A 71,097-nucleotide genomic window follows, 5' to 3' on the forward strand; every position below is an offset into this window, starting at 1 on the left:
GGATTTAATCTTAAAAATCCATCAAAGACCGAATTTCTAAATTGGAGATGAATGCAGCCACAATTTTAAATTGCCTTGACTTTAGGTTTACTTTCAACTTTAACTGGCTGCTTGTTATTATTGATTGCATTTGCCAGAATCACTCCCTCATTAATAAATAAACTTGAAAAGCACCATTTGCCATTAGGACGCTGAGTACACGTGAGCTAACATAGATACCTGGTTCGCTCTCAATGTGCCAGAAAGTTATAAATGTACAAGATCATCCATTGCGGAGATTGTGAGGGTTATTTTACTCGTAAGAATTAGTGATATTTTGAAACGTTTAACAGTGTGCATGGACTGGGTAATGTAAGCACTTGGTTGATGTTTCCTATTGTTGGGGAGACTACAACTGAGACACAGTTTGAGAAAAAGGTTTCCTTTTTAAGGTGGCAATGAGGAGATTTTGTTTTCTCTCTTAGAGGATTGAGAGTCTCTGGAATTCACAAAGCAATAGAAGGTATATCACTGAATTTATTCAGAGGCAAAGTTAGATGGATTTCTGATAGATAAGGTGTTTTGGGGTGGGGACTGGAGAGCGAGTGATATCGAAACCATAACCAGATGAACCAATCATTGTAAAGAATGGTGCCACAGGTAGGAAGGGCTCAATGGCGTACTCCTGCTCCTAAATCCTACATTCACATCCAACTGGATAGATCATGCAACTCCGGGAGACTGGAGTAACATTCATTTAATGAAAACCATGGATCTACATGTGAAATACTGGATTACGTACACCTGATAGATCAGCTTACAATTGTCTGCACACAGAACATGCTGTCGTACAGCTGGCTGTGTCTAACTCACAATTACTTGGACTCATAACTAACACAATATAACTTGCTATGGTCATCACCATATGTCCAGATAATGTTACTCGGGCCCTAGAATTTAGCTGATCTATAATGCAAATTTCACATGTTAATACACTTCCAATGTCCTCATATATAAAACTGTACCTGGTCATTCATGATGTAGAACAATTTAGAATAAACATCTCTCCTGAACCAAATCATTCTACAACACTGCAGCCAACTATCAAACCCAAAAGGAAGACCTTTGTTGTTACAGATTCTGATATTTTGACACTATGGTGTGTATAATTATTAATTAAATCTGCATTAGAACTTGTCACTTCAACCAATCAGGGATGGCAAGTCCTTGGCACATCAATTGTTTGATTGTGCCAACATCTTTCCACAGGTCCCTCCATGCCACCATTGGAGGTCTATGCACTTATACCCCAACATGGAGACTTGGTCCAGCTCCAAGACATTCCTGCTGACTTCATGCCAGGGCATACTCGAAGGTACCCTTCTCTAGTCCATCCATCCCATCTGCCCATGTTGAGGATGGCATACTGCTGTAAGGGTCCAGGAGGATTCGGAAACATCGCACAATGAGAAGTCCCAGGAAAATAAATAACATTCCGACAAAAGCAAAGGCAGTTTTTTGCTCCAAGGTGAGTGGGTAGGAATGTGTGGTGTTTCCTGCACCAATACCCAGGGAACTGTTATAGTGATTATTGTTCATTGTCACAGGATTGTGTCCCTACTGTCTTCTAAAAATTAGCATCATCACCATTAAATCTAAAGACAAAATTTGGAAAAAAAAAGGTTAGAAGTAGCATGAGTATATTGGTAGAATCATAGAGTAATACAGCACAGAAACCTTCAGTCGAACTCATCCATGCCAAACAAGTTCCCCCAAACTAAACTAGTCCCATCAACGAGCTGGGCTGGTTTTCAATGTGGACTTCACAAACTTCAAAATCCCCATTTTCTCCCCAAAACCAACCCAGCTCGTCCCCACCTCCGTAAGCTGTTCCTCCTCTCACCTATCCCCTCCTCCCACCTCAAGCCGCACGTCCATTTCCTACCTACCACCTCATCCTGCCCCCTTGACCTGTCAGTCCACCCCAGACTGACCTATCCCCTCTCTAACTCCCACCCATACTCTCCTCTCTACCTATCTTCTCCTCTAACCATCTACTCACCCAGTCCTCACCCTCACGCCGACTCCCCCCCGCCCTCGACGCGCCCCCACTCCCTCGCCCCCCTCTCCCGCCCCCCGCCCCCCCTCTCCCCCCCGCCCCCCCCTCTCCCCCCCGCCCCCCCTCTCCCCCCCGCCCCCCTCTCCCCCCCGCCCCCCCCTCTCCCCCCCGCCCCCCCCTCCCCCCCCGCCCCCCTCTCCCCCCCGCCCCCCTCTCCCCCCCCGCCCCCTCTCCCCCCCCACCCCCGCCCCCGCCCCCGCCCCTCACCCCCCCCACCCCCTCTCCCCCCCGCCCCCTCTCCCCCCCCCCACCCCCTCTCCCCCGCCCCCTCTTCCCCCCCCGCCCCCTCTCCCCCCCGCCCCCTCTCCCCCCCGCCCCCTCTCCCCCCCCGCCCCCTCTCCCCCCCCGCCCTCGCCCCTCACCCCCGCCCCCTCTCCCCCCCGCCCCCGCCCCCTCTCCCCCCCCGCCCCCGCCCCCTCTCCCCCCCCGCCCCCGCCCCTCACCCCTCGCCCCCGCCCCCTCTTCCCCCCCCGCCCCCTCTTCCCCCCCCCGCCCCCTCTCCCCCCCCGCCCTCGCCCCTCACCCCCGCCCCCTCTCCCCCCCCGCCCTCGCCCCTCACCCCCGCCCCCTCTCCCCCCCCGCCCCCGCCCCCTCTCCCCCCCGCCCCTCCCCCCCCGCCCCCGCCCCTCACCCCTCGCCCCCCCCGCCCCCTCTTCCCCCCCCGCCCCCTCTTCCCCCCCCCGCCCCCTCTTCCCCCCCGCCCCCTCTTCCCCCCCCGCCCCCTCTCCCCCCCCGCCCCCTCTCCCCCCCGCCCCCTCTCCCCCCCGCCCTCGCCCCTCACCCCCCGCCCTCGCCCCTCACCCCCCGCCCTCGCCCCTCACCCCCCGCCCCCGCCCCTCACCCCCCGCCCCCTCTCTCCCCCCCCGCCCCCTCTCCCCCCCGCCCCCTCTCTCCCCCCCCGCCCTCGCCCCTCACCCCCCCCGCCCCCTCTCCCCCCCCCCCCCCCCGCCCCCTCTTCCCCCCCCCGCCCCCTCTCCCCCCCCCGCCCCCTCTCCCCCCCCCGCCCCCTCTCCCCCCCCGCCCCCTCTTCCCCCCCCCGCCCCCTCTCCCCCCCGCCCCCTCTTCCCCCCCCCGCCCCCTCTTCCCCCCCGCCCCCTCTTCCCCCCCGCCCCCTCTTCCCCCCCCCGCCCCCTCTTCCCCCCCCCCCCGCCCTCGCCCCTCACCCCTCTTCCCCCCCCCCCGCCCTCGCCCCTCACCCCCCACCCCCGCCCCCTCTCCCCCCACCCCCGCCCCCTCTCCCCCCCCCGCCCTCGCCCCTCACCCCGCCCTCGCCCCTCACCCCGCCCTCGCCCCTCACCCCCCCCCGCCCCCTACCCCCCCCGCCCCCTCTTCCCCCCCCGCGCCCCCTCTCCCCCCCCGCCCTCGCCCCTCACCCCCCACCCCTCTTCCCCCCCCCGCCCTCGCCCCCCTCCCCCCACCCCCGCCCCCTCTTCCTCTCCCCCCCCCGCCCCCTCTCCCCCCCCCCGCCCCCTCTCCCCCCCCCGCCCTCGCCCCCTCTCCCCCCCCGCCCTCGCCCCCTCTCCCCCCCCCCCGCCCTCGCCCCCTCTCCCCCCCCCCCGCCCTCGCCCCCTCTCCCCCCCCGCCCTCGCCCCCTCTCCCCCCCCGCCCTCGCCCCCTCTCCCCCCCCGCCCTCGCCCCCTCTCCCCCCCCGCCCTCGCCCCTCACCCCCCACCCCTCTTCCCCCCCCCCGCCCTCGCCCCTCACCCCCCACCCCCGCCCCCTCTTCCTCTCCCCCCCCGCCCTCGCCCCCTCCCCCCCCCCGCCCTCGCCCCCTCCCCCCCCCCGCCCTCGCCCCCTCTCCCCCCCCGCCCTCGCCCCTCTCCCCCACAGCTCTCTCTTTCCCCCCCATCCTCACTCACTCTCACAATCTTTTTCTGATTAGGGTACATTTACTGCTCGGCCTTTAACCTAATAACGTGTCTTCCTACAAGGAGGGCTGGGAAGTAGCCGATACAAGAATTTAGAAACTGGACTGGCTGAGACTGTTGGAGGTTGTTTGTCCTTACCAAACAAATCAGGGCTAATGAAACGCTCTCATCATTGTGACCACCTCTCCATCATATTTGCTTCAAGTTCCGGCATTGTTAATTACACAAGTGCCAGTCCCTCTCATCTCCGTCGAGAACAGAAACATCTTTCTCTGGGGTATTGTTAGTTAATCTCTCACGTCCATCCTGATTGGAGCTCAGTGTTTGAACTGAGCCTAATCCAAAACCCACCATCTTATCCTGCTCTTATTTACATGTGATTAAGGTGTCCTTCCGTTTGTTAACAATTGTGTGGCTGAACCCCTGCTGTACGCAGTCTACTTACTCCAAACAAAGCTCACCTTCAGTGTATTTTTCTGCCCGAAATCCCACCTGCCGGATTGCTTACTTTGTCGTTAGCTATCCGGTTGAAGTATTTACGCTCGCCTTCTCCGGTTCATCATTGTGTTGTTTAGGAGCCGTCTGCAAGTTTTGGGTTTCCGAAGCGAATAGTGTGAGCACGGAAAACCCATTCCAACACTGACCCCTGCAGGACCCCAACTGTCTACACCGCCCAAGCTGCAAAACAGTCATTAACACGGAAGAAACCTTTCGCACACACAGTTACAAACTGTTTTTACAAAGTGCCGTTCATGTGATTTTATTATAAAACAAACTACTATGTAGCATTTAAGCAAATGCCTTTTGGAAATCCATGCACAGTACCTCTATTACAATTCACTTATCGATAGACTGTGCTTCCTTATTACTACGACGTAATAGGCAAAACCGGTGCATCACTGTAGAAATCTGACTGTTCTATTGATTCATAATCACATTATATTTTTGTTTTTCATTCACGGGATGGGGTGTCGCCGAACAGGCAGCATTTATTGGCCGTCCCTAATGGCCCAGAGGGCAGTTAAGGGTCAACCATATTGCTGTAAGTCAGGAGTCACATGAACGTCAGACCAGGTTAAGGATGGCAGTTTCCCTCCCTCAAGGACATTAGTGAACCAGAGGGGTTTTTGTCAACAATCGATCAGAGGTCACTATTAGATTCCTAACACCAGATACTTTATTGAATTCAAATTCCACCATCTGCCATGGATGAGATTTGAATCCAGGTCCCCAGAACATTGTCTGGATCAACAGCCCAGCAATAATGCAACTGGGCCATCACCTCCTTGAGTATTTTCCACCGAGTAGCAAATTCTGGAGTAGTTATATCAATGCAACAGTCTTCCAAATTCCCAAGCACTTCTGTCTAGAAGGACAAAGGCAGCAGATACCTGGGAAGAGATAAGGGGAACTGCAGATGCTGGAGAATCCAAGATAATAAAGTGTGAAGCTGGATGAACACAGCAGGCCAAGCAGCATCTCAGGAGCACAAAAGCTGACGTTTCGGGCCTAGACCCTTCATGGGGACACCACCTTCAAGCTCCCCTCCAAGCCACTTACCATCCTGACTTGGAAATATATTGCTGCTCCTTCAGTCACTGGATCAAAATCCTGGAATTCCCTCCCTAACAGCACTTTGGGTGTACCTACCCCAAACGGACGGCAGCAGATTAGGACAGCAGCTCTCAGCTGCCTTCTCAAGAAGCAGGTAGGGATTGGCAATAAATGCTGGGCCCACCAGCAATGCCCACATCTCCTGAATTAATTTTCAAAAAATACAACAGCCACATTAGCTTTAACCTTTCTGCATTTGCCCATTCCAGCCTTGAGTACTGCAATGTTCATCTCTCTGGCAATCTCCACCAGTATCAGCTCCAAATTGTTCAGATTCCAATTGCTTCCATCTCGTCCTGTCATCCTCATGTACTTTCACTGGCACCGCACTCTCTACCCCCCACCTGCCTTCAAACCATTAAATTAACAATCCTGCTTCTCAAAACACTCCACCACCCTTCTACAACCTCCTTCATCCTTTAGCCTTCCAACTCTGACCCCCTCAGCCTCATCGCTGTTGATGGAACAACTTTGACTCTACTCACTCCAAGACCCTGTCACCTTTTGACTTTTCTCTATCAGTGTGTCATTTCTCCCATCCTTGTTTCCAAGGGCTGGACCATTGGGTTGGTTTATGCTTATAGACCAAGTCCAGCAGTTATTTGCATTGCCTCCTTTAGGACGGTTGACCAAGAAATTTGGCCCCACTCACAGCTTGGCATTAGGCTTATTGGGAGGAGCGACCTGTTTGACCAGGCAGTGTACCAATCTTCTCTGATTTGTGACTCATACACAGATCTTCTGATCTAAAGGTATGGGCACTACCCACTGCACCATAGGGCCTCTCATTTCATTTCTCTAAGCTTTTCAAAAAATGTGTCTGAAGCATCTTTTCTCCTGAGTTTCCAATCACTCCCACAGGATAACCTCATCCAGAATCCTCAATATCTGTTTCTCAATGAGGGGTACTTTGCAAACTCAAACTCTCTATCTCCTGAATGGAGAAGTGTAGGTAGCAGAAGATCAGAAACGCCATTACCTCCAGGTTTCCCACCAAGTAGCACATATCATTCTGGCTTGGATCTATACCATTCCACTTTCAGTTTCACTCGGTCAAAATCCTGGAAGTCCCACCTTAATAGTGCTGTGGATGTACTCACAGCACAAGGACTAAAGAGGAACATGTTCTTTAAAGCAACAGTCTTGCTAACAATAGTTACATCCTCAGGAGTCAAACGGAAAAAGACGGTTGAAGCTGTCATTTTCTATTGGCAGACCTTCCGTAGGGTCAGGGGAGATTGACCCACGTTGTGAGGTGAATATTACAATGATGGCCCCGCAGGCAGGCTGAGTTCCTAATCCATCAATAGCCAGAAAGGATGCTAATGCCTCTGCTGGCATCCAGAGAAATTCATCTAGTCCACCTCATTTATATGTCACTGCTGTCTGGGTTGCTGTCAGCTCTTAATGTATAAATGTAGCAAAAATGATTCATGCACACAGCATCACTGTTTGTTATCATTTCAACCCTGGGGTCAGTAATTCCTCTTCAGTACTTTCTGATAGTTTCAAAGAGTACAAGGTATTATCAATCAATGTAAATGCGTAGCTTGCCCACAGGCTGACTCCAAAAAGTGGATTACTGCTTTGGAAATTTGAGAAAAAAATCTATACCATCAAAAGACTCAGCAGTGATTTTAGACAGAAAGAGGAAGCTTAAGTTCCAGAAGAAAGGATATGCCTTGGAAGGACAATAGAGATGTGAGGGAGGATGATGGAGGAGAATATGCTGAGGAATGAGGTAAGAGAATGCTCATTATAAACACCATCAAAGACCCATTGTATCAAATGGTCTGTTTTTATTCTGCGAATACAATGGAGTTCTATGTATTCACCCTGGACCTACACTGACTTCTTGAAAAAGGTCTCAATTTTAAAATCTCCCCATCCTCTTCCAGGCTTTCAGGATCCTGCTCTCTGCCAATGCTGGCTTCCTGCACCTCCCCAGTTTTAGTCACTACCTCATTGGGTACAATGCTGCCAACTGCCTTGGACTCTCAGCTCCAGAATTCCCTACCTAAGCTTCTCCAGCCTATGTGTCCTGTTTTAAGTTGCTCCTTAAAACCTGAGGACTGTGTTCCTGCAGTTGTTGAATCAGAAAGTCTTTTATCTGTACAAATCCAATTTTGTTTGTAAATTTCTGTCACCATTTCACTGAAATCTACACTTTATATTCTATGTCTTCTAGCTCCAGCATGGCTCTTAACCAGAGCAGCTGGGTTTAATTGAGTTCAGAGATAATGGGAACTGCAGATGCTGGAGAATCCGAGATAACAAAGTGTGGGGCTGGATGAACACAGCAGGCCAAGCAGCATCTCAGGAGCACAAAAGCTGACGTTTCGAGCCTAGACCCTTCATCAGAGAGGGGGTGGGGCAGGGTTCTGAAGTAAATAGAGAGAGAGGGGAAGGCAGACCGAAGAAGGATAGAGGAGAAGATAGGTGGAGAGGAGAGTATAGGTGAGGAGGTAGGGAGGGGATAGGTCAGTCCGGGGAGGAAGGACAGGTCAAGGAGGTGGGATGAGGTTAGTAGGTAGAAAATGGAGGTGCGGCTTGAGGTGGGAGGAGGGGATAGGTGAGAGGAAGAACAGGTTGGGAGGCGGGGACGAGCTGGGCTGGTTTTGGGATGCATTGGGGGAAGGGGACGAGCTGGGCTGGTTTTGGAATGCAGTGTGGGAAGGGGAGGTTTTGAAGCTGGTGAAGTCCACATTGATACCATTGGGCTGCAGGGTTCCCAAGTGGAATATCAGCTGCTGTTCCTGCAACCTTCGGGTGGCATCATTATGGCACTGCAGGAGGCCCAAGATAGACATGTCGTCTAAGGAATGGGAGGGGGAGTTAAAATGGTTCGCGACTGGGAGATGCAGTTGTTCATTGCAAACCGAGCGGAGGTGTTCTGCAAAGCAGTCCCCAAACCTCCGCTTGGTTTCCCCAATGTAGAGGGAGCCACAACGGGTACAGTGGTGTTTGGTTAGTGACTAAGATTTATTCCATTCCTATGGTTCAACATAACTGGTGATAAGATTAATGAAACATGCAAAGAAAGTAAGTTTATTACTGATAAAACAATTAAGTAGTTAATTAGAATACATTAAGGATGGAAGGATGGGTGATGTTTCATGGCTGTAGTGTGTGAGAGCTCCTGGAAAGCAGTTTTGTCCTGAAAAAAAAAGGAATCTGTGATTAGTGTAAGAGATAATGAGCTAAAGCCTGAACTGCAGACACAGTGATGCATGAGGAAGGAGTGTAAATTACCTAGATGTTTTTGTACCTGGTGGCAATCATACCTCTTAGAGCAGGGCAATTTGGTTTGGTCAACATTCAGTGACAGGAGAGTGTGACTGCAAGTCAAAAAGGCACAACAACCCAGAGGACAAGAACATCCAACATTACACCTGTCGGACACAGTTGAGATTCTTTCACCTTGAATGGTTGAGATGAGTTGGCTGAGCAAAGTGACAATGGCACCTTGGTACAGAAAGCCAAGAGAGGGCAGCCAAAAGGCATGTAGTGATAGTAGGACATGCTGCAGTCTGGGGCATTGACACTGTCCTCAACAGCAAAATGTGTGACTGCAGACAGCTATGATGGGGTTTCAGGATGTCTGCTGTGGCCTGGAGAAAAAAACTGCAGTGGGAGAATCCATTCGTAGTGGTCTATAATGGGCACTAATGACGTAGGAAGAATGAGGAAAGAGGTTCTGCATAGACAGTATTTTAGGCCAAATTACAGGCCAATTAGCCTGACCTTAGTTGTTGATAAGATATTAGAGTCCATTGTGCAGGAGCAGATTTCTGACTACCTAGAAGTGCTTGGTAAAATAGGGCAATGTCAGCATGGCTTCATCAATACAAATCCATTAGTATTCTTTGAGGAGGGAACAAGCAGGTTAAACAAAGGAGAGCCGATGGATGTATTTTCTACCTGAATTTCCAGAAGGCCTTTGACAAGGTGCCACACAGGAGGTTGCTGAGTAAGATAAGGGCCCACGGTGTTAGAGGCAAGGCGCTAGCATGGATAGAAGATTGGCTGTCTGGCAGAAAGCAGAGAGTGGGGTTAAAAAGGTCTTTCTCAGGATGGCAGCCGGTGACTAGTCAAGTTCCGTCGACTTTTCAATAATGATCTAGATGAAGGAGTGATGTGTGAGGAGAGAGGAAGTGAGATAGAGAAAAATGTAGAGAGTGTAGGGAGAGATGGAGACAGTGAGACAGGGAAGGGGAGAGGGAGAGAAAAGGAAGGAGTGAGACAGAGGAAGGAGACGGGAGGGAGGGAGACAGTGGGAGGAGTGAGGGGGAGAGAAGGAGGGATGGAGACAGGAAGGGAGGCAGGCGAAGAGGGAAGGATTGAGACGTGGGAGGAAGTGAGATGGGGAGGGGGGGAAGAGGGAGGGAGACAAGGGAAGGGAGACATGGAGAGAGAAAGAAAAGCAGGAGAGGATGGAGTGAGACATGGGAGAAGGGAAGCAGAGAAAAGGAGGGAGTGAGAGAGAAGGAGGGAGAGAGATGGAGGCTGGGGCAGGAGGGAGGGATTGAGGCTGGGGGAGGGAGGGAGATGTGGAGATGGGGTGGTGGGAGGCAAGGGAAGCGAATAAGGGGAGGTGGAGATGGGTGAGAGTGAGACAGAGAGGGTCAGCAGTCTGAGCCCCACAGGATCAGGCAGGGTCTTGGGGAGGGGGCATGGTTCCAGAACAAAGCCCCAGTTCCTCCCAGAACCTAGCCCCACTGCCATCTTCACCCTGGGCTGCACTGGGAAAACTTGGCTTCCATCAGTCACTTTGCCATCTGCTCACAGTTCTGCTGGAAACATACCACTGAGGACAGGCATTTCTAACCAACAGCTCACCTGCCTGTGCTTTGGAAATCTGCCACTTGGTGCCTCATGAAACAGGTTCTCTCAAAAGACAGGACCCTATTCCACATTTACTCCCCCAGTCCTCACTCTCACAGTTCCCCCCGCACCTTCACTCTCTCAGCTCTCCCCACACCCTCACTCTCACAGCTCCCCCCACACCGTCACTCTCACAGCTCCCCCCACACCTTCACTCTCACAGCTCCCCCCTCACCTTCACTCTCACAGCTCCCCCCGCACCCTCACTCTCACAGCTCTCCCCACACCCTCACTCTCACAGCTCTCCCCGCACCTTCACTCTCACAGCTCCCCCCACACCTTCACTCTCACAGCTCCCCCCTCACCTTCACTCTCACAGCTCCCCCCGCACCCTCACTCTCACTCTCACAGCTCTCCCTGCACCCTCACTTTCACAGCTCTCCCCGCACCCTCACTCTCACAGCTCTCCCCGCACCCTCACTCTCACAGCTCTCCCCGCACCCTCACTCTCACAGCTCTCCCCGCACCCTCACTCTCACAGCTCCCCCTGCACCCTCACTCTCACAGCTCCCTCCCCATCCTCAATCTCACGGCTCCCTCCCCATCCTCACTCTCACAGCTCCCCCCCGCACCCTCACTCTCACAGCTCCCCCTGCACCCTCACTCTCACAGCTCTCTCCCCCACCCTCACTCTTACAGCTCCCTCCCCATCCTCAGTCTCACAGCTCTGCCTCCGCACCCTCACTCTCACAGCTCCCCCTGCACCCTCACTCTCACAGCTCCCTCCCCATCCTCAATCTCACGGCTCCCTCCCCATCCTCACTCTCACAGCTCCCCCCCGCACCCTCACTCTCACAGCTCCCCCTGCACCCTCACTCTCACGGCTCCCTCCCCATCCTCACTCTCACAGCTCCCCTGCACCCTCACTCTCACAGCTCCCCCTGCACCCTCACTCTCACGGCTCCCTCCCCATCCTCACTCTCTCAGCTACCCCCGCATCCTCACTCTCACAGCTCCCCCCGCACCCTCACTCTCACAGCTCTCCCCCCATCCTCACTCTCACAGCGCTCTCTCCTCCATCCTCACTCTCACTGCTCTCCCCTCCATCCTCACTCTCACAGCTCTCTCCCCTCCATCCTCACTCTCACAGCTCTCTCTCCCCCATCCTCACTCTCACAGCTCTCCCCCCCCCCCATCCTCACTGAAGCTGCAGAAGGATTTAGACAGGTTAGGAGCGTGGGCAAAGAAATGGCAGATAGAATACAATGAGGGAAAGCGTGGGTTCATGCACTTTATTAGGAAGAATAGGGGCATAGACAGTTTTCCCAATGGGGAGAAAATTCAGAAATCTGAAGTGCAAAGGGACTTTGGAGTCCTAGTCCTGGATTCTCTTCAGGTAAACTTGTGGGTTGAGCAGAGCAACTACAATGTTGTCATTTATTTCAAGAGGACTAGAATATTAAAGCAGGGATGTACTTCTGATGCTTTATAAGGGTCTAATCAGACTACATTTAGAATATTGTGAGTAATTTTGGGCCCCGTACCTCAGGAAAGATGTACTGGTCTTGGAGTGGGTCCAGAGGAGGTTCAGAAGGGTAATCCGAGAAATGATCGGCTTGACATATGAGGAACGTTTGAGGACTCTGAGTCAATACTCAATGAAGTTTAGAATGATTGGAGGAGATCTAATTGAAACTTACAGAATACTGAATGACCTGGACAGAGTGGATATTGGGAAGATGTTTCCATTGGTCGGAGAGACTAGGACTCAAGGGCACAGCCTTAGAGTAAAGGGAAGACCTTTTAGAACGGAGATGAGGAGAAACTTCTTCTGCCAGAGAATGGTGAATCTGTGGAACTCATTACCGCAGAAGGCTGTGGAGGCCAGGTCATTGTGTATATAGATAGATAGGTTCTTGTTTGTGAAAGGAATCAAAGGTCATGGGGAGAAGGCCGGAGAAAGCCATGATTGAATGGTGGACCAGACTTGATGGGCCAAATGGCCTAATTTCTGCCTCTATGTCTGCTTCTAAACTACAGATGCTGACAATCAGCGACAAAAATAGAAATTGCTGGAAAAGCTCAGCAGGTCTGGCAGAATCTGTGGGTCGAAATCAGAGCTAACATTCGCATCAAACCTTCCTTAGAAAGGTTCACACAATCTGAAACATTAACTCTAATTTCTCTCCACGACCTATTGAGATTTCTCCCACCAATTTTGACCTTTATTCAGAGCTCCTTTTCCACTCGTGTGGGAGAGGCCAGCGGCTGCTCCGAATCTGGCTTTCACGTGGGTCCCATTTGCCCTCTTAATTACAGCTCGATCAGAAGTCAGTGAGCGTCTCCCTTTCCCAATAAAGTGTAGGATATTTATATACACCATGCTATAACGGTTATGCACAATATTGAAATCAGTGTTTGCCACACCCCTTCTGACATACACGTCCAATCCTGTGAATACATGATCAATGATGAACAACCTTAGGTCATCTCATCATCACATGATGTTTGCCAAGACCCCCTATCACCTTCCCTTGGGCTCCTATGATTAGCGACCATATTCCAACATCAGTTTCATTACATCCTTCCCTACACATTTGCCAGCCACAGCATATACTTGCTCATTAGTAATGACGTTTCAGAGAAGGTTTAACAGACTAATACCTGGACTGGTTGGGTTACATCATGAAGAAAGGTCGAACAGGTTAGGCATATACCAGCTAGAGTTCAGAAACTTATAAGACCCTGAAGGGTCTTGACAGGTAGATGTAGAAGAGGTATTTTTTCTTGTAGGTGGATGTAGAATTAGGAGCCACTGTTTAAAAATCAGGGTTGCCCATTTGAAAAAAGCAATGAGGTGAGATTTTATCTCTTTGACAACTGTGAGTCTTTGGAGCTCTCTTCCTGAAAAGGTGGTGGAAGCAGAGTCCACAAATGTTTTTAATGCAGAAATGGCTCCTAAAGAAGTACAGTGCTTCAGTGGTTAGTACTGCTGCCTCACTAGGGACCTGGGTTCAATTGCAGTCTCAGGTGACCATCTGGGTGGAGTTTGCACATTGTCTGGTTGGGATTTCTCTGGGTGCCCTGGTTTCATACTACAGTCCAATGTTGTGGATTGGCCATGGGGAAATGCAGGGTTACAGGGATTGGGGAGGCAAGGTGGGATGCTCTTTGGAAGGTTAGTGCAGAATTGATGGGCTGAATGACGTCTGTCTGCAATAGGGATTTTATAGATAGGTTCCTGTGAAGCAAGTGGGTAAATGAGAATGTAGACTTGAGGTTATAAAGATAGTATTAAATTGTGGAGCAGGCTTAAGGGGCTGAATGGCCTGCAGTATGTTTAACCTAATTGTGGTTGTTCTTCCTCCATTTGGGCTGCAACCTTAAAACATGAATAAAGCAAATTTCACTGCATGAAAAATGCACATAAAAGCAAGTTACTGTAAATCGGAACCTAAAAAGTCAGCTGGTGGCATCTAAAGAGGATGGCATACCTTTCAGTGCAATTCCAAATGGCATCCAACGCACAGAGAACATCCATAATCAAATGAAAACAAAATGCATTTGAAACTGTTAGAATTATGGAGAAAACAAACCAAAATATTCCATAGAATCACAGAACTGCCAAGGCACAGAGCTAGGCCATTTGGCCCATTATGACTGCAATGATTCTATTCCCCAATGCCAATGTCCTGCCGTTTCCCCATAACCCTGTGCGCCATTTCATCGTTAATGTGAACCTGCCTCCAGTACATTTCCAGGCAATGCGTTATTACCCTAACTACCCATTGAGTGAAAAAGTTCTTTCTCATATCACCTTTGCTGCATTTGCATATTACTTTAAATCTATATCCTAGCATTCTTTCCCCTTTTAAAAGTGGGAACAGTTTTTTTTTCCCCTGGCTGCTCCATCCACCTGCTCAGGATTTGGAAAACCCCTATCAGAATTCCTCTCAGCTTTCCCTCCAAGGAGAACAGTCTGAACCTCTTCCATCTCTCCTTATCACTGAAATTTCTCATTTGTAAATTGCTTCTGCCCTCACTCCTGTGCACTCCCATCTTTCCTATAATGTGACGCACACAACTGTATGCGATACTCCTGCTGAGGTCTAATGAGGGTCTTCCCTGTGCTCAGAAATATTTACTCTGGTTTGGTTTTGACATAGTTATTTGTATAAGATTTGGGTTCCTCCTGGGCAGCTCCTTTGAATTTCTCAGCACAGTTAACAGTTGCTGCAGACCTTTCTCTCTGTCACTGGGTGTTATTAGTTCCTTTATATGCTGCTGCATTTAAAGTGTGCTGAAGAAATCAGGAATTCATTGGAACTCTACCAAGCTGTGCCTGGATCAATACAAATTAATCAAGTTGCAGAATTCATTTTCTTATATTTTTCACTCCCTTGTGGGATGTGGGTGTTGTTGGCTGGACCAGCATTTGTTGCCCACATTTGCCTTTGAGAAGGTCGGGGTGAGCTGCTTTCTTGGACCGCTGCTGTCCATGTACTGTAGGTGGAGCCACAAAGCCCTTAAGGAGGGAATGCCAGGATTTTGACCCAGCGACAATGAAGGAACGGTGACATACTTCCAAGTTAGGATGGTGGGCGAATCAGCGGGGAACTTGAAGGTGGTGATGTTCTTATGTATGTGCTGCCCTTGTCCTTCTAGATTAAGTGGTCATGGGTTATGAAGGTGCTGCCTGAGGAGTCTTGGTGAGCGGCTGCAGTGCATCTTATGAACAGTACACACTGCTGCTACTCAGCATCAATGGTGGAGGGACTGGATGTTTGTGGATATAATGACAATGAAGCGGCTGCTTTGACCTGGATGGTGTTGAGCTTCTTGAGTGTTGTTGGAGTAGCACCCATCCAGGCAAGTGGGAATATTCCATCACACTCCTGACTTGTGCCTTGTGAATGTTGGACAGGCTTTGGGGAGCCAGGAGGTGAGTTACTCACTGCAGGATTCCCAGCTTCTGACCTGCTCTTGTAGCTGCTGTAATTAAATGGTTCATCCAGTTGAGTTTCTGTTGATGGTAACACCCAGGATGGTGATAGTGGGGGATTCAGTGGCAGTGATGTCATTGAATGTCAAGGCGTGGTGGTTAGATTGTCTCTTATTGGTGACGGTCATAGCCTGGCATTTGTGTGGCACAAATATTACTTGCCACTTGTCAACCCAAGCCTGAATATTGTCCAGATCTTGTTGCATTTGGACATGGACTGCTTCAGTATCTGAGGAGTCGCAAATGGTGCTGAACATTGTGCGATCATCAGCGAACATCCCCACTTCTGACCTTATGATGGAGGGAAGGTCATTGTTGAAGCAGCTGAAGATGGTTGGGCCTAGGACACAACCCTGAGGAACTCCTGCAGAGATGTCCTGGAGCTGAGCTGACTGACCTTCGACATCCACTACCACCTTCCTATGTGCCAGCTTTCCCCACGCTCACTTTGACTGTAACTTTGATAGAGCTCCTCAATGCCATTCTTGGTCAAATGCAGGCTTGACGTCAAAGACAATCTCTCTCACTTCATCTCCTTATAAAGCACGTCTCTGACCAATCTCTTGTCAATTCTTTTGTCTTACTTTTTCCTTTTGCTACCATTCTCTTTTCTCACAATGTGATCTGTTTCTGTTGTTAAGGAGAGATACAGAAATATAACCTATTGCCGTTGGAAGCATTTAAAAATGAACATCCAGACTTGAAGACTCATTACTCTCAAATAAATTGCATATGAAAGGAGGGCAAATTCCCGGGGTCTGAATAGGAGCATAAGTTGAAGGAGAGATCTCATATTTCCTCAGTGGGGGCCTAATTACAACATCTGGGCTGTCGCAGGCAAGGGTGCAGGGCTGAGAGAGTTCTGCATTGTCGGAGACACAAACTTTAAGAGAGTCTGTCACCTCATTTTAAAAAAAACCCACAGTATCAGTCAAAACCAGCAGGTGGCCTTTCCCTAAAGTGCTGACAGTGCTCATTTTTCAAACCTCAGCAGCTGATCAGGCTGTTAGCTCAGTTGGCTGGACAGCTGGGTTGTAATGCAGACTGATGCTAACAGTAGGGGCCGAGTTCTTGCACTGGCTCGTGTTACCATTAAAGATCCCATGTTCTCACCCTCTGCCCTTGCTTAAGGCATGAACCTTCAGGTTAAACCAGCACCAGGCACCTCTCCAATGAGAGAGCATCCCTTTGGCCTGGGCAACTTTACCTTTAATGCTTGTGGGAGATGGCTGTGCAGAATGACCTGCTGTGTTTCCTCCATTACAACAGTGACTACATTACAAGGACAAAATCCAAAAGAACTGTGGATGCCATAAATCAGGAACAAAAACAGGAGTTTCTGGAAAAGCTCAGCAGGTCTGGCAGCATCTGTGAAGAAAAAACCAGAGTTAATGTTTCAGGTTCAGTGACTGATTTTTTTCCTCAGAGGTGCTGCCAGACCTGCTGAGACATTACAAAGAGATTTCATTTCCTGCAAAACACCTTCAGTGATCCTGAGGTCACCGAACGATTTTTTAAAATATGGTCTTACACAGCGTGTGCTATTGTTTTATATCACTAGTTAGACCAACTGCTAGGCCAGTTAAGAGTCAACTACAAAGGGCCTACTGGCTCAGAGGTAGTATCCCATTTTCTGGATCAGGAAGTCTAGGTTTCAGTCATTTCTCAGGATGAGATTACGAGGATTGGAGCTGGACGAACACAGCAGGCCAAGCAGCATCAGAGGAGCAGGAAAGCTGATGTTTCAGGCCTAGATCCTGCTTCAGAAATGGGGGAGGGGCAGGGGATTCTGAAATAAATAGGGAGAGAGGAGAGGAGGTGGATCGAAGATGGATAGAGGAGAATCCCCTTCCTCTCCCCCATTTCTGAAGAAGGGCCTAGAGCGGAAACTTCATCTTCTCCTTTATCCATCTTCTATCCACCTCCCCCTTTCTACCTATTTATTTCACAATTCCCTTCCCCTCCCCCATTTCTGAAGAAGTGTCTAGACCGGAAACATCAGCCTTCCTGCTCCTCTGATGCTGCTTGCCCTGCTGTGTCCATCCAGCTCTACACCTTGTTGTCTCAGACTCTCCAGCATCTGCAGTTCTACTGCCACTGTCAGGACATCTGCGTCGCATGAAAGAGTTAAAGAAAAACACAAGGCGTTCGATAAGGTTCCCCACAACAGGCTATTGTACAAAATGCATAGGAATGGAATTGTGGGAGATATAGCAGTTTGGATCGGAAATTGGCTTGCTGAAAGAAGACAGAGGGTGGTAGTTGATGGGAAATGTTCATCCTGGAGACCAGTTACTAGTGGTGTACCGCAAGGGTCGGTGTTGGGTCCACTGCTGTTTGTCATTTTTATAAATGACCTGGATGATGGCATAGAAGGATGGGTTAGTAAATTTGCAGACAACACTAAGGTCGGTGGAGTTCTGGATAGTGACGAAGGATGCTGTAGGTTGCAGAGAGACATAGATAAGCTGCAGAGCTGGGCTGAGAGGTGGCAAATGGAGTTTAATGCAGACAAGTGTGACGTGATGCACTTTGGTAGGAGTAACCAGAAGGCAAAGTACTGGGCTAATGGTAAGATTCTTAGTAGTGTAGATGAGCAGAGAGATCTCGGTGTCCATGTACACAGATCCTTGAAAGTTGCCATCCAGGTTGACAGGGCTGTTAAGAAGGCATGCAGTGTTTTAGCTTTTATTAATAGAGGGATTGAGTTCCGGAACCAAGAGGTTATGCTGCAGCTGTACAAAACGCTGGTGCGGCCGCACTTGGAGTATTGTGTACAGTTCTGGTCACCGCATTATAAGAAGGATGTGGAAGCTTTGGAAAGGGTGCAGAGGAGATTTACTAGGATGTTGCCTAGTATGGAGGGAAGGTCTTACAAGGAAAGGCTGAGGGACTTGAGGCTGTTTTCATTAGAGAGAAGAAGGTTGAGAAGTGACTTAATTGAAACATATAAAATAATCATAGGGTTAGATAGGGTGGATAGGGAGAGCCTTTTTCCTAGGATGGTGACGGCGAGCATGAGGGGGCATAGCTTTAAATTGAGGGGTGAAAGATATAGGACAGATGTCAGAGGTAGTTTCTTTACTCGGAGAGTAGTAAGGGAATGGAACACTTTGCCTGCAATGGCAGTAGATTCACCAACTTTCGGTACATTTAAGTCGTCATTGTATAAGCATATGGACATACATGGAATAGTGTAGGTTAGATGGGCTTGAGATCGGTATGACAGGTTGGCACAACATCGAGGGCCGAAGGGCCTGTACTGTGCTGTAATGTTCTATGTTCTATGTTCTATGTCCTATGCACCCATGGGTTCGACAACCACACTCTCAGTTGGAGAGGTCAGCTGTGTGAAGTCTGATCATATCCAGTGACACTCACAGTGTTAAGTAAATCCTTTGCCATGATCCAACAACAGACTACTCAAGAAGATAACATCCAAAGCAAAAAGGGTTCTTGGATTTCTGAGGAGGAATCTTTTATATTACAACAAAAACATCAGATCGTATAACTGTTGAGAAAAAGCAGAGTTGACTTCTAAGATGCTGCTTGGCCTGCTGTGTTCATCCAGCTCCGCACTTTGTTAATTTTAAACCCTGTTTCTCTCAACACGCATTCCAGGCCTGCTAAACTTTTCCAGCAATTTCTGATTTTGCACTTGATTTCCAGCATCCACTATTTCGAAGAACAAAGAGTAAAGAAAATTACAGCACAGGCCCTTCGGCCCTCCAGCCTGCACCGATTGAGATCCTCTGTCTAAACCTGTCATCTATTTTCTAACGGTCTGTGTCCATTTGCTCCCTGCCCATCCATGTACCTGTCCAAATATATCTTAAAAGACACTAACGTGTCTGTGTCTACCACCTCGCAGGCAATGCGTTCCAGGCGCCCACCACCCTCTGTGTAAAGAACTTTCCATGCATTATCTCCCTTAAACTTTCCTCCTCTCACTTTGAACTCATGGCCCCTAGTAATTGAGTCCCCCACTCTGGGAAAAAGCTTTTTGCTATCCACCCTGTCTATACCCCTCATGATTTTGTAGACCTCAATCAGGTCCCCTCTCAATCTCCGTCTTTCTAATGAAAATAATCCTAATCTACTCAACCTCTCTTCATAGCTAAAAAAACATATTTTGGAACTGCAAGTGTCCACAGGATTTTTGCACCTGCCCATTGTCAGAAAACCGGAAAACCATGAGAAATATACCCAGGAGCAGGCCATTCAGCCCATCAAGCCTGCTGTACCATTCAGTAGGATTATGGCTGGTCCGACATTCCTCACATCCACTTCCTGTGTCTTCCCCTCAATCCTTGATTCTCCAACTGATCAAGGAATCAATCTATGTCAGCCTTAAGTACACACAAGGACTCTGCGCCCACAGCTCTCTTTGGCAAGGAGTTCCAAATCTTTGGCTTTTTTGTTCCGTGTGAAAACCCTTTGACTAAACTCAGACCTCAGTGGCATCCCTCTTACTTTTAAATTATACACTGTGATATCCAAGTTACTTAAGGGACCCTTATATGAGGAGAGAAGCCAATAAAATTGGAGCAGACCAAAGATATTCTGTATGAATCAGTCCAGGAATCACAGTAGTGTCACATCTTTGATCAATGAGCCAGAATGGTAATCAGGGAAGCAAAGAGAAGGAGAAATGTAGACTGGCTTTATTCTACAAAATACAGGCTAGATTTACATCAATAAGTTCCCGGCATACTTCAGCAATGACAAGACACAAAGTAGCCATCCACACAAACTACAAAGACCCGTTGTTTCAAAGACCGTGTATTGAAATCTCTTTCACGAGAGTATTACTGAAGTGGAACAAGCTGTCAAATGAAATGATCACATCCCCATCATTGGACATCCTCAAGACCCAACTTCAAATTATTTTCATTTCTAACTTATCCCTGTCAGGTTGACCACCTCAGTGGGTCTCGCCCAGTTTAGCCCACATTACCCAAAGGGATTTTGGTGGAATATACCCTTCGACTAAATCAGAAACAGAAGAATACTATTTCTGATTCTGAGTGATACCAGTTCAGCAGCCCTTTGAAATCAGCGAGAAAGACCTTAAATTGGCAGCAGATCCATTACCATCCAAGTTACAATCAGACAAATTTCAATTTATCCCTCAGTATGGCAAAAAAAATCTCTGAAAATGTTAACCAAAAGATAATCAAATTGAAGCCAGTCGTGGATTTGAATTGAATTAATGTTAGTTTTATTGTCACATGTACTCAAATGAGTACATGAAAGGTTTACATGTCACCACTCACAATGTCATCTTAGGCACATGCTATCAGGTACATTTGTTAATCACGGTGAATAAACTCATCAATTCCAATGTAACAGCGGCTTTGGAATTCCTCCGGTGATTCTCATTGCTCCTCGTGACCATTTCGTCGATTCAGAGATAGTGCAATCATTTGTAAATATCAATGTGAGTACTGCAGATGCTGGAGAAGCTGAGATAACAAGGTGTAGAGCTGGATGAACACAGCAGGCCAAGCAGCATCAGAGGAGCAGGAAGATTGATGTTTCGGGTCGCGACCTTCTTCAGAAACGTCAGCTTTCCTGCTCCTCTGATGCTACTTGGCCTGCTGTGTTCATCCAGCTCTACACCTTGTTATCTCAGATTCTCCAGCATCTGCAGTTCCTACTATCTCTGAAACAATTTTAACTGCACTGCAAAGCCTCTTCTAAGGATGCCTACCCTGAAGAAGTTACCCTCCTCTCTCCAGACAAACCTCAGTGGATCTCTCTCCCACTCCAACTCTCTTGTCATCTCTTCGGCCTTGAAACTGCTCGACCATGTCCTGAAGCAAACCAGGTAAAACCCATTTTTGAAGAAAGGTCTAGGCCTGAAATGTCAAGCTTTCCTGCTCCTCTGATGCTGCTTGGCCTGCTGTGTTCATCCAGCTCCACACTTTGTTATCTCTAATGTGAGAATTGTTGTTGGTTTGTTGAACTTTTACAACTTCTCTATCATGATTTTGCAATCCTCTTACTGCCCAGTGATCTGCTGCTCCATCCCTGTACATATTAATTCAACAGTATCCAAAGACTGAGGACGACTAATTGCTGTGGACTGTCAGGATTTCCTCCCTCAGTCCTAGATCAGGGAAACACCAGGAAACGGCAGTCCAACCAGCTGGAGAAAGTGTCTCTTTCAAACCCTCTCATGGAGGCCTCTGAATCTGGGTGCTTGGTGTTGTGTCACCAAGCACGTAATATCCCTTTAAGATGTTTAGATGTCTCAGACTTCATCTTAGTGGAGACACTTGAAGCATGATATGCTGATGCAAGTGCGCTGCTGTTTGTAATTGAATAGTTTAATATCATTCAAGACAATCAGTGACTATAATGTATGATTATATCACGAGCTGCAATTAAAGTCTGTTGAATCTTTCAATACCACGTAACCTGCATCTACTTCATACTTTACAGGCGCTGACATAAGCCCTGCTGCATTGGGTACAAATACCCGGCTGGTGGCAAAAAACAACCCAGGATGTCAGATTCAGTGCATGTCTTCCTCAATCTCCAGGTGGTGTCACTTCAAATATTACAGATCAGCTACACAACAGGGACCTGTCTTCAGCAACCACAACATTGAATACAACTGTGCCGTACTGGCACAGATAGTAGGAACTGCTGATGCTGGAGAATCTGAGATAACACGGTGTAGAGCTGGATGAACACAGCAGGCCAAGCAGCATCAGGGGAGCAAGAAGGCTGACGTTTCGGACCGAGACCCTTCTTCAGAAAAAGAACCAAAATGTCAAGCTTTCCTGCTCCTCTGATGCTGCTTGGCCTGCTGTGTTCATCCAGCGCTATACCTTGTTATCTCTGTGCTGTACTGGCAATTGTTTCAATTTTAAAGCCTTTTAAAATGGACAACAAGAACTTCGTTTTTATGAGAGAGTGAGATAATTTGAATGAACGAAGGGTCAGGGTGAAAGCTGAAAATCCTCCTCAGTCTTCAAGATAACAAAGTGTAGAGCTGGATGAACACACCAAGCCAAGCAGCATCTCAGGAGCGCAAAATTAGAAATGGAGATACCCATATCCTCCAAGATCTTAAAAGTAAACTAAAGAGTGTTGTACCTATCATCATAACTCATCATCATCAGCTCTCTGATGAAGGGTCTAGGCCCAAAACGTCAGCTTTTGTGCTCCTGAGATGCTGCTTGGCCTGCTGTGTTCATCCAGCTCCACACTTTGTTATCTTGGATTCTCCAGCATCTGCAGTTCCCATTATCTCTCCTCCATCTTCAATTCATTTTAATAACCACTGTCAGTTAATGGAGTGTACACTTTGCTGACTATTGTTAATATAAGCTCAGATCAGTATCTCTGACAAAGACTGGAGATTCATCAGGCCACAAGAAGAGAAGGGACCTACCTTAATACCTTTGTTTATTTCTATCACATCCATTCAATGTCGTTCACTATTTGCTGGCTTTGCATGGAGTTATACCACAAAAGGGCTAATCCTACAGCGAGTGAGAACAAGATCTAGCAAAACCACTCACCCTCACCAACCCCACTGAGCTCTCACAAATATTCCACCGACACCATGAGCTTTATTTTAAATCGGACTTTTTCCAATGCTCTGTGATGTTTTCCCCGCTGGGTGGGAGTTGCTTGTCAAATCAACCCCCTGATCACACACTGACCCTCAGCTGTGAGTTTTTTTTTGCCCTGCTCTAAACCTTACTCTGAGGGATAAATTGTACAGGGTCTGGAGCTAACTTTGATTAGTAACCAGGAAAGAGGACACAGTCAGACAGTCTGTTACTTTTGAATTTTACTGCTGAAGGGTTTTGTTACGAAGTCCTTTTCTTTACCTACAACCTCTTTCCTTTTTCTCGAAGAAAACTAAACTTCTGTACATAATAAAATGTGAGGCTGGATGAACACAGCAGGCCAAGCAGCATCTCAGGAGCACAAAAGCTGACGTTTCGGGCCTAGACCCCTCTCTGATGAAGGGTCTAGGCCCGAAACGTCAGCTTTTGTGCTCCTGAGATGCTGCTTGGCCTGCTGTGTTCATCCAGCCTCACATTTTATTATCTTGGAATCTCCAGCATCTGCAGTTCCCATTATCTCTAAACTTCTGTACAGATTGGTTTGATTTAGAAGCTGTTACTGTTGTAGCTCAAGGCACTGTATTATAACAGGGCATCTTTTCTTTTTCAGTATTGACAACAACTCCTCAGAAAACTGTCTGCCAAGTTTTCAATTACTTTACTCATTTATTAAATTCTGTAGGGACAATAGAGAAATCAAAATGCACAATCAGTGTTGCAAATCAATGGATGTGGTTATTTTGGTGATATACAACAGTAGACAAATTTAATAAAAACAAAGCAAGGAGGGAATTGATGGGGCACTTTTTTTAACTGAAAGGGTAAGGGGAGGAAGTTACTGAGGAAAGTCACTAAGTAGTCCAGGGGAGATTGGGGTAGCTCTGAGGGCTAGTGAGAGACCATACTTCACTAGTCTGACTTCAGACACTGCGCAACGTCTATCCTGAAGATTCAGTTCCTTGATAATCTGCCTCCTACCAAACCACCTGCAAATTCTCTATATAGGAAGGCTAAAATGTCTATCCCTTGTGCCTTTATTCTCTTGAGTTAAAAGAATGAGAGATGATAGAAAAATCTGAGACATGAAAGGTAGGAGTGAAAGTAGGCTATTCGACTCTGTGAGCCTGTTTTGCCATTCAATATGATTGTGGCTGATCCTTTATTTAGACCAATGCCATATTTTCCCTCACTCCCCATGTCCCTTGATGCCTTTAAAATCTAAAATTGTATCTATCTCTTTCCTTCACATGATCTCTTTCAAACATACAAAATTCTTTTGGAATCAGGAACCTGGAGGCAGGAAGGAGATATTGCTGGTTAGGAATCAGGGACATGTATTCAGAATAAGGGGAGCATTTGGAGCTGAGACCAGGAGGAATTTCTCCCTCAGGTGGTACTGAGTTTTTGAAGTTCTCCGCCCCAGAGAAGGCTCAGCCATTGAACATGCCCAAGACAGAAAATAATAGATTTCTACTGATTAAAAGGGTTACAGGGATAGTGCAGGAAATTGATGTTGAAGTAGAATATCAGCTACGTTCTCATTGAACAGCAGAGGATTTTGAAGGCCTGAATGGCCTATCTCTGTTGCTGTTTCTTCCGTTCACCCTCTTTCATCCCAAATGGAAAATGGACCAACTGTTCCCAGCTCAGTTGGACAATCCTTGACTGTAAAATAACATTTTCTCGTCACTTCCACTCGAATTTTAATTGCAATTGCATGAAAGTCCTTTTGAGTCCTATAGTTTTGAAATACCTTTATTCAAACCATTGGATCAATTATGTACTTTTTCAAGCAAAGAACTGATTTTCAGTTAAATCAGATGTAAGCATGCAAAACCGTTGCTTGAAGCCCGGTCTGATGATTAGTCTTATTCAAAAAGATCAGAGATCATGGTGTAACATTATCTGAAACATCAGCGTGAATTTTAACCCAGTGCCAATGGGAAGCCCTATTTAAATGATTGTGTAAAGGTTCACTGCCCAAGAATGGATCACTTCAGGGAACGATGACTCAAAGTGCTTTATAACCAATAAAATACAATTGAAATGTAGTCACTATTGAAGTGGAGGGAATAGTTGCAATTAATTTGAACATGGTTCTGGTCCAACAATGAAGGTGGAGGAATAAATATTGGTTAGCACACCAAGAAGAGCATTTTCTCTGGGATTGGTGGTCAAGAACTCTTTATAATCACCTGAAGAGTAGATGAAGCTTTGGCTATATGTAAGCTAAAGTAAGCCTCCTCAACAGTCCCTAAGGACTGTACTTAACTGTCGGCCTAGCGTTTACTTTCATCTCTGTGGAGTGGGCATTGAAACCACAATGTCTAATACACAAGGGCTGCCAGGGAGGTAATGGCCTACTGGTATTATCACTAGACTACCAATCCAGAAACAAGGGGCAAAGTAACATTCATGTCACACAAATGCCAGGCAATGCCTACCTCCACTAAGAGATGATCTAATGACTGCCCTTTGACATTCGATGCGTTACCATCGCTAATTCCCCAACCATTGGGGTTACCATTGACCAGAAACTCAACTGGACTCACCACATTAACAGAGCGGTTACAAGAGCAGGCCAAAAGCTGGGAATACTGTGGTGAATAACTCACCTCCTGACTCCTCGAAGTTTGTCCACCATCTACAAAGCACAAGTCAGGAGTGTGATGGAATACTCCCCACTTGCCTGGATGAACACAGCCACAACAACACTCAAGAAGCTTGATATCATCCAGGACAAAGCAGCCGCTCGATTGGCGCCACATCCACAAGCATTCACTCCCTCCACCACCGACACCCAGTAGCAGCAGAGTGTACTATCTACAAGATGCACTGCAGAAATTCAAAAATCCTCAGACAGCACCTTCCAAACCCACGACCACTTCCATCTAGAAAGAACAAAGATAGCACGTACATGGGAACACCACCCCTGCAAGTTCCCCTCCAAGCCACTCACCATCCTGACTTGGAAATATATTGCCGTTCCTTCACTGTGGCTGAGTCGAAATCCTGGAATTCCCTCCCTACAGGCATTGTGGACCAACTTACAATGCATGGGCTGCAGCGATTCAAGGAGGCAGTTCACTTTCTTAAGGGCAGCTAGGGATGGGCAAGAAATGTTGGCTGGCAAGGGAAACCCATGTCCCACAAATGAATTTTTAAAAAAGCCAAGCCATGACCAGCTGTCATATTTTGGCACTGTGGAAAAACAAAGAATAAATAAGGGGAGTGAGACCGACCTCAGAATTAAGCCTGTGCTGGGGACAGGGTTTGAAGTATGATGTCCACAAATGTCTGACTGGCTGTGAGTATCCAGTAGCTAGCAACATACAGATTCAAACATGCTGTTTGACATTTAATGTTGGGAAAGTCTAGTTCATGGTCCGTTGGCTTGAGTGTAATGTTTAGTTTTGGGCATTAAAGTTTCACAGTGGAAAATGGGAAAAATGCAATTGAAGTGCCTGATGCCTAATGCCCTTTCAGGTGATTGTGTTTGGGATTGTGTTGCTTTAAGAGGCTAACAGCTAGCAAGGTAAGTTAATTAAAATACCGGGCATTAATGATTATCAAAACACGTAAAACAAATGGCAGGTCGGAAAGCTACCATTCTTTGTTTAAAAAAATCAAAATCGAAAAGGTGGAAGGTTAGGAACAGCAGCTTGCTGACTTAGCCCAAGACACGGTAATTGCAATAATGGCAACCAGAAGCAAATAACATTATCTATAAAGCATTCAGTAGACACTAAAGGCCAGGTTAAGGACAGCCTGAAACAGGTTACGTTGTCACAGAGACAGGTAAAGTTTAAAATGATACTCTGGTTTCAATTTATCCGTGAGTTAGTTGCAGTTTGAAGTTGGGAGATTGCAGCAAAGAAGGTACAAAAACAAAAGTCAGAGACATTAGAAACTGCTGATGTTGGAGAATCTGAGGTAACGAGGTGTGGAGCTGGAGGAACACAACAGGCCAAGCAGCATCAGGGGAGCAGGAAGGCTGACGTTTCAGGTCTAGACCCTTCTTCAGAAATGGGGAAGGGGAAGGCCATTCTGAAATAAAGAGAGAGACGGGGCACGGTAATAGAAGGTGGATAGTGGAACGGATAGGGTGGGAGAGAAGACGGGTCAAGGAGGCTGGGATGTGGGGGTTGCTGGTCTTGGGATGAGGTTGGGGGTGTGGAGATTTTGAAGCTAGTAAAGTCCACATTGAGGCCATTGTGTGTTCCAAGGTGGAATATAAGGTGCTGTTCCTCCATTTCCGGGTGGCATCATTGTGACCCTGGAGGAGGCTCAGCATGGACATGTCCTCCAGGGATTCAGAGGGGAAGTTGAAGTGGTTCACGACTGGGACGTGTTGTCGTTTGTCATGAGCCAAGAGTAGGCGCTCTACAAAGCAGTCTTCAAACCTCTGCTTGGTCTCCCGATATAGAGGAGGCCACATTGGGAATAGCGGGTACAATAGACATTCAACTCCAGCTCTACACCTTGTTATAAAAAAAACAACGTTGTTTTTTTCTCTTCACAGATGCTACCAGACCTGCTGAGCTTTTCCAGCAACTTTGTTTTTGTTCCTGAATTACAGCACCTGCGGTTCTTTCGGCTGTAAAGAAGGTGCTGTTTTTGACATGCTATAGGTAATTAGTGTTGGAGAAGTTGGAGCGTTCTCAAATGATCTTGGTCTCAGGAGAAGAGAGTGAACTACAAAGATCTGAACAGTTGTTGAAAGCAATGTAAGCCAATGATGTTTTTGAGGGCGTTTCTAATTCAGATTTTTTATTGTAAAGAATTAGAAAATTTTGTAAAGGAGAACAAGGTTTCATGAGATTTGGTGATCTACAGCGTTACTAATCTCTGGATGGGATTGTCTATACTGTATTAGTCTTTAAAATGTAGCCTGTGTAATGTTTGGCTATAATTTGTCCATTAGCTCATATTCACCTCTTGTTAACCCTGAAACAGACAAGTATATGGTTTAGAATAATGATCTTACTAGTTCATTATACTTATTAGTCATTGATGTTAATGTTTGTATTGTTCAACTTTGTAGAATAAAGATTTTTTTTGTGTTTCAATTCAATCTTGGAATCCTGACAATTAATTCCTTGCCCTTGATTCCTCTACACATTATACAGGTGGTCCCCAATTTTCAAATGCTTGTACCTACGAATGTGATCTCATATGGGTGCCTCATTGTAATGATCTGATATATAAACAGCAGCTTTGTGATGTCCTGCATTGTGTTTCAACTTGTGTACAAATCCATTTGCAAACAAACTCCAAAACAGAAGTCATTCACAACCTGGGGACTTGATACTCTCTAATGGATTATGATTATGATTAATCTAGGAACCCAGGAAGCCAAGGCATATAATGGAATTTAAATCTAATTTAAAAATCTCAATCTGGCTAAAATGGCACTGTTGACCTTAAATAGTCCTCCTTGCTAAATTCTGGGGTCAAGTTCCACAATTGGGAGAGTTGTCTCACAGACAAATAAAACAACTATCCCGAGGATCACCTGCAGAGATGCCCTGGAGCTGAGCTGACTGACCTTCAACAATCACAACCATCTTCCTATATGCTGGGAATGATTCCAACGAGCACAGAGATTCCCCCAATTCTCATTGATTCCCGTTTTGCTAGGGCTCCTTGATGCTACACTCGGTCAAATGCAGCTTTGAATCAAGGGCTGTCACTCTCACCTCACCTCTGGAATTCAGCACGTTTGAACCAGGGCTGTAATGAGGTCAGGAGCTAAGTGACAGCAGAACCCAAACTGGGCATCATTGAGCAGCTTATTGCTGAGCAGAGGCTGCTTGATAACACTGTTGGTGATACCTTCCATCACTTTACTGATGATTGAGAGTAGGCTGATGAGCAGTAATTGGCCAGTTTGGATTATCTTTAATTCATTAACAGGATGAACAGGCAGCATTTCTTGACCATCCCCAATTGCACAGAAGGCAGTTCAGAGTCAACCTCATTTCTGTGGGTCTGGAGTCACATGTAGACCAGACTAGGTAAGGATGGCAGTTTCCTTCCCTAAAGGACATGAGTGAACCAGATGGGTTTTTTCCTGACAGTTGACAATGGATTCATGGTCGTCGTCGGATTCTTAATTCCAGATATTTTGTTGAATTCAAATTCCAGCATCTGCCATGGTAGGATTCAAACCTGAGTCCCCAGAATGTTATCTGGGTTTCTGGATTAATAATCTAGTGATAATCCCACCAGGCCATCTCTTCCTCTATGATAACAAGGTGTAGAGCTGGATGAACACAGCAGGCCAAGCAGCATCAGAGGAGCAGGAAAGCTGGCATTTCCAGTCCAGACCATTTCTGAAGAAGGGTCCAGACCCGAAGCATCAGCTTTCCTGCTCCTCTGATGCTGCTTGGCCTGCTGTGTTCATCCAGCTCTACACCTTGTTATCTCAGATTCTCCAGCATTTGCAGTTCCTACTGTCTCTCCTCATCATTTCCTCGATCCTGCTTTTTGTGGACAGGACATGCCTAGACAATTTTGCAAGGTGTTATGTAAATGCCAGAGGATGGTGAATCTGTGGAAATCATTGCCACAGAAGGCTGTGGAAGGCAAGTCATTGAGTGTACTTATGACAGAGATAGATTAGTAAACTGATCAACGATCACAGAGAGCCCAGGAAAATGGGGTTGAGAAATATATCAGCCATGATCAAATGGTGGAGCAGATTTGATGGGCTGATCGGCTTAGTTCTGCTCCTACATCTTATTGTCTTACGGTCAGTGTAATATCTATACTGGAACAGCTTGGCTAAGAGTGTGGCAAGTTCTGGAACATAAGTCTTCAGTACTATTGCTGGAATGTTGTCAGGGCCCATAGCCTTTGCAGTACCCAGTATCTCCAACCATTTCTCAACATCATGTGGAGTGGATTGAATTGGCTGAAAACTGGTATCTGTAATGCTGGAGACCACTGGAGGAAACCAAGATGGATCATCTACTCAGCACTTCTGGTTGAAGATTGCTGCAAAAGCTTCAACCTTATCCTTTGCACCAATATGTTGGGCTCTTCCATTATTGGGGTTGGGGATATTTTTGAAGCTTCTTCCTCCAGTGGGTTGTTTGATGATTTGATATATTGTCACTTGTAACTAATGTGGTGAAAAGCTTTATCTTGCAAACAGTACAGGCAGATCATAGTAAGCAAGGACGTACAGATCATGGAACATAGAACAGTACAGCACAGTACAGGCACTTCGGCTCACGATGCTGTGTCGAACTTTTACCCTAAACCTAGGATCTATTTAGTCTCCGCTCCTACCTTATACTATCATCCATATGCCTACCTAATAGCCGTTTAAATACCCCTAATGAGGCCGACTCCACTACCCTCTCCGGCAATGCATTCCCTGCTCCTACCACTCTCTGAATAAAGAACCTACCTCTAACGTCTCCCCTATATCTACCTCCACTTGCTTTAAAACTTTAAAACGGTCAACCTGTCCGTCTTCCCTGGACTGACCTATCCCCTCCCTACCTCCCCACCTACACTCTCTCCACCTATCTTCTTTACTCTCCATCTTCGGTCCGCCTCCCCCTCTCTCCCTATTTATTCCAGTTCCCTCCCCCCATCCCCCTCTCTGATGAAGGGTCTAGGCCCGAAACGTCAGCTTTTGTGCTCCTGAGATGCTGCTTGGCCTGCTGTGTTCGTCCAGCCTCACATTTTATTATCTCACAATACTCCAGATGTGGCCGAACCAGGCTTTTGTATTGCTGGAGCATAGCTTCATGGCTGTTGAACTCAATCCCTATATTAATGAAAGCTAACACACCATACGCCTTCTTAACAACTCTATCTGTGGACACAAACCCCAAGATCCCTCTGCTCCTCCACACTGCCAAGAATCTTTCCGTTAACCCTGTATTCTGCTAAGTTTGTCCTTCCAAAATGAATCACCGCACGCTTTTCAGGGTTAAACTCCATCTGCCACTTCTCAGCCCAGCTCTGCATCCTATCAATGTCCCTTTGTAACCTAGAACAGCCCTCCGCACTGTCACAACTTGACCCACCTTCATATCGTCTGCGAACTTATTAATCCACTCTTCCACTCCTACATCCAAATCATTTACAAAAATCACAAATAGCTGAGGACCCAGAACAGATCCTTGTGGTACACCACTCATAACTGAGCACCATGTTGAATATTTTCCGTCCACTACCGCCCTTTGTCTTCTAAGGGTCAGCCAATTCGGAATCCAATCTGCCAGATTTCCCATTATCGCATCCCTCCTTACCATCTTCATAACCCTACCATTCGGATTCTTACCAAACGCCTTGCTTAAATCCATGTATACCACATCCACTGCTCTATCTTCATCCACATGTTTGGTCACCTCTTCAAAGAATTCAATAAGGTTTGTGAGGCATCATCTACCCCTCACAAATCCAAGCTGACTCTACGAACCAAACTGTGCCTTTCCAAGTGATCATAAATCCTATCTCTCAGAGCCCTTTCCAATAATTTTCCCACCAATATTGTTAGACTAACTGGCCTGTAATTTCTGGGGTTATCCCTATTCCCCTTTTTTGAACAAGGGAATGACATTTACCTCTGTCCAATTTTCCAGCACTACGCCTGTGGACAGTGAGGATGAAAAGTTCATCGCCAAAGGCCCTGCAATCTCTTTCCTCGCTTCCCATAGAATCCTTGGATAAATTCTATCAGGCCCAGGGGAATTTTCTATCTTCAAGTTCCTCAAAGTTCCTGGTACATCTCCCTTACTAACATCCACCTCCTCTGGCCGACCAGCCTGTTTCATGCTGTTCTCCCCTACAGCTAGGTCCCTCTCAGTTGTGAATACTGAAGAAAAGTATTCATTAAGGACCTCTCCTATCTCTTTAGGCTCTGCGCACAAATTTCCTTTACAATCCTCGATCAGCCCTACCCTTTCTCTTGTCATTCTTTTATTCCCCACGTATGTGTAAAAAGCCTTGGAGTTTTCCTTGATCCTATCCACCAAGGATTTCTCATGCCCCCCTTATAGCTCTCCTAAGTTCTTTCTTCAGCTCTTTCTGGGATAACTTGTATCTCTCTAGAGCCTTTTCCATTCCTTGTTTCCTAAAGCTTATATAAGCATCCTTTTTGCTCTTAACCAGTTGTTCGACCTCTTGAGAACCAAGACCGCATCTTCCCTGCCTGCTAGCGTCAAACATATCATTCGCACACAGTATGCATTCCTGAAACAATCTCCACATTTCTATAGGGCTGTTCCTTGACAGCATCTGTTCCCATTTTATGTTACCCAGTTCTTGCCTAACAGAATTATAATTACCCTTCCCCCAGTTATAAACCTTACTTGCAGTGTGTACCTGTCCTGTTCCATGACTACTGTAAAAGTAACGGTTATGATCACTACTGCCAAAATGCTCTCCTACCAACAGGTCTAACACTTGTCCCAGTTCAATGCCAAGCACCAAATCCAAAGTGGCCTCTCCTCGTAATGGCCTCTCTACATACTGTGCCAGGAATCCTTCCTGAACGCACTGGAGAAAATCCGCTCCATCTAAACTGTTACAACTAAAAAGTTTCGAATCAATATTTGGAAAGTTGAGGTCACCCATGATTACAACCCTGTGACTTCTGCATTTTTCTAGTATCTGCCTCCCAATCCACTACTCCACTTCTCCGCAACTATTAGTGGGTCTGTAAAAAAACCCCCAACAAAGTGACTGCTCCTTTCCTGTTCCTGACCTCAACCCAAACTGACTCTGTGGACATATCATTCTCGAACTGCCTTTTAGTAGCTGCTATACTAGCCCTGACTAGCAATGCCACTTCTCCGCCTCTTTTAACACCCTCCCTATTTCTTTTAAAGCATCTAAATCACAGAACTTCCAACAACCATTTCTGTCCCTGAGTTACCCAAGTTTCTGTAAACAACATCGTAGTTCCAAGTGTTGACCCATCTTCTAAGTTCATCTGCCTTATTTCTGATACTTCTAGCTTTGAAGTATACACACCTCAAACCATGTCTGTGTCCACAATTACACTCCATCAACCGCATTTCTTAATTAACAACCTCACTCCATATGTCTCTGTTGGAAGGTTGAATACCTCAGCCTCTGAACTACAAATTTGGTTCCCCACCCCCTGCCAACTTAGTTTAAACCATCCTGTATAGCTCGAGCAAACCTCCCTCCCAGGATATTTGTGCCCTTCCAGGTCAGGTGCAACCCATCCTTACTGTACAGGTCCCACGCTCCCTTGAATGTGTTCTAATTATCCACATAAATGGAAGCCCTCCCTCCTACAGCAGCCCTGTAGCCACATGCTTAGCTGCACTCTCTGCCTATTTCTTACCTCGTTATCACGTGCTATTGGTAGTAATCCAGAAATAACTACCCTGTTTGTCCTGGACTTCAGCTTCCAACCTAGCTCCCTGTACTCATTTTTCACATTCTCTGTCCTTTTTCTACCTGTGTCATTGGAACCGATGTGTACCATGACTGCTGGTTGCTCACCCTCCCCCTTAAGGATCACGAAGACACCATCTGAAACATCACGGACCCCAGCACCCAGGAGGCAACATACCATCCGTTCATCTCGTTCACGTCCACAGAACCACCTGCTTGTGCCTCTTACTATCGAATCCCCCACTACAATTGCTCTCCTATTCTCCCCCCTTCCCTTCTGAGCCACAGGACCAGGCCCTGTCCCAGAAACCTGGTCCAGTGGATTACCCCTGGGAGGGTCTCCCACCCCCTCTCAACAGTATCCAAAACGGTATACTTATTATTGAGGGGAACGGCCACAGGCGATCCCTGCTCTGTCTTCCTACTCCCCTTCCCCTTCCTGACAGTCACCCAGCTACCTTTTCCTGTACCTTGAGTGTGACCACCTCCCTATAACTCTTCTCTATCACCCCCTCAGCCTCCCGAATGATCTGGAGTTCATCCAGCTCCAGCTCCAGTTCCCTAACACGGTTTGTGAGGAGCTGGAGTTGGGTGCACCTCTCGCAGGTGAAGTCAGAGGGGACACCAGCAGTGACCTTACCTCCCACATCCTGCAGGAGGAGCATGTAACTGCCCTAGCTTCCATTGCTTCTGCTCTAGATTTCCAGAAGAATAAAAAAGCCTTACCTTACCGATCCTCCACACAGTCTTTTATTTGATTAGAGGAGGAGAGACACTACAAGTGTAGTGTTTCGGGTTTAGCCAATGCCCGAATATATTAGTACACTTCCTGGCTCGCGCTCTGACCACTCCCGCTGCTGAAAGCGAGAGGGCTGCTGCTGCACGAGGTAAGTGTTTCTACAGAATAGCTTTACCTACCCGACTACACCTGGCTCGTGTTCTCTCCACTCCCACCGCTGAAAGCAAAACCTGGCAAAATAAAAACTGATACAGAGTAAGGCACACAGGTTACACTGTGCAGGCTGTGTGTGAAGTAAGATCAAAGTTAACAAGATCAACATAAATACAACAGCGTTTCATTAGATTCTGCACTGATGATGTTACCCAGCAGGGTAATGAAACAACTGCAGAAGATCAACAAACCAGCTCGACGAGCCAACTAACCACAACAAGATCAATATTATTTGAAGCTAGAGAGTCCATTCATCAGTCTAATAATGGCAGGGAAGATGCTGTTCTTGAAACTGCTGGTGCATGTGTTCAAGCTTCTGCTTCTTCTGCCTAATGGAGAGCATTACTGGGGGGTGATGGGTCTTTGATGATGTTGGCAGCCTTTCTGCAGCAAGTAAATAGAGTCCATGGTGGAAGTTTGGCTTCCATGATGATCTGGGCTGTGCACACCACCTCTGTAGTTTCTTACGGTCCTGGGCAGAGCAGTTGCCATACCAGGCCGTTATGCACCCGGACAGTATGCTTTCAATGGTGCATCTGTAGAGGTTGTGAGGGACCTTGTGGACATGGCAAATTTCCTGAGCTGCCTGAGGAAGATGCAGCGTTGTTGTAACTTCTTGGCTGTCACATCTATGTGGGAACTCCAGGACAGGTTGTTAGTTATTGTCTCTAAGAGGAACTTGACGCTGTCCACATGCTCAATCTCAGTTCCATTGATGTAGATGGGAGCGTGATCTCCTCCTTCCTTTCTGAAGCCAATAATGTCTAATTGTTCACCAGCATTCACGACTGGAAGTAGCTGGACTCAGAGCGAAGATCTGATCTACTCATTGTGGAATTGCTTAGCTCTGTCTGTTACTTGCTATTGATGCTTGACAAGTAATGTATCTCTTTTTGTAACTTGGCCAGGCTGATGCCTCAATTTCAGGAACGCCTAGTGCTGCTCCTAGCATGCCCTCCTGCACTCTCCATTGAACCAGGGCTGATCCCCTAGCCTGATGGTAACAATTGAGTCGGGAAGGTGTCAGGCCGTGAGGTTGCAGATTGTGTTGGAATATGATTGTGTTGCCGTTAACGGGCCCTCATGGATGTCCAGTCTCATGTTGCTAGAGCTGTTCGAAGTCTGTTCCATTTACCTGGTGATAGAGCCAACAACACCATGTCAGATATTATCAATGTGAGGACACGAGTTCGTCACCACAATTGTGCTGCTTTAAAGGTTGATATATTGAAGACAGATACTATCCAGAAGTTAGTGACATTGGTGACATGGTTAGTCACCAAATGTTATTTCTTGTTTAATATAAACTAACTTACACTTTGACCCTGGGTATAGAAATACTGGACAAGCCAGAGATTAGTTTTTTTTAAACTTTCTTCACGGTCTGTAGAGATCACTGGCTGGCCAGCATTTATTGCCCATACACCTTGCCCTTTAGAAGATGGTGGTGAGCTGCCTTGATTTAGGCTCCTTACAGTGTGGAAACAGGCCCTTCGGTCCAACAAGTCCATGCCAACTTTCATAGCATCCCACCCAGACCCATTCCCCATAATCTACACATCCCAGAATACTACAGGCAATTTAGCATGGCCAATCCACCCAACCCGCACATCTTTGGACTGTGAGAGGAAACCGGAGCACCCAGAGGAAACCCACGCAGACATGGGGAGAATGTGCAAACTCCATCCTGAGGGTGAAATTGGACCCAGGGTCCTGGTGCCATGAGGCAGCAGTGCTAACCACTGAGCCACCGTGCCATCTTCTTAAACCAATGCAGTCCATGTGGAAAAACAACATAAGGTTACATCAATTCAGCGTGATATAGTTTAGCTACTAAATGACTATTTCCTGTCTGCTCGACTGGCACGTTTAGTTTATTAGATCAGAGCTTAGATAGCCATCCTGCTTGAATGTTTTGCTGGTGGGTGCGGTTTCCTCCTGTTGTGTTCTCTTGCTGTTCTGTTGTGTTTTCTTTGGCTTGTTTGTGTAAATCCATTAATATTTCAGAGTGTTGTAACCTGTTAGATAGGCTTTACCCTTTGACCTTTAGCTTGAAAATACTTACATGGTAAATTGGACATGTTTTAATGGGGATCTATGGTGTTTTGGGGGCGTTTGTGAATAATCAGTACTGTCTCTGAGGATCACTCTGCTCAACTTTGCCCCTACCTCTGCTCATCTGCTGCAGCTCTCTTCCAATTCATCTTTACCACTAGACTTGTCTGTTACAAAGTAAAATACCTCCTCGAGCCCCACAACCCTCTGAATTGTTTGTTGTACATCTAACTCTGGCTTTTCCTTGCCCATTTTCATTGCTCCCTTACTGTTTCCAATTGCTTGGGTCCCAGGTTCTGGAATTCTGTCCTCAAAAGCCTTTCACTGTTCACCTCATAGAATCCCTACAGTGCCTAAGCAGGCCATTCAGCCCATCAAGTCCATACCAACCCTCTGAAGAGCATCCCAACCACATCCCGAACCTGTAACCCCATATTTCCCATGGCTAACCCATATAACACTGCACAACACAGGGTAATTTAGCATTAGCCAATCCACCCTACACCACATATCTTTAGACAGTGGGAAGAAACTGGAACACTATAAAGAAATCCACACAGACACGGACAGAATTTGCAGACTCCCCACGGACAGACGCCTGAGGCTGGAACTAAACCCAGGGTCCTGATGCTGTGAGGCAGCAGTGCTAACCAGTGAGCCACCGTGCCGCCCCTAACTCTCCTGTTTTAAGATGCTCATTAGAAATTACCTCTTGAACCAAGCTTTAAGTCACTCTTCCCAACGTGAGACCTGGTGTCAAATCTTGTCAACACTCCTGTCAGTCACCCTGGGAGATTTTATTATAGTAAAGGTGCTTTGTAAATAAAAGTTGTTTTTGTTACATTTGGCAGCAGAGCACGAGTGGGTCTGAGGAACGTCCTGACCTTCCATTTATTTCCTTGTTTTCAAGAGTATACCATCCGTTGTGCTTGAGAGTTGTTACTAATTGTTCAGCATCAGCAACCAGGAGGTGACTATCTCTCACAGCAGGTGGAATGTCTCAGTGCCTTGGCTGAAAGGGTTCAGAACACAATAGTTTATTCCTAGGTGCGGTCCAAACCAAACAGCCCACATACAGGAATCCTGTGGGCCATTTTAAATTCTGTTTATTGACACCTCTCTAACAAGTTTGAGCGATCCCTTTAATTTTTGTTGCTCCAGTTTATCCTCAAAAAATAATCAGCTTTGCTGTCTATCCTTGACGTTACTTTCTTTTAATCTAGTGTTTAATAAATCTGTTTTGTAGCCTATAGCCAATCCTTGTTGGTTATTACAGCTTGATTCTGAATTATTCTATCATGTCCCCAAGTTAAGGTGATCAGGTAACAGCGGAAAGATAAATTTCAGTGAAATGGGTCTTTATACAAACGTTGGGCTCACACACCAATGATCGTGATACTGTGCCAGAAGTAGGGCTCACTGACATCAGTGTCCTTGATTCAGAGACCAAGGAAAAGACCTCAGGTAAAAACCCAAAGATTGCAAAGTGCTGAGAGGTCTGGTGACACATTTGCAATTTCCACTTGTAGGGTGTCAAAGGCCATTCACAGGAGCATTATAAAGGCAAATTAGAGACTGACCCATAAACAGAGATAGTGGGCAGGTGACTGTGAGCTTGGTCAAGGCGGTGCTTTGAGGATCCTTTCAAAGGTGCGGGAGGGGAATTCCAAATCCTGGGTCCGGGATGCTGAAGCCATAGGCAGAGTAGAGTGAGTATATGTTTACAGGTTGGGCATGTGGGCTGAAGGAGATTACTGATACATTGAGAGGGGTGACACTACAGATTGGCTTGAAAACAAGGTTGAGATTTTTAATGCTAGATTGTGCCAGTGAGCCCAGGGGGACAGACTTGGTGTTGGTAAGAGAAGCAGAGATTTAGATTATGTTAAGTTTATGTGAGGTAGAAAGTGAGTTTACTGGGAGGGAGTGTATTAGAATGTGAAGAAGCATGGGTGAGGGTTCCAACGGGGGATTAGCTGAGAGGTTGGGTGATATGTATATTGGAAATAATCCATCTCGTTCAGAAGTTGAGCTCAGATGGTATTGTTGTAGTGAATAGTTTGGTGCAGCCTTGGAGGGTATCAGAGGGACTAGAGGCAATCGCTTTACCATCCCTGTGTTTATTTGGAGGAAATTTCTACTTACGATAGTAGATGTTGGATAATTGAGTAAGAGTGGAGGAATTGGGGTGGCATGGTGTCTCAGTGGTTAGCACTGTTGCCTCATAGCGCCATGGACCTGATTTCGATTCCACTCTCGGGCAACTGTCTGTGTGGAGTTTGCACATTCTCCCCTCGGTGACACAGGACGTTGCGTTCTACGTGCTGTTCCCAGAAATGTAATCCAAAATAAACATGGTCTGTGTCTGGAGGACCATCAACCTGGGGAAAGGCAATCTTTGGTCTTCCTAAAACGTGTCTGTGTGGGTTTCTACTGGGTGCTCCGGTTTCCTCCCACAGTCAAAATGTACCAGTTAGGTGGATTGGCCATGCTAAATTTCCTATAGTATCCACAGATGTGTAGGATTAGCCATGAGAAATGCAGGGTTACAGGGATAGTGTGGGGGTGGGTCAGTGTGAACTTGTTGGGCTGAATGGCCTGTTTCCATGCTGTATGGATTCTATGAATCTATTTCTTGCCTTGAGCTGAGTGGCAATTGACAGTCAACCACATTGATGTGAGGCTGGCATCCCACAGTCATGGTAATATCCCTACCTGTGCTCCAGGGAATCTGGCTTCAAGATGAATCTGTCCCAGAGCTGAAAGCTCCTGAACAACGTATTTTTAAACAATGATGGGAGTGCAGAGGGTGGGCAGGCTGGAGCTGTGTCCAATGCAGTTTAGAAGAAGACAGGTGATCTGATTGTGAGAGGTAAGATCCTGCAGAGGATTGACAGGATGAATACTGGTAGGATGTAAAGACCTTTGGTCGTGTTGTAGAACAGAGAGAACAGGGTTCTTTGAAGCTTGTATCACATATAGACAGGGTGGTTAAAAAGGCACGCTCAGTCCTGTGAGTATAGGAGTCGGAAAGTCATGGTGATGTTGCACAGGACATTGATGAGGCCTCTTCTGGGTACTGTGTCCACTTCTAGTTACGCTGTTATAGAAAGGATATTATTAAGCTGGAGTGGGTTCAGAAGAGATTTACCAGGATATTGCTGGGGATGGAGGGTTTGAGTTACGGGGAGAGGCTGAATTGGCTGAGCTTTTCTTCACTGGTGTATAGTGGTTGAGGGGTGACCTTATAGAGGTTTCTAACATCATGAGGGGTATAGATAAAGTGAACTACAGGTATCTTTTCCCTTCGGTGGGGGATTACAAGGCCAGGGGCACGGTTTTCAAGTGAGAGGAAAAAAATTTAAATAAGGTCATATGGGGAAACTTTTTTACGCAGAGAGTGGTTTGTATGTGGAATGAACTTCCAGGGGAAGTGCAGGAATCTGATACTGTTACAACCTTTAAAAGACATTTGGATAGGCACTTGAATGAGAAAGGTTTGGAGGGATATGGGCCAAGCGCAGGCAGGTGGCACTAGTTTAGTTTGGGATTGCGGTTTGCATGGACTGGTTGGACTGAAGCAGCTGTTTCCATCCTGAATTATTCCATAACTCATTCCATGCAGCTTGGTGACACAGGACCCTGCGCTTTACAGTCTGTTCCCAGAAATGTAATCTGAAATAAACATGGTCTGTGCCTGGAGGACCATCAACTTGGGGAAAGGCAATCTTTGGTCTCCTAAAACGTGCTAATCTTCCAGTGTAAAGAGCTATTCTTGAAAGGGCTTTGCTTGTTCCAAAGTCCAGGTGTACACATTGAGGGGCACAGTAGAGTTTTGGGGCAGAGGGCACAATGGAGAATGTTCAGTGCCTAAAACCTTTCAACCATTCGCAGTGAAGGGCTGGGAATGGGAAAACACCTCGGACTAATGAGGGATATACATTGCGACTATCAGCGGGTATTGGAATTAAAACGAAGCACCTCGCAGTAGAAGACAGTGCCTCGAGAAAAGTTCATTTCTATTGCACTTTCAATCTGGTTTGTGCATTCAACATGGAATATATATTATAAACGTTCAGAGTATTACAATTGTGCTGAGGCACAAGGAGTGTGAACATGCTGTATGGTGATGTTATTGCTCTTTTGGAAAATTTTGAGTCTAAGTATTTTGTAATATTACAAGTTTTTAAGTATATATTTCGGGAAAGCCTTTGTTTATTCATGGATGGGGTGAGGCCGTCTCTGACCAGGCAGCACTTATTGCCCATCCCTAATTGCCCCGAGGGCTATTAAGAGTCAACCACATTGCTGTGCGTCTGGAGTCACATGTAGGCCAGACCAGGTAAGGATGGGCGTGAACCTTCTCAAACATGAACCCTACTCCCTGCCTTGGATGAGGATGGAAGCAGTTTCAGACTTCCTGTTGGAGGTGAAGACAGAGGAATTTGTTTCTGTTAGAGGTTCAGTAATCTTCGGAATCCTCTACTGCAGAGAGGAATTATTTCCCGTCTTGAGTTGCCAATGAACTGAGTGACTCAGTTAGGAGTCAATCACATGGCTGTGGATGAGGAGTCTACAGTAGGCTGGGTAAGGATGTTCGATTTCCTCCCGCGCTGGTGAAGTGGATGGGTTTTCATGACAATCGCCACTAGATCAGCTTCTAACTCCGCATTTATGAACTGAATTTAAATCCCACCTGCTACCGTGCATCATGAGAGGATTGGCTTGCGTCTCTGGATAATTAGGCCAGTGGCATTACAGGAGCGCCAGGTTCAGCCTGCAGGAGGTGCTGTGACGACCCACAATGACGGCGACTGGGAGGGGAGGAGAAGGGCTGGGGGGGCGGCTATGATGCAGGTTGTGACTTTTACACAGCGTGCCCCACTGATGTATTTCTTAGCAGATGTACCCTCTCCTCTCCTTATCTCCTGCCTGTTGGAGAAAAGGTGACCATCCCATTCTGGCCTCCTGCTGCTGCCTGGTATTGGACAGGCTGTGGCACAAGTCTGGGGCAAGTGGGACTTGAACCTGGGCCTCCTGATTCAGTATAAAGGATACTGCCCCAGCACCACATGAGCCCCTCTCCACCCCAGTGCATTACGGCATTTGTAGGGTTGAGCAAAAGTGCCTATCATTTTAAGTACTGGACCAAAACTCTGGACTTCTGACAGAACTTGTAAAATTAAGAAGAAAGGCAACTGGCCTGTGCTCACGATGAGTACACAGTCACAGGGGACAGCTGCTGAAATGTCAGCTTTTGTGCTCCTTTGGCCTGCTGTGTTCATCCAGCCCCACACTTTGTTATCTTGGATTCTCCAGCATCTGCAGTTCCCATTATCTCTTACGCCTGGAACCATTGTTCAGTTAGAAAATCCAATTCACACCTCACCTCTAAAAGAACAACGAACAAGACCTAAGACATCAACTTTTATCTGAAATCAATGGAGCCTTTACAGGTATCGAGACATCCAACTGCAATTAGTATACATTTGAAGAAATATTGGACATTCCACCTAATGGAAATATATTTTCACCCACTCTAAACTATCAGGAAGACAATTCACCTCAAAAGGGAGCAGCAGTTGTAAAGCACAGATTTTGGCGCTAAGGTAAGAGACCTGCAATTTAGTATAATCCGCAGCCTCCGATCTCACCTAAACCACCAACAAGAGGAGTCCAGAGAGCTACTGCACTGACAACAATGCCTTATAGCCATCTCCAAACACTGATGATCAAACACAACCATTATTGAACCTGATGGGTGTTTTCTTTAACAGCAATCAATAATATTTATCATGGCTACCATTCTGAAACCAGCTTCATGAAGATTTCTGGCTTGTGTCCTTCTTTAAATCAGAGTTACCTGTATTTGCTCCATTACAGTAACATTATTCCACTGATCTTCTTCATTGCTTTGTTATACTCAGTACCTGTTTTGTTCCTTCGTTCTATTGTGACAATGCTATGGTTTTAACAGATGAACATTGTCCTTTTTTAAGAGAGGTTTTAAGACAGAGGAGTCAGGCTGTCAATTTTATGCTAATAAAGCAAACAGCTTGTGAGGCCTGAGATAACAAGGTGTGGAGCTGAATGCACACAGCAGACCAAGCAGCATCAGAGGGAGCAGGAAAGCTGACGTTTCAGGCCTAGACCCTTCTTCAGAAATTCAGAACTCCTTCACAACTTCAGTTTGTGAGGCCTTGAGGTTTTTCCTTGAAATTTAGAGCAATAGAAGTAGCTTAAATGGGTTTTGATTTGGCTTTCAGTAGTTATTTGGGGTTTTAAAGCTGCCATACATCTCTCCATTCAACAGCAAAACACTTACGTTTTCTCTGTATCTGCCAGAATATTCTTTTGCTGTTCTTTCCTCCTGGGGTGGCGAAAGAACTCTTGTGAGACAATCTATTTTACTGTGTTTGCTTTTGCCAAGGGCTGTGCTTATGAGAAGTTACTATATTGCAGTGGGTGCTGTATAGTTGTTAAATAATCTATTATTCTGTCAAGTTTTCCAGTAGGGTTAAAGTTATATCAATTATTTCTCCATTGATTGTATTTTAACTGGGAGTAAGAATAAAGTATGTTTTGCTTAAAGCCAAGTAGCGTAACCATTTGAATTACGTTCATCTTCATTTTCATCTTCATTTTGGAAATCCCCCGATGACCCTGGTGGAGTTTAGCCAGTATCTATTGGTGAACTTTGCTCAGGAAGATCACTCTTGTTCCCCATTATAACAGGCCGTCCCCCACAGTGACCTGGTCTCTCCAGATTCAATAAGATTTCAGTTCTGTTTGTGACAGACCACTGGCTTCCCCCATCACCACCAGCTGTTTCAGTTTTGCCAGGGAGAGTGTCCAGAAAATCTAAGACCATTATGGACACTTCCAGCAGCAGTGCACCGGTGATGTATCTGCCAGTAGGAGGCGTCTCAATGCATCCACATTCGCTACTTGGCCTCCCAGATGGGTGTTGCAATTTTTAATTATACACACTGAGTATTTGAGCCTGCTGTGAATTCAGCCTGAAGCTATGGGTGGCACAGCCTTGTCCTCTTTAAGTGGACATACTAGGTGTTTATGATCCATTATTATTACAAATTTATGTCTATAAAGGTATTGGTGGAACTCCCATTTATCCAGCTGGGAGTAGCTGTTTACCATTTGTTTAAAATTTGCACAAAGGTGAAATGACCCACTGGTCTTCATAATTGGTACGACTGCTGCTGCCCATTTCACAAACTGGAGTAGTTTGATGACTCCTTCACTTTCCAGCCTTCTGGTTTCTGCCTCTACGTTTGCTTGTGAGGTAAATGGCACGGGGTGGGCCTTTGCAAACTGTAAAATTACTTCTTAGTCAACACGCAGGGTGGCCTTGGCTCCTTTGATAGTCCCTAGACCTTCCTGAAAAACTTCCAGGTATTTAATTAGGACTTCACTCAGGCAGCCATTTTCTCCTTGAAAGATGTTGAGCCAATCAAGGTAAATCTTTCTTGAGCACTTTCGCCCAATCGAGCTTGGGCCCAAGCCTTTGAATACAATCAGTGGTAACTGAACCAGTTTCTCATACCAGACCAGAGCCGAAGGTGTGCCCTTAATCTGTGAAGGTTCCCCAGTATAAGTTCTCAGTTTAGCCGAGGTCTTATTAAACTTAAGGGTTGGAGTCCAGAGTGAATTTTGTTAAAGACTGGCTTTGCAATCAGTGATACAATCATACTGGTATTAACCTCCATTAGAACCGGATGACCATTTAACCAGATGTTTATTTTGATTGGCTCTGATTTGGATGTTGCTAAGCAATTTAACTGTTCCAAACCAGATGTAGGTGGGTTTTCCAGGGAGTGCACTCTTGCGGATACCTGCCTGTGAGTTCTCTTATTCAATTAAAGTCTCGAATCCGCATGTCGACAGCAACTACAATAGTCCTCGGCAGCCTGGATCCTGAAGAAAATTTTAACTGTTTGGCTGAGGCTTGGCTTTGTCTTGGGGTTTTGATGTGGGATGACCAAGAGTCCTTCTGTTCAGGTTATGTCCTGATTGAGGCTATACAATTGCTTTTATTCCTGTGGTGTCACCCAAGCTCTGTTGGCCTGATGAGGTTGTCCACTTCCATCAGCATACCCTGTATCTCACATGCTCCACTTGCCACATTCTCTAATGACAGAGCCAGTTGTAGGGCCTGTGTGAAGTCCCGTTGGGCTTCAGCTAGTAGGTGGTTTTGAATGATTGCATCATTACTCCCACATTCCAAGCGGTCTCTCAGCATCTCGTTAAATGTGCACATGACTCTGCCAGTCATCTTAACCTTGTCAAAAATCCCAATACAGATTCCCCTGGTTCTTGAATTGCTGAATAAAACGGATAGCATCTGAGAATTAGAGGAGGCGTGGGCTTATAATATTCCTTAACTAAATCCATCAATTCTTGAAAGGTTCTAGTATAAGGGAAAGTTAGGTTTCCAATGAAAGAGAAAGCTGCTGTTCCACATGCTGTCAGGGAAATTTCTCCTTGCTTGCTGTCTGCCCCAATGTCATTTGCCTGGAAAAAATGATGTACTCTTTCCACATAATGGGCCCTAGTCTTTGATAGCAGCATCGAACAAGTCAAGTTTCCCAATTAGATTAGATTCCCTACAGTGTGGAAACAGGCCCTTTGGCCCAACAAGTCTATGATGACCCTCGGATCATCCTACCCAGACCCATCCCCCTATAACCTACACATCCCTGAACACTACGGGCAATTTAGCATGGCCGATCCACCCAGCCTGCACATCTTTGGACTGTGGGAGGAAACCGGAGCACCTGGAGAAAACCCACACAGACATGGGGAGAATGTGCAAACTCCACACAGTCAGTTGCCCAAGGCTGGAGTCGAACTCAGGTCCCTGGTGCTGTGAGGCTGCAGTGCTAACCACTGAGCCACCGTGCCACCCCAATTAACAGCATGATGCCAGAATAACTTACCCAAAACAAGTTGTAAATGGGTTTCTTCAGGAAAGTGCTTTACTCTCATTGCCACTGAAATAACTCCACCGAGGCCAGTATCCCATCACCAAGTCACCCTTTATTTACAAGTGGAAAGACCTTGACAAAAGTCTAGCTCCATCAGAGCCAGCACTCGGAGCAAACAGAACCTCTAACACTCTTGTTGTTATCAGTCAGCCAGGGCTCCCTAATTGGACCAGAGTAACAGCTGCAATCAGGGAATGCATATTCTATAAGGTACATCAGGAAGACCTTATTGCAAAGACTACAGCAGCTAAAGTAATTGCTATTGACATCACTGGTTCAACTACATTTGTTCTCACAGGTTCAAGTAACGCCTTTCACAGCAAGTTGGAATGTTAAGAGCAGACAGAAAATTACATCCAATGAGCAATCCACTGACTTACTGAAACTGAATTTTTTTTAAATGAGATATTTTGATAAGATGTAATTAAGGAATTTCTTTCAGCCAAACTAAAAATTCTCTCCACTTTTCCAAGCAGACCAAATATTGTTACCTGGGAAATAGAGGTAATCCAGAAAACTATAAAGTGATGAGTCTCACATCGGTGGTTGAGAAGTTATTGGAGAGATTTTTTAGGGATGGGAATTATGCATATTTGGAAAAGCGTGGCCTAATTATGGACAGTCAGCATGGCTTTGTGTGGGGCAGGTCATCTCTTACTATCTTGATTGAATTTTTCGAGGAGGTGACAAAGATGTTGGATAAGGGTACAGGGGTGTATGTCATTTACATGGATTTTAGTAAGGCTTTCGACAAGGTCCCTCATGGTCAGCTCATCCAGAAGATTATGATGCATGGGATCCATGGTGACTTGGCCGTGTGGATTCAGAATTTCCTTGCCCATAGACGGCAGAGGGTAGTGGTGGAAGGGTGTTTTTCAGGCTGAAAGTCCGTGACTAGTGGTGATCCGCAGGTATGCATACTGGGACCTCGGCTGTCTTGAATGAAAATGTGGATGAGTGAGTTAGTAAATTTGCAGATGATACACAGATTGTTGGAGTTATGAATAGTGTAGAACATTGTCAAAGGATTCAGCGGGATATAGATCAGTTGCAGATATCAACAAAGAAATGGAAGATGGAGTTTAATCCAGATAAGTGTGAGGTGCTGCACTCTGGGAGATCAAATGTTGAGGAAAAGTATGCAGCTGGTGGCAGGACCCTGAACAGTTTTGATGCACTGAAGGACCTTGGGGTTCAATTCAAATCCATAGCTGCATGAAAATGGCCACACAAGTATACAGGGTGGTAAAGGTGGTGTACAGCATGCTTGTCTTTATTGGTTAGGGAATTGAGTACAAGGGTCATGTTGCAGCTCTGTAAGACTTTGACTGGGCCAGACCTAGGGTATTGTGTTCAGTTCTAGTCGCCATTTCACAGGAAGGAAGTGGATGCTTTGGAGAGAGTGCAGAAGAGGTTTACCAGGACGTGGTCTGGATTAGAGGGTATGAGCTATAAGGAGTGGCTAGAAAAACTCAGGTTGTCTTTTTCTTGAGTGGCAGAGGCTGAGCAGATTCTATAAAATCATAAGATGCATAGATAGGTTGATGGTCAGAATCTTTTTCTCAGTTGAAATGTGTACTGTGAGGGCATCTATTGAAGGTTAGAGCGGGAAGGTTCAAAGGAGATGTGAGTGACAGGTTTTTTTTATACAGAGAGTGGTAGGAGTCTGGAATGTGCTGCTGGAATGGGTGGAGGCAGATACGATACAGGTGTTTTAGATAAGCTCATGAATATACAAGGAAGGGAGGGATATGGACCGGGGCAGGCAGAAGGGATTAGTTAATTTGGCATCATGTTTGGCACAACTATGTTCTCTGTTCTATTCCTTTCCTTACAGATTCAGTTCATACATCACTCTTCCTCTAATAAAGACTATAATGATGTACTAGGTGCAAGCCAGCTAACTAGGCACTAGATAAGAGATAACTATTTAATGGCAGCCCTGTCAGAGTCATTTTAGAGGGGAACGGAGATGGTCACCGATGGTAGTATGGATTGGGATTATCTTAAAGGTGTGGATGGAGGTGTCCGTGGCACGAGAAACCTGGTCAAGCTTGATGGGGGCTAGGGGTCTGTCACTGGGACATTTGGCATTTTCATAAAATGTATTCCTCCCTGGGGCGTGCGCATTTCTGGCAAGGACTGCATTTGCTACCCAGCACTAATTGCCCTAGATCTGAGTGCATTTGATACCCAGCTCTAATTGCCCCAGACCTGAGTGTGTATCTTACCCAGCTCTAATTGCCCCAGACCTGAGTGCGTTTGTTACCCAGCTCTAATTGCCCAAGATCTGAGTTCGTTTGTTACTCAGCTCTAATTGCCCCAGGCCTGAGTGCGTTTGTTACTCAGCTCTAATTGCCCCAGGCCTGAGTGCGTTTGTTACTCAGCTCTAATTGCCCCAGACCTGAGTGCGTTTGTTACCCAGCTCTAATTGCCCCAGACCTGAGTGCGTTTGTTACCCAGCTCTAATTGCCCCAGACCTGAGTGCATTTGTTACCCAGCTCTAATTGCCCCAGGCCTGAGTGTGTTTGTTCCCCAGCTCTAATTGCCCCAGGCCTGAGTGTGTTTGTTACCCAGCTCTAATTGCCCCATGCCTGAGTGCGTTTGTTACCCAGCTCTAATTGCCCCAGGCCTGAGTGTGTTTGTTCCCCAGCTCTAATTGCCCCAGACCTGAGTGCGTTTGTTCCCCAGCTCTAATTGCCCCAGGCCTGAGTGCGTTTGTTCCCCAGTTCTAATTGCCCCAGACCTGAGTGCGTTTGTTACCCAGCTCTAATTGCCCCAGGCCTGAGTGTGTTTGTTACCCAGCTCTAATTGCCCCAGGCCTGAGTGTGTTTGTTCCCCAGCTCTAATTGCCCCAGACCTGAGTGCGTTTGTTACCCAGCTCTAATTGCCCCAGGCCTGAGTGCGTTTGTTCCCCAGCTCTAATTGCCCCAGACCTGAGTGCGTTTGTTACCCAGATCTAATTGCCCCAGGCCTGAGTGTGTTTGTTACCAAGCTCTAATTGCCCCAGGCCTGAGTGTGTTTGTTACCCAGCTCTAATTGCCCCAGGCCTGAGTGCATTTGTTCCCCAGCTCTAATTGCCCCAGGCCTGAGTGCGTTTGTTACCCAGCTCTAATTGCCAAAGGCCTGAGTGCGTTTGTTCCCCAGCTCTAATTGCCCCAGGCCTGAGTGTGTTTGTTACCCAGCTCTAATTGCCCCAGGCCTGAGTGCGTTTGTTCCCCAGCTCTAATTGCCCCAGACCTGAGTGTGTTTGTTACCCAGCTCTAATTGCCCCAGGCCTGAGTGTGTTTGTTACCCAGCTCTAATTGCCCCAGACCTGAGTGTGTTTGTTACCCAGCTCTAATTGCCCCAGGCCTGAGTGTGTTTGTTACCCAGCTCTAATTGCCCCAGACCTGAGTGTGTTTGTTACCCAGCTCTAATTGCCCCAGTCCTGAGTGTGTTTGTTACCCAGCTCTAATTGCCCCAACCTGAGTGTGTTTGTTACCCAGCTCTAATTGCCCCAGGCCTGAGTGTGTTTGTTACCCAGCTCTAATTGCCCCAACCTGAGTGTGTTTGTTACCCAGCTCTAATTGCCCCAGGCCTGAGTGTGTTTGTTACCCAGCTCTAATTGCCCGAGACCTGAGTGTGTTTGTTACCAAGCTCTAATAGCCCCAGGCCTGAGTGTGTTTGTTCCCCAGCTCTAATTGCCCCAGACCTGAGTGCGTTTGTTACCCAGCTCTAATTGCCCCAGACCTGAGTGCGTTTGTTCCCCAGCTCTAATTGCCCCAGGCATGAGTGTGTTTGTTACCCAGCTCTAATTGCCCCAGACCTGAGTGTGTTTGTTACCCAGCTCTAATTGCCCAAGATCTGAGTTCGTTTGTTACTCAGCTCTAATTGCCCCAGGCCTGAGTGCGTTTGTTACTCAGCTCTAATTGCCCCAGGCCTGAGTGCGTTTGTTACTCAGCTCTAATTGCCCCAGACCTGAGTGCGTTTGTTACCCAGCTCTAATTGCCCCAGACCTGAGTGCGTTTGTTACCCAGCTCTAATTGCCCCAGACCTGAGTGCATTTGTTACCCAGCTCTAATTGCCCCAGGCCTGAGTGTGTTTGTTCCCCAGCTCTAATTGCCCCAGGCCTGAGTGTGTTTGTTACCCAGCTCTAATTGCCCCATGCCTGAGTGCGTTTGTTACCCAGCTCTAATTGCCCCAGGCCTGAGTGTGTTTTTTCCCCAGCTCTAATTGCCCCAGACCTGAGTGCGTTTGTTCCCCAGCTCTAATTGCCCCAGGCCTGAGTGCGTTTGTTCCCCAGCTCTAATTGCCCCAGACCTGAGTGCGTTTGTTACCCAGCTCTAATTGCCCCAGGCCTGAGTGTGTTTGTTACCCAGCTCTAATTGCCCCAGGCCTGAGTGTGTTTGTTCCCCAGCTCTAATTGCCCCAGACCTGAGTGCGTTTGTTACCCAGCTCTAATTGCCCCAGGCCTGAGTGCGTTTGTTCCCCAGCTCTAATTGCCCCAGACCTGAGTGCGTTTGTTACCCAGATCTAATTGCCCCAGGCCTGAGTGTGTTTGTTACCAAGCTCTAATTGCCCCAGGCCTGAGTGTGTTTGTTACCCAGCTCTAATTGCCCCAGGCCTGAGTGCGTTTGTTCCCCAGCTCTAATTGCCCCAGGCCTGAGTGCGTTTGTTACCCAGCTCTAATTGCCAAAGGCCTGAGTGCGTTTGTTCCCCAGCTCTAATTGCCCCAGGCCTGAGTGTGTTTGTTACCCAGCTCTAATTGCCCCAGGCCTGAGTGCGTTTGTTCCCCAGCTCTAATTGCCCCAGACCTGAGTGTGTTTGTTACCCAGCTCTAATTGCCCCAGGCCTGAGTGTGTTTGTTACCCAGCTCTAATTGCCCCAGACCTGAGTGTGTTTGTTACCCAGCTCTAATTGCCCCAGGCCTGAGTGTGTTTGTTACCCAGATCTAATTGCCCCAGTCCTGAGTGTGTTTGTTACCCAGCTCTAATTACCCCAGGCCTGAGTGCGTTTGTTACCCAGATCTAATTGCCCCAGTCCTGAGTGTGTTTGTTACCCAGCTCTAATTGCCCCAACCTGAGTGTGTTTGTTACCCAGCTCTAATTGCCCCAGGCCTGAGTGTGTTTGTTACCCAGCTCTAATTGCCCCAACCTGAGTGTGTTTGTTACCCAGCTCTAATTGCCCCAGGCCTGAGTGTGTTTGTTACCCAGCTCTAATTGCCCCAGACCTGAGTGTGTTTGTTACCAAGCTCTAATTGCCCCAGGCCTGAGTGTGTTTGTTCCCCAGCTCTAATTGCCCCAGACCTGAGTGCGTTTGTTACCCAGCTCTAATTGCCCCAGACCTGAGTGCGTTTGTTCCCCAGCTCTAATTGCCCCAGGCATGAGTGTGTTTGTTACCCAGCTCTAATTGCCCCAGACCTGAGTGTGTTTGTTACCCAGCTCTAATTGCCCCAGGCCTGAGTGCGTTTGTTACCCAGCTCTAATTGCCCCAGACCTGAGTGTGTTTGTTACTCAGCTCTAATTGCCCCAGACCTGAGTGCGTTTGTTACCCAGCTCTAATTGCCCCAGGCCTGAGTGTGTTTGTTACCAAGCTCTAATTGCCCCAGACCTGAGTGTGTTTGTTACCCAGCTCTAATTGCCCCAGGCCTGAGTGCGTTTGTTACCCAGCTCTAATTGCCCCAGGCCTGAGTGCGTTTGTTACCCAGCTCTAATTGCCCCAGGCCTGAGTGTGTTTGTTACCCAGCTCTAATTGCCCCAGGCCTGAGTGTGTTTGTTACTCAGCTCTAATTGCCCCAGACCTGAGTGTGTTTGTTACCCAGCTCTAATTGCCCCAGGCCTGAGTGTGTTTGTTACCCAGCTCTAATTGCCCCAGGCCTGAGTGTGTTTGTTACCCAGCTCTAATTGCCCCAGGCCTGAGTGTGTTTGTTACACAGCTCTAATTGACCCAGACCTGAGTGTGTTTGTTACCCAGCTCTAATTGCCCCAGGCCTGAGTGTGTTTGTTACCCAGCTCTAATTGCCCCAGGCCTGAGTGTGTTTGTTACCCAGCTCTAATTGCCCCAGGCCTGAGTGTGTTTGTTACCCAGCTCTAATTGCCCCAGGCCTGAGTGTGTTTGTTCCCCAGCTCTAATTGCCCCAGGCCTGAGTGTGTTTGTTACCCAGCTCTAATTGCCCCATGCCTGAGTGCGTTTGTTACCCAGCTCTAATTGCCCCAGGCCTGAGTGTGTTTTTTCCCCAGCTCTAATTGCCCCAGACCTGAGTGCGTTTGTTCCCCAGCTCTAATTGCCCCAGGCCTGAGTGCGTTTGTTCCCCAGCTCTAATGGCCCCAGGCCTGAGTGTGTTTGTTACCCAGCTCTAATTGCCCCAGGCCTGAGTGTGTTTGTTACCCAGCTCTAATTGCCCCAGGCCTGAGTGTGTTTGTTACACAGCTCTAATTGACCCAGACCTGAGTGTGTTTGTTACCCAGCTCTAATTGCCCCAGGCCTGAGTGTGTTTGTTACCCAGCTCTAATTGCCCCAGGCCTGAGTGTGTTTGTTACCCAGCTCTAATTGCCCCAGGCCTGAGTGTGTTTGTTACCCAGCTCTAATTGCCCCAGGCCTGAGTGTGTTTGTTCCCCAGCTCTAATTGCCCCAGGCCTGAGTGTGTTTGTTACCCAGCTCTAATTGCCCCATGCCTGAGTGCGTTTGTTACCCAGCTCTAATTGCCCCAGGCCTGAGTGTGTTTTTTCCCCAGCTCTAATTGCCCCAGACCTGAGTGCGTTTGTTCCCCAGCTCTAATTGCCCCAGGCCTGAGTGCGTTTGTTCCCCAGCTCTAATTGCCCCAGACCTGAGTGCGTTTGTTACCCAGCTCTAATTGCCGCAGGCCTGAGTGTGTTTGTTACCCAGCTCTAATTGCCCCAGGCCTGAGTGTGTTTGTTCCCCAGCTCTAATTGCCCCAGACCTGAGTGCGTTTGTTACCCAGCTCTAATTGCCCCAGGCCTGAGTGCGTTTGTTCCCCAGCTCTAATTGCCCCAGACCTGAGTGCGTTTGTTACCCAGATCTAATTGCCCCAGGCCTGAGTGTGTTTGTTACCAAGCTCTAATTGCCCCAGGCCTGAGTGTGTTTGTTACCCAGCTCTAATTGCCCCAGGCCTGAGTGCGTTTGTTCCCCAGCTCTAATTGCCCCAGGCCTGAGTGCGTTTGTTACCCAGCTCTAATTGCCAAAGGCCTGAGTGCGTTTGTTCCCCAGCTCTAATTGCCCCAGGCCTGAGTGTGTTTGTTACCCAGCTCTAATTGCCCCAGGCCTGAGTGCGTTTGTTCCCCAGCTCTAATTGCCCCAGACCTGAGTGTGTTTGTTACCCAGCTCTAATTGCCCCAGGCCTGAGTGTGTTTGTTACCCAGCTCTAATTGCCCCAGACCTGAGTGTGTTTGTTACCCAGCTCTAATTGCCCCAGGCCTGAGTGTGTTTGTTACCCAGATCTAATTGCCCCAGTCCTGAGTGTGTTTGTTACCCAGCTCTAATTACCCCAGGCCTGAGTGCGTTTGTTACCCAGATCTAATTGCCCCAGTCCTGAGTGTGTTTGTTACCCAGCTCTAATTGCCCCAACCTGAGTGTGTTTGTTACCCAGCTCTAATTGCCCCAGGCCTGAGTGTGTTTGTTACCCAGCTCTAATTGCCCCAACCTGAGTGTGTTTGTTACCCAGCTCTAATTGCCCCAGGCCTGAGTGTGTTTGTTACCCAGCTCTAATTGCCCCAGACCTGAGTGTGTTTGTTACCAAGCTCTAATTGCCCCAGGCCTGAGTGTGTTTGTTCCCCAGCTCTAATTGCCCCAGACCTGAGTGCGTTTGTTACCCAGCTCTAATTGCCCCAGACCTGAGTGCGTTTGTTCCCCAGCTCTAATTGCCCCAGGCATGAGTGTGTTTGTTACCCAGCTCTAATTGCCCCAGACCTGAGTGTGTTTGTTACCCAGCTCTAATTGCCCCAGGCCTGAGTGCGTTTGTTACCCAGCTCTAATTGCCCCAGACCTGAGCGTGTTTGTTACTCAGCTCTAATTGCCCCAGACCTGAGTGCGTTTGTTACCCAGCTCTAATTGCCCCAGGCCTGAGTGTGTTTGTTACCAAGCTCTAATTGCCCCAGACCTGAGTGTGTTTGTTACCCAGCTCTAATTGCCCCAGGCCTGAGTGCGTTTGTTACCCAGCTCTAATTGCCCCAGGCCTGAGTGCGTTTGTTACCCAGCTCTAATTGCCCCAGGCCTGAGTGTGTTTGTTACCCAGCTCTAATTGCCCCAGGCCTGAGTGTGTTTGTTACTCAGCTCTAATTGCCCCAGACCTGAGTGTGTTTGTTACCCAGCTCTAATTGCCCCAGGCCTGAGTGTGTTTGTTACCCAGCTCTAATTGCCCCAGGCCTGAGTGTGTTTGTTACCCAGCTCTAATTGCCCCAGGCCTGAGTGTGTTTGTTACACAGCTCTAATTGACCCAGACCTGAGTGTGTTTGTTACCCAGCTCTAATTGCCCCAGGCCTGAGTGTGTTTGTTACCCAGCTCTAATTGCCCCAGGCCTGAGTGTGTTTGTTACCCAGCTCTAATTGCCCCAGGCCTGAGTGTGTTTGTTACCCAGCTCTAATTGCCCCAGGCCTGAGTGTGTTTGTTACACAGCTCTAATTGCCCCAGACCTGAGTGCGGTTGTTACCCAGCTCTAATTGCCCCAGGCCTGAGTGTGTTTGTTACACAGCTCTAATTGCCCCAGGCCTGAGTGCGTTTGTTCCCCAGCTCTAATTGCCCCAGACCTGAGTGCGTTTGTTACCCAGCTCTAATTGCCCCAGGCCTGAGTGTGTTTGTTACCCAGCTCTAATTGCCCCAGACCTGAGTGCGTTTGTTCCCCAGCTCTAATTGCCCCAGGCCTGAGTGCGTTTGTTACCCAGCTCTAATTGCCCCAGGCCTGAGTGCGTTTGTTACCCAGCTCTAATTGCCCCAGGCCTGAGTGCGTTTGTTACCCAGCTCTAATTGCCCCAGGCCTGAGTGCGTTTGTTACCCAGCTCTAATTGCCCCAGACCTGAGTGCGTTTGTTACCCAGCTCTAATTGCCCCAGGCCTGAGTGCGTTTGTTACCCAGCTCTAATTGCCCCAGGCCTGAGTGTGTTTGTTACCCAGCTCTAATTGCCCCAGACCTGAGTGTGTTTGTTCCCCAGCTCTAATTGCCCCAGGCCTGAGTGTGTTTGTTACCCAGCTCTAATTGCCCCCGGCCTGAGTGCATTTGTTACCCAGCTCTAATTGCCCCCGGCCTGAGTGCATTTGTTACCCAGCTCTAATTGCCCCATGCCTGAGTGTGTTTGTTACCCAGCTCTAATTGCCCCAGGCCTGAGTGCGTTTGTTACCCAGCTCTAATTGCCCCAGACCTGAGTGCGTTTGTTACCCAGCTCTAATTGCACCAGGCCTGAGTGCGTTTGTTACCCAGCTCTAATTGCCCCAGACCTGAGTGTGTTTGTTACCCAGCTCTAATTGCCCCCGGCCTGAGTGCATTTGTTACCCAGCTCTAATTGCCCCCGGCCTGAGTGCATTTGTTACCCAGCTCTAATTGCCCCATGCCTGAGTGTGTTTGTTACCAAGCTCTAATTGCCCCAGACCTGAGTGCGTTTGTTACCCAGCTCTAATTGCCCCAGGCCTGAGTGCGTTTGTTACCCAGCTCTAATTGCCCCAGGACTGAGTGTGTTTGTTACCCAGCTCTAATTGCCCCAGGCCTGAGTGTGTTTGTTACCCAGCTCTAATTGCCCCAGGACTGAGTGTGTTTGTTACCCAGCTCTAATTGCCCCAGACCTGATTGCGTTTGTTACCAAGCTCTAATTGCCCCAGACCTGAGTGTGTTTGTTCCCCAGCTCTAATTGCCCCAGACCTGAGTGTGTTTGTTACCCAGCTCTAATTGCCCCAGGCCTGAGTGCGTTTGTTACCCAGCTCTAATTGCCCCAGACCTGAGTGTGTTTGTTACCCAGCTCTAATTGCCCCAGGCCTGAGTGTGTTTGTTACCCAGCTCTAATTGCCCCAGGCCTGAGTGTGTTTGTTACCCAGCTCTAATTGCCCCAGGCCTGAGTGCATTTGTTACCCAACTCTAATTGCCCCAGACCTGAGTGTGTTTGTTACCCAGCTCTAATTGCCCCAGGCCTGAGTGTGTTTGTTACCCAGCTCTAATTGCCCCAGGCCTGAGTGCGTTTGTTACCCAGCTCTAATTGCCCCAGACCTGATTGCGTTTGTTACCCAGCTCTAATTGCCCCAGACCTGAGTGTGTTTGATACCCAGCTCTAATTGCCCCAGGCCTGAGTGTGTTTGTTGCCCAGCTCTAATTGCCCCAGGCCTGAGTGTGTTTGTTGCCCAGCTCTAATTGCCCCAGGCCTGAGTGCGTTTGTTACCCAGCTCTAATTGCCCCAGGCCTGAGTGTGTTTGTTACCCAGCTCTAATTGCCCCAGACCTGAGTGTGTTTGTTACCCAGCTCTAATTGCCCCAGACCTGATTGCGTTTGTTACCCAGCTCTAATTGCCCCAGACCTGAGTGTGTTTGTTACCCAGCTCTAATTGCCCCAGGCCTGAGTGTGTTTGTTGCCCAGCTCTAATTGCCCCAGGCCTGAGTGTGTTTGTTGCCCAGCTCTAATTGCCCCAGACCTGAGTGCGTTTGTTACCCAGCTCTAATTGCCCCAGGTCTGAGTGCGTTTGTTACCCAGCTCTAATTGCCCCAGACCTGAGTGCGTTTGTTACCCAGCTCTAATTGCCCCAGGCCTGAGTGTGTTTGTTACCCAGCTCTAATTGCCCCAGACCTGATTGCGTTTGTTACCCAGCTCTAATTGCCCCAGACCTGAGTGCGTTTGTTACCCAGCTCTAATTGCCCCAGGTCTGAGTGCGTTTGTTACCCAGCTCTAATTGCCCCAGACCTGAGTGCGTTTGTTACCCAGCTCTAATTGCCCCAGACCTGAGTGTGTTTGTTACCCATCTCTAATTGCCCCAGACCTGAGTGTGTTGGTTACCCAGCTCTAATTGCCCCAGGCCTGAGTGTGTTTGTTACACCGCTCTAATTGCCCCAGACCTGAGTGTGTTTGTTACCCATCTCTAATTGCCCCAGACCTGAGTGTGTTGGTTACCCAGCTCTAATTGCCCCAGGCCTGAGTGTGTTTGTTACCCAGCTCTAATTGCCCCAGACCTGAGTGTGTTTGTTACCCAGCTCTAATTGCCCCAGGCCTGAGTGCGTTTGTTACCCAGCTCTAATTGCCCCAGGCCTGAGTGCGTTTGTTACCCAGCTCTAATTGCCCCAGGCCTGAGTGCGTTTGTTACCCAGCTCTAATTGCCCCAGGCCTGAGTGCGTTTGTTACCCAGCTCTAATTGCCCCAGGCCTGAGTGCGTTTGTTACCCAGCTCTAATTGCCCCAGGCCTGAGTGTGTTTGTTACTCAGCTCTAATTGCCCCAGACCTGAGTGCGTTTGTTACCCAGCTCTAATTGCCCCAGACCTGAGTGTGTTTGTTACCCAGCTCTAATTGCCCCAGGCCTGAGTGCGTTTGTTACCCAGCTCTAATTGCCCCAGACCTGAGTGTGTTTGTTACCCAGCTCTAATTGCCCCAGACCTGAGTGCGTTTGTTACTCAGCTCTAAATGCCCCAGGCCTGAGTGTGTTTGTTACTCAGCTCTAATTACCCCAGGCCTGAGTGTGTTTGTTACCCAGCTCTAATTGCCCCAGGCCTGAGTGCGTTTGTTACCCAGCTCTAATTGCCCCAGGCCTGAGTGTGTTTGTTACCCAGCTCTAATTGCCCCAACCTGAGTGTGTTTGTTACCCAGCTCTAATTGCTCCAGGCCTGAGTGCGTTTGTTACCCAGCTCTAAGTGCCCCAGGCCTGAGTGCGTTTGTTACCCAGCTCTAATTGCCCCAGGCCTGAGTGCATTTGTTACCCAGCTCTAATTGCCCCAGGCCTGAGTGCGTTTGTTCCCCAGCTCTAAGTGCCCCAGGCCTGAGTGCGTTTGTTACCCAGCTCTAATTGCCCCAGGCCTGAGTGCGTTTGTTACCCAGCTCTAATTGCCCCAGGCCTGAGTGCGTTTGTTACCCAGCTCTAATTGCCCCAGACCTGAGTGCGTTTGTTACCCAGCTCTAATTGCCCCAGGCCTGAGTGCATTTGTTACTCAGCTCTAAGTGCCCCAGGCCTGAGTGTGTTTGTTACCCAGCTCTAATTGCCCCAGACCTGAGTGTGTTTGTTACCCAGCTCTAATTGCCCCAGACCTGAGTGCGTTTGTTACCCAGCTCTAATTGCCCCAGACCTGAGTGTGTTTGTTACCCAGCTCTAATTGCCCCAGGCCTGAGTGTGTTTGTTACCCAGCTCTAATTGCCCCAGGCCTGAGTGCGTTTGTTACCCAGCTCTAATTGCCCCAGACCTGAGTGCGTTTGTTACCCAGCTCTAATTGCCCCAGGCCTGAGTGTGTTTGTTACCCAGCTCTAATTGCCCCAGACCTGAGTGTGTTTGTTACCCAGCTCTAATTGCCCCAGGCCTGAGTGTGTTTGTTACCCAGCTCTAATTGCCCCAGGCCTGAGTGCGTTTGTTACCCAGCTCTAATTGCCCCAGGCCTGAGTGCGTTTGTTACCCAGCTCTAATTGCCCCAGGCCTGAGTGTGTTTGTTACCCAGCTCTAATTGCCCCAGGCCTGAGTGTGTTTGTTACCCAGCTCTAATTGCCCCAGGCCTGAGTGTGTTTGTTCCCCAGCTCTAAGTGCCCCAGGCCTGAGTGTGTTTGTTACCCAGCTCTAATTGCCCCAGGCCTGAGTGCGTTTGTTACCCAGCTCTAATTGCCCCAGGCCTGAGTGTGTTTGTTACCCAGCTCTAATTGCCCCAGACCTGAGTGTGTTTGTTACCCAGCTCTAATTGCCCCAGACCTGAGTGCGTTTGTTACCCAGCTCTAATTGCCCCAGGCCTGAGTGTGTTTGTTACCCAGCTCTAATTGCCCCAGACCTGAGTGTGTTTGTTACCCAGCTCTAATTGCCCCAGACCTGAGTGCGTTTGTTACCCAGCTCTAATTGCCCCAGACCTGAGTGTGTTTGTTACCCAGCTCTAATTGCCCCAGACCTGAGTGTGTTTGTTACCCAGCTCTAATTGCCCCAGGCCTGAGTGTGTTTGTTACCCAGCTCTAATTGCCCCAGACCTGAGTGCGTTTGTTACCCAGCTCTAATTGCCCCAGGCCTGAGTGTGTTTGTTACCCAGCTCTAATTGCACCAGGCCTGAGTGCGTTTGTTACCCAGCTCTAATTGCCCCAGGCCTGAGTGCGTTTGTTACCCAGCTCTAATTACCCCAGACCTGAGTGTGTTTGTTACCCAGCTCTAAGTGCCCCAGACCTGAGTGTGTCTGTTACCCAGCTCTAATTGCCCCAGGCCTGAGTGTGTTTGTTACCCAGCTCTAATTGCCCCAGGTCTGAGTGTGTTTGTTCCCCAGCTCTAATTGCCCCAGGCCTGAGTGTGTTTGTTACCCAGCTCTAATTGCCCCAACCTGAGTGCGTTTGTTACCCAGCTCTAATTGCCCCAGACCTGAGTGCGTTTGTTACCCAGCTCTAATTGCCCCAGGCCTGAGTGTGTTTGTTACCCAGCTCTAATTGCCCCAGGCCTGAGTGTGTTTGTTACCCAGCTCTAATTGCCCCAGACCTGAGTGTGTTTGTTACCCAGCTCTAATTGCCCCAGACCTGAGTGCGTTTGTTACCCAGCTCTAATTGCCCCAACCTGAGTGTGTTTGTTACTCAGCTCTAATTGCCCCAACCTGAGTGTGTTTGTTCCCCAGCTCTAATTGCCCCAGGCCTGAGTGCGTTTGTTACCCAGCTCTAATTGCCCCAGACCTCAGTGCGTTTGTTACCCAGCTCTAATTGCCCCAGGCCTGAGTGTGTTTGTTACCCAGCTCTAAGTGCCCCAGGCCTGAGTGTGTTTGTTACCCAGCTCTAATTGCCCCAGACCTGATTGCGTTTGTTACCCAGCTCTAATTGCCCCAGACCTGAGTGTGTTTGTTACCCAGCTCTAATTGCCCCAGGCCTGAGTGTGTTTGTTGCCCAGCTCTAATTGCCCCAGGCCTGAGTGTGTTTGTTGCCCAGCTCTAATTGCCCCAGACCTGAGTGCGTTTGTTACCCAGCTCTAATTGCCCCAGGTCTGAGTGCGTTTGTTACCCAGCTCTAATTGCCCCAGACCTGAGTGCGTTTGTTACCCAGCTCTAATTGCCCCAGGCCTGAGTGTGTTTGTTACCCAGCTCTAATTGCCCCAGACCTGATTGCGTTTGTTACCCAGCTCTAATTGCCCCAGACCTGAGTGTGTTTGTTACCCAGCTCTAATTGCCCCAGGCCTGAGTGTGTTTGTTACCCAGCTCTAATTGCCCCAGACCTGAGTGCGTTTGTTACCCAGCTCTAATTGCCCCAGACCTGAGTGCGTTTGTTACCCAGCTCTAATTGCCCCAGACCTGAGTGCGTTTGTTACCCAGCTCTAATTGCCCCAGACCTGAGTGTGTTTGTTACCCATCTCTAATTGCCCCAGACCTGAGTGTGTTGGATACCCAGCTCTAATTGCCCCAGGCCTGAGTGTGTTTGTTACACCGCTCTAATTGCGCCAGACCTGAGTGTGTTTGTTACCCATCTCTAATTGCCCCAGACCTGAGTGTGTTGGTTACCCAGCTCTAATTGCCCCAGGCCTGAGTGTGTTTGTTACCCAGCTCTAATTGCCCCAGACCTGAGTGTGTTTGTTACCCAGCTCTAATTGCCCCAGGCCTGAGTGCGTTTGTTACCCAGCTCTAATTGCCCCAGGCCTGAGTGCGTTTGTTACCCAGCTCTAATTGCCCCAGGCCTGAGTGCGTTTGTTACCCAGCTCTAATTGCCCCAGGCCTGAGTGCGTTTGTTACCCAGCTCTAATTGCCCCAGGCCTGAGTGCGTTTGTTACCCAGCTCTAATTGCCCCAGACCTGAGTGCGTTTGTTACCCAGCTCTAATTGCCCCAGACGTGAGTGTGTTTGTTACCCAGCTCTAATTGCCCCAGGCCTGAGTGCGTTTGTTACCCAGCTCTAATTGCCCCAGACCTGAGTGTGTTTGTTACCCAGCTCTAATTGCCCCAGACCTGAGTGCGTTTGTTACTCAGCTCTAAGTGCCCCAGGCCTGAGTGTGTTTGTTACTCAGCTCTAATTACCCCAGGCCTGAGTGTGTTTGTTACCCAGCTCTAATTGCCCCAGGCCTGAGTGCGTTTGTTACCCAGCTCTAATTGCCCCAGGCCTGAGTGTGTTTGTTACCCAGCTCTAATTGCCCCAACCTGAGTGTGTTTGTTACCCAGCTCTAATTGCTCCAGGCCTGAGTGCGTTTGTTACCCAGCTCTAAGTGCCCCAGGCCTGAGTGCGTTTGTTACCCAGCTCTAATTGCCCCAGGCCTGAGTGCATTTGTTACCCAGCTCTAATTGCCCCAGGCCTGAGTGCGGTTGTTCCCCAGCTCTAAGTGCCCCAGGCCTGAGTGCGTTTGTTACCCAGCTCTAATTGCCCCAGGCCTGAGTGCGTTTGTTACCCAGCTCTAATTGCCCCAGGCCTGAGTGCGTTTGTTACCCAGCTCTAATTGCCCCAGGCCTGAGTGCATTTGTTACTAAGCTCTAAGTGCCCCAGGCCTGAGTGTGTTTGTTACCCAGCTCTAATTGCCCCAGACCTGAGTGTGTTTGTTACCCAGCTCTAATTGCCCCAGACCTGAGTGCGTTTGTTACCCAGCTCTAATTGCCCCAGACCTGAGTGTGTTTGTTACCCAGCTCTAATTGCCCCAGGCCTGAGTGTGTTTGTTACCCAGCTCTAATTGCCCCAGGCCTGAGTGCGTTTGTTACCCAGCTCTAATTGCCCCAGGCCTGAGTGCGTTTGTTACCCAGCTCTAATTGCCCCAGACCTGAGTGCGTTTGTTACCCAGCTCTAATTGCCCCATGCCTGAGTGTGTTTGTTACCCAGCTCTAATTGCCCCAGACCTGAGTGTGTTTGTTACCCAGCTCTAATTGCCCCAGGCCTGAGTGTGTTTGTTACCCAGCTCTAATTGCCCCAGGCCTGAGTGCGTTTGTTACCCAGCTCTAATTGCCCCAGGCCTGAGTGTGTTTGTTACCCAGCTCTAATTGCCCCAGGCCTGAGTGTGTTTGTTACCCAGCTCTAATTGCCCCAGGCCTGAGTGTGTTTGTTCCCCAGCTCTAAGTGCCCCAGGCCTGAGTGTGTTTGTTACCCAGCTCTAATTGCCCCAGGCCTGAGTGCGTTTGTTACCCAGCTCTAATTGCCCCAGGCCTGAGTGTGTTTGTTACCCAGCTCTAATTGCCCCAGACCTGAGTGTGTTTGTTACCCAGCTCTAATTGCCCCAGACCTGAGTGCGTTTGTTACCCAGCTCTAATTGCCCCAGGCCTGAGTGTGTTTGTTACCCAGCTCTAATTGCCCCAGACCTGAGTGTGTTTGTTACCCAGCTCTAATTGCCCCAGACCTGAGTGTGTTTGTTACCCAGCTCTAATTGCCCCAGACCTGAGTGCGTTTGTTACCCAGCTCTAATTGCCCCAGACCTGAGTGCGTTTGTTACCCAGCTCTAATTGCCCCAGACCTGAGTGCGTTTGTTACCCAGCTCTAATTGCCCCAGACCTGAGTGTGTTTGTTACCCAGCTCTAATTGCCCCAGGCCTGAGTGCGTTTGTTACCCAGCTCTAATTGCCCCAGACCTGAGTGTGTTTGTTACCCAGCTCTAATTGCCCCAGACCTGAGTGCGTTTGTTACTCAGCTCTAAGTGCCCCAGGCCTGAGTGTGTTTGTTACTCAGCTCTAATTACCCCAGGCCTGAGTGTGTTTGTTACCCAGCTCTAATTGCCTCAGGCCTGAGTGCGTTTGTTACCCAGCTCTAATTGCCCCAGGCCTGAGTGTGTTTGTTACCCAGCTCTAATTGCCCCAACCTGAGTGTGTTTGTTACCCAGCTCTAATTGCTCCAGGCCTGAGTGCGTTTGTTACCCAGCTCTAAGTGCCCCAGGCCTGAGTGCGTTAGTTACCCAGCTCTAATTGCCCCAGGCCTGAGTGCATTTGTTACCCAGCTCTAATTGCCCCAGGCCTGAGTGCGGTTGTTCCCCAGCTCTAAGTGCCCCAGGCCTGAGTGCGTTTGTTACCCAGCTCTAATTGCCCCAGGCCTGAGTGCGTTTGTTACCCAGCTCTAATTGCCCCAGGCCTGAGTGCGTTTGTTACCCAGCTCTAATTGCCCCAGACCTGAGTGCGTTTGTTACCCAGCTCTAATTGCCCCAGGCCTGAGTGCATTTGTTACTCAGCTCTAAGTGCCCCAGGCCTGAGTGTGTTTGTTACCCAGCTCTAATTGCCCCAGACCTGAGTGTGTTTGTTACCCAGCTCTAATTGCCCCAGACCTGAGTGCGTTTGTTACCCAGCTCTAATTGCCCCAGACCTGAGTGTGTTTGTTACCCAGCTCTAATTGCCCCAGGCCTGAGTGTGTTTGTTACCCAGCTCTAATTGCCCCAGGCCTGAGTGCGTTTGTTACCCAGCTCTAATTGCCGCAGACCTGAGTGCGTTTGTTACCCAGCTCTAATTGCCACATGCCTGAGTGTGTTTGTTACCCAGCTCTAATTGCCCCAGACCTGAGTGTGTTTGTTACCCAGCTCTAATTGCCCCAGGCCTGAGTGTGTTTGTTACCCAGCTCTAATTGCCCCAGGCCTGAGTGCGTTTGTTACCCAGCTCTAATTGCCCCAGGCCTGAGTGTGTTTGTTACCCAGCTCTAATTGCCCCAGGCCTGAGTGTGTTTGTTACCCAGCTCTAATTGCCCCAGGCCTGAGTGTGTTTGTTCCCCAGCTCTAAGTGCCCCAGGCCTGAGTGTGTTTGTTACCCAGCTCTAATTGCCCCAGGCCTGAGTGCGTTTGTTACCCAGCTCTAATTGCCCCAGGCCTGAGTGTGTTTGTTACCCAGCTCTAATTGCCCCAGACCTGAGTGTGTTTGTTACCCAGCTCTAATTGCCCCAGACCTGAGTGCGTTTGTTACCCAGCTCTAATTGCCCCAGGCCTGAGTGTGTTTGTTACCCAGCTCTAATTGCCCCAGACCTGAGTGTGTTTGTTACCCAGCTCTAATTGCCCCAGACCTGAGTGCGTTTGTTACCCAGCTCTAATTGCCCCAGACCTGAGTGTGTTTGTTACCCAGCTCTAATTGCCCCAGACCTGAGTGTGTTTGTTACCCAGCTCTAATTGCCCCAGGCCTGAGTGTGTTTGTTACCCAGCTCTAATTGCCCCAGGCCTGAGTGTGTTTGTTACCCAGCTCTAATTGCCCCAGACCTGAGTGCGTTTGTTGCCCAGCTCTAATTGCCCCAGGCCTGAGTGTGTTTGTTACCCAGCTCTAATTGCCCCAGGCCTGAGTGCGTTTGTTACCCAGCTCTAATTGCCCCAGGCCTGAGTGCGTTTGTTACCCAGCTCTAATTACCCCAGACCTGAGTGTGTTTGTTACCCAGCTCTAAGTGCCCCAGACCTGAGTGTGTCTGTTACCCAGCTCTAATTGCCCCAGGCCTGAGTGTGTTTGTTACCCAGCTCTAATTGCCCCAGGTCTGAGTGTGTTTGTTCCCCAGCTCTAATTGCCCCAGGCCTGAGTGTGTTTGTTACCCAGCTCTAATTGCCCCAACCTGAGTGCGTTTGTTACCCAGATCTAATTGCCCCAGACCTGAGTGCGTTTGTTACCCAGCTCTAATTGCCCCAGGCCTGAGTGTGTTTGTTACCCAGCTCTAATTGCCCCAGGCCTGAGTGTGTTTGTTACCCAGCTCTAATTGCCCCAGGCCTGAGTGTGTTTGTTACCCAGCTCTAATTGCCCCAGACCTGAGTGTGTTTGTTACCCAGCTCTATTGCCCCAGGCCTGAGTGCGTTTGTTACCCAGCTCTAATTGCCCCAACCTCAGTGTGTTTGTTACTCAGCTCTAATTGCCCCAACCTGAGTGTGTTTGTTCCCCAGCTCTAATTGCCCCAGGCCTGAGTGCGTTTGTTACCCAGCTCTAATTGCCCCAGACCTCAGTGCGTTTGTTACCCAGCTCTAATTGCCCCAGGCCTGAGTGTGTTTGTTTCCCAGCTCTAATTGCCCCAGGCCTGAGTGTGTTTGTTACCCAGCTCTAAATGCCCCAGGCCTGAGTGCGTTTGTTACCCAGCTCTAATTGCCCCAGACCTGAGTGCGTTTGTTACCCAGCTCTAATTGCCCCAGGCCTGAGTGTGTTTGTTACCCAGCTCTAATTGCCCCAGACCTGAGTGTGTTTGTTACCCAGCTCTAATTGCCCCAGGCCTGAGTGCGTTTGTTCCCCAGCTCTAATTGCCCCAGACCTGAGTGTGTTTGTTGCCCAGCTCTAATTGCCCCAGACCTGAGTGTGTTTGTTACCCAGCTCTAATTGCCCCAGGCCTGAGTGTGTTTGTTACCCAGCTCTAATTGCCCCAGATCTGAGTGTATTTGTTACCCAGCTCTAATTGCCCCAGGCCTGAGTGTGTTTGTTACCCAGCTCTAATTGCCCCAGACCTGAGTGTGTTTGTTACCCAGCTCTAATTGCCCCAGACCTGAGTGTGTTTGTTACCCAGCTCTAATTGCCCCAGACCTGAGTGCAATTGTTACCCAGCTCTAATTGCCCCAGACCTGAGTGCGTTTGTTACCCATCTCTAATTGCCCCAGGCCTGAGTGTGTTTGTTACCCAGCTCTAATTGCCCCAGGCCTGAGTGTGTTTGTTACTCAGCTCTAATTGCCCCAGGCCTGAGTGCATTTGTTACCCAACTCTAATTGCCCCAGACCTGAGTGCGTTTGTTACCCAGCTCTAATTGCCCCAGATCTGAGTGTATTTGTTACCCAGCTCTAATTGCCCCAGACCTGAGTGCAATTGTTACCCAGCTCTAATTGCCCCCGACCTGAGTGCGTTTGTTACCCAGCTCTAATTGCCCCAGACCTGAGTGCAATTGTTACCCAGCTCTAATTGCCCCAGACCTGAGTGCGTTTGTTACCCAGCTCTAATTGCCCCAGACCTGAGTGTGTTTGTTACCCAGCTCTAATTGCCCCAGGCCTGAGTGTGTTTGTTACCCAGCTCTAATTGCCCCAGACCTGAGTGCGTTTGTTACCCAGCTCTAATTGCCCCAGGCCTGAGTGCGTTTGTTACCCAGCTCTAATTGCCCCAGACCTGAGTGCGTTTGTTACCCAGCTCTAATTGCCCCAGACCTGAGTGTGTTTGTTACCCAGCTCTAATTGCCCCAGGCCTGAGTGTGTTTGTTACCCAGCTCTAATTGCCCCAGACCTGAGTGTGTTTGTTACCCAGCTCTAATTGCCCCAGGCCTGAGTGTGTTTGTTACCCAGCTCTAATTGCCCCAGACCTGAGTGCCTTTGTTACCCAGCTCTAATTGCCCCAGGCCTGAGTGTGTTTGTTACCCAGCTCTAATTGCCCCAGGCCTGAGTGCGTTTGTTACCCAGCTCTAATTGCCCCAGACCTGCGTGTGTTTGTTATCCAGCTCTAATTGCCCCAGGCCTGAGTGCGTTTGTTACCCAGCTCTAATTGCCCCAGACCTGAGTGTGTTTGTTACCCAGCTCTAATTGCCCCAGGCCTGAGTGCGTTTGTTACCCAGCTCTAATTGCCCCAGACCTGAGTGTGTTTGTTACCCAGCTCTAATTGCCCCAGGACTGAGTGTGTTTGTTACCCAGCTCTAATTGCCCCAGACCTGAGTGCCTTTGTTACCCAGCTCTAATTGCCCCAGGCCTGAGTGCGTTTGTTACCCAGCTCTAATTGCCCCAGACCTGAGTGCCTTTGTTACCCAGCTCTAATTGCCCCAGGCCTGAGTGCGTTTGTTACCCAGCTCTAAATGCCCCAGACCTGAGTGTGTTTGTTACACAGCTCTAATTGCCCCAGGCCTGAGTGCGTTTGTTACCCAGCTCTAATTGCCCCAGACCTGACTGTGTTTGTTACCCAGCTCTAATTGCCCCAGGCCTGAGTGCGTTTGTTACCCAGCTCTAATTGCCCCAGACCTGAGTGTGTTTGTTACCCAGCTCTAATTGCCCCAGGCCTGAGTGCGTTTGTTACCCAGCTCTAATTGCCCCAGACCTGACTGTGTTTGTTACCCAGCTCTAATTGCCCCAGACCTGAGTGTGTTTGTTACCAAGCTCTAATTGCCCCAGGCCTGAGTGTGTTTGTTACCCAGCTCTAATTGCCCCAGGCCTGAGTGCGTTTGTTACCCAGCTCTAATTGCCCCAGGCCTGAGTGCGTTTGTTACCCAGCTCTAATTGCCCCAGGCCTGAGTGCGTTTGTTACCCAGCTCTAATTGCCCCAGGCCTGAGTGTGTTTGTTACCCAGCTCTAATTGCCCCAGGCCTGAGTGTGTTTGTTACCCAGCTCTAATTGCCCCAGACCTGAGTGTGTTTGTTACCAAGCTCTAATTGCCCCAGGCCTGAGTGTGTTTGTTACCCAGCTCTAATTGCCCCAGACCTGAGTGTGTTTGTTACCCAGCTCTAATTGCCCCAGACCTGAGTGTGTTTGTTACCCAACTCTAATTGCCCCAGGCCTGAGTGCGTTTGTTACCCAGCTCTAATTGCCCCAGACCTGATTGCGTTTGTTACCAAGCTCTAATTGCCCCAGGCCTGAGTGTGTTTGTGTACCCAGCTCTAATTGCCCCAGGCCTGAGTGCGTTTGTTACCCAGCTCTAATTGCCCCAGACCTGAGTGTGTTTATTACCCAGCACTAATTGCCCCAGACCTGAGTGCAATTGTTACCCAGCTCTAATTGCCCCAGACCTGAGTGCGTTTGTTACACAGCTCTAATTGCCCCAGACCTGAGTGTGTTTGTTACCCAGCTCTAATTGCCCCAGACCTGAGTGTGTTTGTTACCCAGCTCTAATTGCCCCATTCCTGAGTGCGTTTGTTGCCCAGCTCTAATTGCCCCAGACCTGAGTGCGTTTGTTACCCAGCTCTAATTGCCCCAGACCTGAGTGTGTTTGTTACCCAGCTCTAATTGCCCCAGACCTGAGTGCGTTTGTTACCCAGCTCTAATTGCCCCAGACTTGAGTGTGTTTGTTGCCCAGCTCTAATTGCCCCAGGCCTGAGTGCGTTTGTTGCCCAGCTCTAATTGCCCCAGACTTGAGTGTGTTTGTTGCCCAGCTCTAATTGCCCCAGGCCTGAGTGCGTTTGTTACCCAGCTCTAATTGCCCCAGACCTGAGTGCGTTTGTTACCCAGCTCTAATTGCCCCACACCTGAGTGCGTTTGTTGCCCAGCTCTAATTGCCCCAGGCCTGAGTGCGTTTGTTGCCCAGCTCTAATTGCCCCAGGCCTGAGTGTGTTTGTTACCCAACTCTAATTGCCCCAGGCCTGAGTGCGTTTGTTGCCCAGCTCTAATTGCCCCAGGCCTGAGTGTGTTTGTTACCCAGCTCTAATTGCCCCAGGCCTGAGTGCGTTTGTTGCCCAGCTCTAATTGCCCCAGGCCTGAGTGCGTTTGTTGCCCAGCTCTAATTGCCCCAGACCTGCGTGCGTTTGTTACCCAGCTCTAATTGCCCCAGACCTGAGTGTGTTTGTTACCCAGCTCTAATTGCCCCAGGCCTGAGTGCGTTTGTTACCCAGCTCTAATTGCCCCAGGCCTGAGTGCGTTTGTTACCCAGCTCTAATTGCCCCAGACCTGAGTGTGTTTGTTACCCAGCTCTAATTGCCCCAGGCCTGAGTGCGTTTGTTACCCAGCTCTAATTGCCCCAGACCTGAGTGCGTTTGTTACCCAGCTCTAATTGCCCCAGGCCTGAGTGCGTTTGTTTCCCAGCTCTAATTGCCCCAGACCTGAGTGCGTTTGTTCCCCAGCTCTAATTGCCCCAGGCCTGAGTGCGTTTGTTACCCAGCTCTAATTGCCCCAGGCCTGAGTGTGTTTGTTACCCAGCTCTAATTGCCCCAGGCCTGAGTGCGTTTGGTACCCAGCTCTAATTGCCCCAGGCCTGAGTGTGTTTGTTACCCAGCTCTAATTGCCCCAGGCCTGAGTGTGTTTGTTACCCAGCTCTAATTGCCCCAGGCCTGAGTGCGTTTGTTACCCAGCTCTAATTGCCCCAGGCCTGAGTGTGTTTGTTACTCAGCTCTAATTGCCCCAGGCCTGAGTGCGTTTGTTACCCAGCTCTAATTGCCCCAGGCCTGAGTGTGTTTGTTACCCAGCTCTAATTGCCCCAGACCTGAGTGTGTTTGTTACCCAGCTCTAATTGCCCCAGACCTGAGTGTGTTTGTTACCCAGCTCTAATTGCCCCAGGCCTGAGTGCGTTTGTTCCCCAGCTCTAATTGCCCCAGACCTGAGTGTGTTTGTTGCCCAGCTCTAATTGCCCCAGACCTGAGTGTGTTTGTTACCCAGCTCTAATTGCCCCAGGCCTGAGTGTGTTTGTTACCCAGCTCTAATTGCCCCAGATCTGAGTGTATTTGTTACCCAGCTCTAATTGCCCCAGGCCTGAGTGTGTTTGTTACCCAGCTCTAATTGCCCCAGACCTGAGTGTGTTTGTTACCCAGCTCTAATTGCCCCAGACCTGAGTGTGTTTGTTACCCAGCTCTAATTGCCCCAGACCTGAGTGCAATTGTTACCCAGCTCTAATTGCCCCAGACCTGAGTGCGTTTGTTACCCATCTCTAATTGCCCCAGGCCTGAGTGTGTTTGTTACCCAGCTCTAATTGCCCCAGGCCTGAGTGTGTTTGTTACTCAGCTCTAATTGCCCCAGGCCTGAGTGCATTTGTTACCCAACTCTAATTGCCCCAGACCTGAGTGCGTTTGTTACCCAGCTCTAATTGCCCCAGATCTGAGTGTATTTGTTACCCAGCTCTAATTGCCCCAGACCTGAGTGCAATTGTTACCCAGCTCTAATTGCCCCCGACCTGAGTGCGTTTGTTACCCAGCTCTAATTGCCCCAGACCTGAGTGCAATTGTTACCCAGCTCTAATTGCCCCAGACCTGAGTGCGTTTGTTACCCAGCTCTAATTGCCCCAGACCTGAGTGTGTTTGTTACCCAGCTCTAATTGCCCCAGGCCTGAGTGTGTTTGTTACCCAGCTCTAATTGCCCCAGACCTGAGTGCGTTTGTTACCCAGCTCTAATTGCCCCAGGCCTGAGTGCGTTTGTTACCCAGCTCTAATTGCCCCAGACCTGAGTGCGTTTGTTACCCAGCTCTAATTGCCCCAGACCTGAGTGTGTTTGTTACCCAGCTCTAATTGCCCCAGGCCTGAGTGTGTTTGTTACCCAGCTCTAATTGCCCCAGACCTGAGTGTGTTTGTTACCCAGCTCTAATTGCCCCAGGCCTGAGTGTGTTTGTTACCCAGCTCTAATTGCCCCAGACCTGAGTGCCTTTGTTACCCAGCTCTAATTGCCCCAGGCCTGAGTGTGTTTGTTACCCAGCTCTAATTGCCCCAGGCCTGAGTGCGTTTGTTACCCAGCTCTAATTGCCCCAGACCTGCGTGTGTTTGTTATCCAGCTCTAATTGCCCCAGGCCTGAGTGCGTTTGTTACCCAGCTCTAATTGCCCCAGACCTGAGTGTGTTTGTTACCCAGCTCTAATTGCCCCAGGCCTGAGTGCGTTTGTTACCCAGCTCTAATTGCCCCAGACCTGAGTGTGTTTGTTACCCAGCTCTAATTGCCCCAGGACTGAGTGTGTTTGTTACCCAGCTCTAATTGCCCCAGACCTGAGTGCCTTTGTTACCCAGCTCTAATTGCCCCAGGCCTGAGTGCGTTTGTTACCCAGCTCTAATTGCCCCAGACCTGAGTGCCTTTGTTACCCAGCTCTAATTGCCCCAGGCCTGAGTGCGTTTGTTACCCAGCTCTAAATGCCCCAGACCTGAGTGTGTTTGTTACACAGCTCTAATTGCCCCAGGCCTGAGTGCGTTTGTTACCCAGCTCTAATTGCCCCAGACCTGACTGTGTTTGTTACCCAGCTCTAATTGCCCCAGGCCTGAGTGCGTTTGTTACCCAGCTCTAATTGCCCCAGACCTGAGTGTGTTTGTTACCCAGCTCTAATTGCCCCAGGCCTGAGTGCGTTTGTTACCCAGCTCTAATTGCCCCAGACCTGACTGTGTTTGTTACCCAGCTCTAATTGCCCCAGACCTGAGTGTGTTTGTTACCAAGCTCTAATTGCCCCAGGCCTGAGTGTGTTTGTTACCCAGCTCTAATTGCCCCAGGCCTGAGTGCGTTTGTTACCCAGCTCTAATTGCCCCAGGCCTGAGTGCGTTTGTTACCCAGCTCTAATTGCCCCAGGCCTGAGTGCGTTTGTTACCCAGCTCTAATTGCCCCAGGCCTGAGTGTGTTTGTTACCCAGCTCTAATTGCCCCAGGCCTGAGTGTGTTTGTTACCCAGCTCTAATTGCCCCAGACCTGAGTGTGTTTGTTACCAAGCTCTAATTGCCCCAGGCCTGAGTGTGTTTGTTACCCAGCTCTAATTGCCCCAGACCTGAGTGTGTTTGTTACCCAGCTCTAATTGCCCCAGACCTGAGTGTGTTTGTTACCCAACTCTAATTGCCCCAGGCCTGAGTGCGTTTGTTACCCAGCTCTAATTGCCCCAGACCTGATTGCGTTTGTTACCAAGCTCTAATTGCCCCAGGCCTGAGTGTGTTTGTGTACCCAGCTCTAATTGCCCCAGGCCTGAGTGCGTTTGTTACCCAGCTCTAATTGCCCCAGACCTGAGTGTGTTTATTACCCAGCACTAATTGCCCCAGACCTGAGTGCAATTGTTACCCAGCTCTAATTGCCCCAGACCTGAGTGCGTTTGTTACACAGCTCTAATTGCCCCAGACCTGAGTGTGTTTGTTAC

General features: G+C 48.5%; 1 protein-coding gene across 2 annotated transcripts; it reads right to left on the bottom strand.

The window, feature by feature from the left end:
• Window positions 1-638: 638 nt before the first annotated feature.
• On the bottom strand, window positions 639-34,417 carry ctxn2 (cortexin 2). Of its 2 annotated transcripts, none has more exons than XM_059640160.1 (2): window positions 34,303-34,417; window positions 639-1,634 (listed from the first exon to the last, which is right to left on the bottom strand). In XM_059640160.1, exon 2 carries the CDS (start codon window positions 1,576-1,578, stop codon window positions 1,333-1,335), a length of 246 nt encoding a protein of 81 aa, XP_059496143.1. In that variant the 5' UTR covers window positions 1,579-1,634; window positions 34,303-34,417; the 3' UTR covers window positions 639-1,332. The 2 variants fall into 2 exon arrangements, with proteins under 2 accessions (XP_059496143.1, XP_048376823.1); XM_048520866.2 differs by lacking the exon at window positions 34,303-34,417 and adding an exon at window positions 34,111-34,214.
• Between the last annotated feature and the right edge of the window lie 36,680 nt (window positions 34,418-71,097).

Source organism: Stegostoma tigrinum, chromosome 36, assembly GCF_030684315.1.
Source record: "Stegostoma tigrinum isolate sSteTig4 chromosome 36, sSteTig4.hap1, whole genome shotgun sequence".
In the NCBI taxonomy this organism is placed as follows: Eukaryota; Metazoa; Chordata; class Chondrichthyes; order Orectolobiformes; family Stegostomatidae; genus Stegostoma; species Stegostoma tigrinum.

Excerpts from the sequence above, each read along its gene's own strand:
- ctxn2 (XM_059640160.1), bottom strand. The coding sequence starts at position 1,578 with ATGAACAATAATCACTATAACAGTTCCCTGGGTATTGGTGCAGGAAAC.